Source organism: Phaethon aethereus (assembly GCF_964289735.1).
Source record: "Phaethon aethereus genome assembly, chromosome: Z".
Taxonomy (NCBI): domain Eukaryota; kingdom Metazoa; phylum Chordata; class Aves; order Phaethontiformes; family Phaethontidae; genus Phaethon; species Phaethon aethereus.
The window spans coordinates 62,511,208-62,583,296 of record NC_138577.1 but is presented as its reverse complement, the minus strand read 5'-3'; positions in this window follow the sequence as shown (position 1 = coordinate 62,583,296).

Genomic DNA, 72,089 nt, shown 5'->3' with positions numbered 1-72,089 from the left:
TAAGTAGCCCAAAGTCAGTTAAAAAATGAAGTTTGACTTCCACAGTCAGAGTATGTATTCTGTACTTATTTATTTTCTTTAGCAGACGCTGTGCTGACATTTCAGCTATTTGACTTGTCACCTCCAGAGACTCTGTAATACTTCCCCAAGGAGGACCAGAAAGCAAAAAAGTAGACATAGAACCAGTGGAAGATAAACATAGAATGATCACCCTTGCTATTGAATCAAAACTTAAAGTATACTGAAGAAATAAAACAGCAAAAGAAACAGGGGAGACAAAAAGAGTCCATAACAAACCAGCAGGGTATAATGTCAGTTCATGTTGGCATGGGGGTGAGATATAATCTTGCCTGTGGTACTAAAATGAGAATTGAATGAACAATGAAGCAACAGAGGACAGTGTGCAATTGCAAATGAGAGAGATTGAATCCACTTTAAGAATAATTCAGTGGAAAAGTCTTCATTCATTAAAGGAAAACACTTTCAAACAAAGAAGTTGGGTAGTATTCAGGCTCTTTGGTAACTGAGACTGCAGAATTTACTAATTTGGGGGCTGAAATATCATTCAAAACTTAATGCAGGTAAACCTTAAAAACATGAGACTAAACATTAAACATTACATTGACATAAATTTCAATGCCTTAAGCCTTATCCAAAGCTAATCGTTGGTTGAAAGATTCTTACTTCAATGTCTTGCCTTGCTGTGGCAAGGCACTGAATAAAACCTGGAGATGTTTATGTGTTTAAAATCGACTTCTGGATGGCAAACTGCCTCCTCAAGGAGGAAAGCTCTTCCAGGCAGATAGAGATTTTCTTGTTTGCAACAAGCAATCATCAAAGCTGAAAAGGCTTCCACTGGCAGATGCATCTTTTGTCTCTATACCCTAAAGACATCTAGGAGAGCTTCTCAGTAGACTCATTTAAGCCTGAAAGCTGTATTCAACACATGTAAGCATACATGGGACATGTATGGGACAAAACACAGAATCAGTAAAATCTCAACAGCATTGTCCAGAGTAACATGCAGATCAGGCAACAGGACACCAATTCACTCCATTCTCTGTGCTGAAATCTGTTTTACATACAAGGTGGGTGGAACGCCTTTAGAAAGCAGAGGTACAGTCTTCATTTTCATACTTGGTGAAAAATGTTCAGATGTCAGAGTACTCTCTCAATTTATTCATATTGGTATGGGAACTTTGGGATCAAGACACAATAAAGTGTCTTTTTTTTTTCTTTAAATTTATTTCACATGTATTTATGTATTTATTTATTTATTACATAATGTTACTATATTGATTTAATATTTAAATTATTTGGTTTGGATTATAGCTATTTACTTTAAAGTTCTTCTTTCTAAAACAGTATTGTGCTTAATCAAGTAATATATAAACTGTGAATCTGCTAGTGAAAATTACCATGTGTTCCTTGACATTCACGTTAAACCCTGTCTGAGAGGGAGTACTTACATTCTCTGGCATGATTGCTCAGTGCAAAAACATAGGACTGGAGGAGACTTTCAGTCCAGACTTCATCAGTTTAAGTCCTTGGATATCACAGGCAATCACAGCCTATATTTCAGTGTAATTATTACCTTTTAAAAGAAATTTTGTGTTTCATTCTCACTACTTTTACTGAAAGATCACTTCAGAATCTCATTCCTCTGAGGGTTACTAAAGTCTCAGTTTCAATTTATTCATAGTTTATTTATCCTTCCCACTGTATTCATAAACACCTGTTATATCCCTTCTCAGCCTTTGTTTTGCTAGCCTAAACAGGCTATGCTCTTTTATTTTCTAGTAGGTTCTTTTTCCCATCATCAACTGAGATTGAATTCATCTTGCCTGAATATAGTATTTAAAATTATGTCTCCCTACTACTTTGTAGAATGGCTTTGATACTTCCATGTTTTTGCTAGAAATATCTGAGCCAGTTTATGCATTTGCCATTTTCTTATCAGCACTTCAGTCATTCTGCATTTGATTAATGTAGCTGTGCTTTCTTCTCTGACATTTTTAACTGATGAGTTTCCAGCTTCTAGAATAATTTTTATTAGTCACAAATAATGGAACTTTGCATTTTGCGATGCTTAATTTCATCTTGTTTCTAATTCTATGTTTCACAGTCTCCTTCATGTCTTTCTGTATCATCTCAATCCTCCACAGAATTCAAGCTGTTTCCTTCTTGACACCTTAAAAATTCACTAGGACACTTCAACATGATATTTGTGAAAACAGTAAATGAAACAAGTCCCATGGACAACTTATTTAGTAACACAAATAACTCTAGCCCAAACTTGCTTCTTACCAAGTCCTTACCTACTGTACAGCTCTTCTATAATTCTTCCTTATTTTCATTGTATGCATTAAATTTCCTAAGTGATCTCACAGTAAATACTTTCCCAGTTGAAAGACTAGATTAATTTCATTTTTTTCACCTAAACCACAGATTATCAATACATTACATGATCTACCTATGAAATATACAGAATGTACATTATCTTATTTTTAATTTATCTGTATTTATTGAATTAGAAATTGCTTCTGCATTTGTGCTGAGTTCAGACTAATGAGACTGTAGTTACCAGCAAAGAAGTTAAACAATACAAGATTTTTCTTACTTTCAGTAAAAGTCAGAGACATTTTTTTCACTGATTTTAGGAGGGTCAGACCTGAGTTCTAAAGTACCTCTTTTTTTTTTTAATTAAGGTGTGAAATTTGGATTTCACATGTCTCAGTCTCATTCCTTTTCAAGACTAGTTTTATCAGTGATATGATAGCTTTATTACTAATCCTAGAATTCAAGGCCAGATACCAGGCAGATTAATTTTCCTCGGTTACATGATTACTAATATAGTGTTCTGTTCTAACAAACTGCTTTTGCTAAGCACTGCATCTTGGCTCAGAAGTTTCAGGCAATAGCATTAATGCTGTAGATACTGTGGAAATACATAAAGAATCAAAATATTTAATAAAGTTTTCACAAGAAGTTTCAAGAAAACTTGTCTTAGTTTCCTTTGCTAATAACACTCACAATATTCTAGAAGAAGATATAATGGTTCTGTAATTCAAAAAAACTTTTTTTTTTTCCCTAAGTCCAAGACTAGAGTATAATAAGTTGGAGTTTCTTTTTTTTTTTTAATGTTTGATTTTTTCAGCAATATAGATGTCATGGAGATATTGTCCTTATGTCTGAATTCTGAAGGATTTTAGGTATTTGGAGGTAAAGTGAATGAGATTCCTTTATTTAAAAGATATGATAATTCCAAGTCAAAGTTGTATCAAAACAGATGTAATCAACTCTTTTCTCTTCTTAAAAATAACCAAACATATCTTAAAATTAAGTTGGAAATTATTTAGATGTAATAGTCTAAAGTATAACAGAGGATCACATATGACATTTTTTTTTTTCAGCCTCTTGTAGCATGTGAAGGATATGTTTTCTTTTTTTGTTTTGGCAGGCAGAGAGAGGAAAGATTATGTTTGGGATGCTTTTTAATTTCTCCTTTCTGGAGTTCATATGCTGTTGCATAATAAATGTCACTCAACTAAGCGATGAACTGTGATGGGAATCAAAATGGCCAAGATCTCCCAAGTTATGAACATTATTTCAATATATGTCCCTGGGCAAGACAATTGCCATTTTGCGGAGAGTATTGGGGTGTCTTTTAGAATCACGTCAAGTGTACTTTCTTTCCTAGAAGCCAAGCAACTTTTCTTCCCATGGTATATGCAATATAATGAAACTTGATTTTTTTCTTAATCTCTTTTTAATGTTGAATCAGGAGATATGATGAATTAATCTTTTTCAAAAAAATAGAAATGCATGTAGCTTTAAAAAGCAAGATGTCTAACTATATCTAATTATATTACCTTCATAATCCTATGCAAACTTCAGTTGCACGACAATGTGTAGATTTGGCTGAAGATTAAATTAATCCCTGTTTACACATATAACGTAATTCTATCTCCTTTCCCTGAGGGAGAGCATGGAGAATTTCCAAAGCATGAGTAAACATGCTAATTTTGGCAGCGATGAAGCAGATTTAGTTCGTAAATGTTCTATGTAACAATAATACTGAGAGAAAGGGCTTCAAGTACCACTCAGAGATCACCTCTTCCTCTCAGCCAGACAAGCAGTTCAGCTGAGTGCCTTTGCTTCAGACACTCTTCTGGGATTTAAATCAATCTACCTAGCCACCTATTTCACTCCTATCTATGCACACAAGGGAAAGCATGCTGAAGGCCTCTCTTCATAATATCACTTCCACTACTGCCAGTGAACTCTCTGCTGCCCCCTTTTCAAGCAGCTGCTGCTGTTAACAGATAGGAACATCTGGGATTACAATGCCCAAATACTCATGTATATTCCTGTCTCTTGCCATGCCAAATATCTGCTAAGCATTAAGAGAAATTGTGAACACTTATTTTATTCCTACCTGCTTGGTTTATTCACCTGAACTCGAGGTATTTATTATTTAAAACCTCAAATCTGTGTCTCTGTGAAAACAATACTCTCAGAATTTTGGAGTAAATTACTAAAAATTCTTTCCTAAAATTTTACGAGCCCAGGAAATATATACCCCACAAAAGTAAAACAAACACAAATACATGAAGCTATGGAAATCCTTAGATAAATGAAAACCTTAATTCTGTCTATAGCAATGCCATGGAATAATGACACAACTCTCATTAATGCATAATGGCATTTTTATTCCCAGACTAAATCAAACTGGACTTTAATACCAAATTAAAACGTTTTTCTCCACGAAGGCAACAATTACAACAAAGGATTAAGCCTGTCTATGACCTATTTCAAGGTTGTCTTTTAGACTTTTTAAGCAGGCTAAGACAAGGTTGCTGAGATTCCCTTTGTGTGGTTAGCTAGCATTCAGAAGCTGGCAGGGAAGAGATTAACATTTCATGGATGAACAGCTTCAGTTGCAAAGGAACCTGCACAAAAGAGAGTTATCCTGGTCTCAGCCCTGGTGAATGAGGTATCCCTTCTCCAGGATAGAAAGAGGATAAGCAGAATGGAATGTATTTGTTAAAGGTTAGTTCCTCTTTGAAAAAGATAACCTTCTTTCAAAAAAGTCAGGATTTAGCAGTGTTAAACAAACCTCCTGGTAAATTTAGTTTAGAAGTCAAAGTGGAAGAACCTTCTTGATTAACACCTAGTTTACGTTACAGAAAGTCTGTTTCACTGTTTTGTGCAGACTGTGAAAAGATTGCTGATAAATTCCTTTTAGCAACTTATACTGTAATACAGAGGATTCAATGAAAGACTAAACGAAAGTTATATGAAAAATAAAATCTTGAAGTGTGCTATCTCCCTAAGGAAGAGAGAATGTGCCAACCTCATGCAAAATATAACATTTCAGTATCACATTCAAAACCCATACAACATATTCTTTCAAGACGGCTGGTAATGTTTCAGGATTCTCAGTAGACAGTAACTGAAGGACACTAAAGAACATCTGGGTCAGAGAACTTAAGTACAGGGCAGAATGAAACATGTATAGATCACAGTTCTGCATTTATGGAGATAACTATTACCTCTAGGGCTGAAAAAGTGACCTCTCGTGGGCAATGACATCCACAGATCCAGACAGTGAATTCTCTTTGTAGATGACTTTCAGTTCCCTTATGACATCCTTTACTATGGATGAATAAAGCTACACATAGTACTACATCCCATAGCTCAACAGGCGTGATTATAAGATTGACAAGGACAGAAGAATAACTAATGGGAGCAATAAGCACAATATCGGTATCATTTTATTAATACACTTAGACACAACATAGCCCAGTGACTCACATGGAACTAGCAACAGCCCTGCCACACCAGCACCTAGACTCTTCCACATGCTATACTGTGTCTGAATTACCCTTTTACCGTGGACTCCTATCACCTAAACTCTCTTTCCACCTGACATGCTTGTGGTTTCCTGCCAGTATTTGTTCCATATGTCATCTTAGTCCTTATACTGTGCTGTGCAGGCTGACTGTGTAAATCTAAATTAGGTTGTCTTTTTTAAACAAGGGAGGTGGAGAAGACAGGAAAATGAAGAGCAGAGAGACTTTGATAATTCAGGAATCTGAGTATTTAATATCCATAACAGATGCTTAGTCGCTGTACTGGGTGTCCATGCCCAGGTGCTGGCAGTAGATGGCTGCAGGGGTGGCTTCTGTGAGGAGAAGCAGGTCCACCAAGCCGGATGCAGCTGGTTCCTTGGACTGTCTGCAGGGCACAGCTGAGCCCCTCACCCAAGATGGTGGTGCATCAGTGGAAACATATTTAAGAAAGGGCAAAAATGTTGCACATCAGAGAGACAAGCAAGGGGTGAAAAGTGCAAGAAACAACCCTGGGGACACCAAGGTCAGAGAAGGAGGGAGAAGAAGTCCTCCAGGTGCTTAAGCAGAGATTCCCCCCAGCCTGTGGAGAGGACCATGCCAAAGCAGAAAGCCATCATTACAGCCAGTGGAGGACCCACTCAGGAACAAGTTTATCCTGAAGAACCACTGCTCATGGAAAAGGCCAACGCTGGAGCAAGGGCAAAGCATGAGGAGGAGGGAGCAATAGAGAAGAGCTGTTATGGACTGACCCCAAACCCCATTCCCCATTCCCCTGCACCAGGGATGAGGTGGAGAACAGAGGAATGAACGAGTGACGTTGAGCCTGGGCAGAAAGGGAGGAGGAGGAAGGTGGTATAGGTTTTTTCCTTGTTTCTCACTGTCCAACTCTATTTTAATTGCCCATAAGTTAATTTCCTTCAAGTCAAGTCTCTTTTTCCCGTGACAGTAATTGCTAAGTGATCTCCTTGTCTTTATCTTCACCCATAAGTTTTTCATCTTATTTTCTCCCCCTGTCCTGTTGAAGCAGGGGAATGAGAGAGTAGCTGGATGGGGGTCTGGCAGTCAGCCAAGGTCAGGCCACCACAGTCCCTTAACTCCTCAACCTCTATCGTGTGAATAGATGACAAGTTACTAATATCAGTAAGAAAATACAGTATTTAGGTGACAAAAGTTCCTGGATTACGCAAGTTAAAATAGAGGTTCCTCATATTTAATTATTTGGTCTTTCAGGAATCAAAACACTATGAATTCCAGACAGACTGAATTTCATTGTGCTACCTGGGTTACATCTCCCCATCAGTTCTGCTAAAAGCTCGAGGTTAAAAAAAAAATCTAGGTATTATCATGTGAATATAACATCTAGAGGATAAAAATGCAGTCTTTTACATGCTGTTTATTGTTACATTTAGTGTGGTTGTATTAGGTATAAAGTTATTTTTCTCTCATAATCCTTTTTTTAAAACTAATGTTGTAGAATTCCAAACAAAAAGCTTATTTCAGTACTGAAGTACAAGATATCACTTTCTAGATTCAGGGGTATTCCAGAGCCCAAAGTGGTATTTACTTGCTCCAATTGATAAAGGAATATCTCAGGTTCACCATTTGAAAATACCTGCATTTTCCTGACCTCTTCAGAAATTCCACAGGAGAAAGAAATGTTCCTGCTTCTTTCTCATTCAGAATTTGTGAATCAGACTGTCTTCTCCTGAATGTCCTTAACATCCAGCTCTATAACAACTCTCAAAGTTGTTTTCCAGACAGATCAGCTTCTAAAGACTAATTTTAGACTTAGTCTTGATGACAAAATTATGTGATGTTAATAAATACAAATCCTTATCTAAAACTGAGAACTCTATGTAGTGTTGTGTTCCTTTACTGAGGAATCCACAGGAACTAAATTTTGGGCATAATTTGCACAGATCTTCAAGAGTATAAAATACTCTGTTAACAAACTCAACAACTGTAACAGTCAATATATGTAATTATTTGCTGCCATTTTAAAAGAATGTATTTTTAAAATGGCAATAGTCTTTATAAAATCTCCCTGTGTAATTTACTGATGTCCTGTTATAAACTAATGATTGTATAAGAGCTCTGATCTGAAACTAAAATAGTACAGTTATTATTGATTGGTAAGAAATAAACTGGACTGTGCATTTCCATTTGCACAGTTACTGCGGACTGAAGATATCTGGGTTAAAATCAGATTTTAAACTGTAAACTGGTTCCAAGTACTGCAAAATTCAATCAGAAAACAGACAACTACACTAACCAAACAGACTACCTGAGTTATCAAAATACATTGGCCAAATCCAAAACATCTAAATTAAATTAAAACTTCTTTTCCTTTTACTCATAAGAAGAAAATCTTTGGCTTTTTTATAGCTGCCAGTGTTTTCATGTCTTGTGTGATGTAGACAGAAGAACATCTATAAACTATGCTAGTTTCAAATCACATATACACAATTTCACAGAAAGCTGTGTTACACAAATATATATGCATAGTAGACCAGTCTTTTGGACTAAGCATAGTTGTCTCTGCAGGCTCAAAATAACAACTTTATTTTAAAGTACAGTTACTTATTCTAATAATCAAACTAACAGAATCACTTGCAAATCAGCCAGTAATGGAAACAGAAATAATGTCTTTTGCTGTGGTGGTTTTATATTTTGTTTGTTTGCATAAGGTACTCCTTAATCCATGGAATACACACAAAAGAGAGAGACACAGACATGGACATGGACACAGGCATGGACACAGACAGAGATTTTTGTCTCATATGAAATACTGTAATAAAACTATTGCTCTAAGTTAAATTAAGATAACTTCTACCTGAGAAGCCCAAGGATGAATATACTCATTTTAATTTAGTTTGTTAATTGGCACTGTCTATCCATCAAAACAGATTTATGACTGTGTGGTGGATTGACCCTGGCTGGATGCCAGACGCCCACGAAAGCCACTCTATTGCTCCCCTTTTCAGCTGGACAGGGGAGATAAAATATAATGAAAAGCTTGTGGGTCAGGATATGGACAGGGAGAGATCATTTACCAATTACTATCATGGGCAAAACAGACTCGACTTGGGGAAAATAGTTTAATTTATTACCAATCAAATCACAGTAAGGTAACGAGAACTAAAGCCACATCTTAAAACACCTTCCTCCCACCTCTCCCTTCTTCCCAGGGTCAACTTCTCTCATGATTTTCTCTACCTCCTCCCCTCAAGCAGCACAGGGGGATGAGGAATGGGGGTAGCACTTAGTTCATCACACTTTGTTTCTGTTGCTCTTTCCTCCTCAAGGGAGGACTCCTCACACTCTACCCCAGCTCCAGCATGGGGTCCCTCCCACAGGATACAGTCCGCCATGAACTTCTCCAACATGACTCTTTCCCACAGGCTTCAGTTCTTCACAAACTGCTCCAGCCTGCGTCCCTTCTACAGGGTGCCATCCTTCAGGAACAGACTGCTCCAGCATGGGTCCCCACTGGGTCACAAGTCCTGCCAACAAACCTGCTCTAGTGTGGGTTCCTCTCTCCATGGGTCCACACGTCTTGCCAGCAAACTTGCTCCAGTGCAGGCTTCCCATGGGGTCACAGCCTCCTTTGGGCATCCATCTGCTAAGTTTGTGCCATAACAAATGTTACAATACCGTGAAGATTTCCTCTGGGAAAACAAAAAACAGGAGGACAGAAGAAACAAGAGCTCATCAGAGGTTTTAGCCTTGTTAACATTAAGAATTAGGATGAATTCTTTTCCTGGTCAGGAGGATTTATTTACATTTATCCAGGGGCCCTATAGATTATGTGTCCAGTCAGGAAAATTTGCCAAGCCTGGCGACCGTTGTGGAGCACAACCTCCTCTGGCTGCAGTGAGCACTCAAGGAGAAGTAGATCAGCTGAGCACACAGACCTGAGACTGGGAAGCATTCCTGGGTCCACAGTTCGGATATAGGCCAGTGAATCACCTCCAGCCCATGCTCTGCAGCAGCTGATCCAGGTCAGCTGTCACAGTGAAACTAGGGCATAACATGGAAACTCATTAGGTACTCATTGTTTATGAAAGTTCAATTTGCATTTGAATGTTTAATCTATTTAATTGATGATAACTCTCCCTAGAAGCAACTTTCATAACAACAGGATGATACAGAGCTTGCTCCACACCAAAACCACATACACTATAGGGTTTCTTTTGGGTCTGGAGCACCACTGCCAAAATCAAAGTGACCTTCACTACAAGATACTGATGAAAGAAAAGCCCATGAGTAGAAAACTACTCCACTGCGCAAAAACTAACAATCAGAGAAATGCAGTGTTATCTGTACTAAGCACAGTTGCAAGATAAAGCACACAAAAACAAAAAGACACTTTTTGATTTGAAAAGTTACATTCTACTTGCTGGGTAAGATAATATATATTATCTGGCCAAATAAGTTTTGTGTCAGTCATGGATCTACATTTTCCCACATTAAGGCAACAACTTTGGTGCTAGAAATCTGAGTCCAGATTAGAACCTCCACTATCAGTGATCAGTGAGGGGTTTTTTGTTTGGTTTGCTTATTAAGATTGATGAAGCATTGTGGAATTGATATTGGCAGAGTAACATTAATGCAGATCATATTCCTTTGTAAGTTTCCTTACAAAGTTCCAGGTACTACTCTTTGACATTCTGTGTATAAGTATGCAAGTGCACATGTGTGTCTCTGAAGGAATATGATGAAAGTTAAAAGGCAGAAATACCACCTATGTGGAAGCAAGCATACAGGAGCCAGAAAAAAAGGGTAGTGTTTACTGATAGCTTCAGGATAGTTGAAGAAAAAAATACTGGCAAATTCTCATCATGCCAGTTCAGAGTTATTCTGTGAAAAGTGTCTAATAAGCAGATGTAAATAACTATGACCAGAAAGAAAAGTAGAATGCTGAGGGATGTATATTGATCCTGATCGTGGTGATTTTAACTAGCACACTACTGGAGTACAGACATACCATCTGGAGTCACTAGACATGATACTGTAAAAATATCCATGTATTGCATGACTTACTCTTAGGCTTCTAGAATAGATATCATCAATAGTCCAAAGTGTTATTTTTATGTCACTTCATCTCCAGTTTACTTCACAACATTTCTGATGAAAAAAATGGCAATTGTAATTATTTCACATAGTACTAAAAAGAATTATTCTGAAGGGAGGAAAGAAACAAAAACTTAATAATAGAACAATATTGGATTTTTTTCCCCCCTGTCCTGATTTCAGCTGAGATAGAGTTGATTCTTCTTCATGGTGTCTGCTATAGTGTTGTGTTTTGTATTTGGTATGAGAATAACGTTGATAACACACTGATGGTTTTGGTTGTTGCTAAGTAGCTGTAGTACTTATAATAAGTCACGGACCTTTCAGCTTCCCGTGCTCTGCCAGCAGGGAGGTGCACAAGAAGCTAGGAGGGGGCACAGCCAGGACATCTGACCCAGACTGGCCAAAGGGATATTCCTTACCATATAACATCATGCTCAGAATATGAACTGGATTTAGCCGGGAGGTAGGAATCACTGCTTGGGGATGGGCTATCAATCACCTAGTGGTGAACAATTGTTGCATCGTGCATCACCTGTTCTTGTATATTCCTTCATCTATTATTGGTGGTGGTGGTGGTGGTTGTTGATGATGTTATGGTTATTATCGTTGTTATCGTTGTTGCTTCCTCTTTCATTGCTGTCTTATTGAACTGTTTTTCTCTCTACCCACAAGGTTGTATTTCCCGATTCTATCCCACATTCCACCTTGGGGGAGGAGGTGAGCAAGCAGCTGCATGATACTTAGTTGCTGGCTTGAGCTAAACAACACCACCTTCTTACTGGTAACTTCAGGATAGTTGAAGAAAAAAATACTGGCAAATTCTCATCTCATTTACCTTTCTGTAAAAGCACTGACAACTTAAGATAACTTGCAAGCTTGTGGCAAGTTTTTTCCATGCTTCATAACATGTGTCACAACTGAATTATAAACTACTTGTGGTAGGATGATCATGTGATTACAAGGGGAATCAGGAAAGACATCTTTTCCTTTTTTAACAATTGCATGAACAGAAGAGAACCTTTATGTTCTTATACATCCATGTTCCTCATGCAAACAGAAATTAAAAAGTCAGAGCAGGCTGCATGAAAAATGAACTGACTTGTATTTATGAACATCATTATTTACTCAGCTGTGAATTATATTGCAGCAGCAAAATGGTTATATAAACACAGTTACAGAATAACCTGAGTTTACTACTAAATGAACAGCAAGACTTACTAATGTTAATGTTTAACTTGTTTTTTATAGTGAATCTTTTCAAAAATAATACTGACTATAAATAGCTGTTCCATACTGATGCTTTTCAAAAGTCACTGACAATGGGTTGTGATATGTTAAAACAAAATTTTAGGAAAAATAAGTATTTCATTTATATGTAAATGTCTTCTCTATTTAATATACAGAAATTTAAGAATTAAGCCCCATAATTTTTCTCTTCATAATGATAATTTGAATAAAATGCTATCGGCTAAATAGCATTTCATATGTAGAACAAGTATTTCCAAATAAACACAAGAGCTATACATAGATTCATAGATAAACAGTCATTTTTCCTGTTTGAGAAAACAAAATGGTTTTTTTTAAATACTTGTAAACTTTTCATACAGTGCAGAAAGAGATTTCGCTATTTACATGGGACCACATGCGTTGTATTCCACCGGTTTGTTCAACCACATCATGTTAATAGGATAGTAAAAAACCTAAGAACCTTCCCCCAGAATACAATTTTTGCTACTGTGCTTTGGATATTTTTTGTTTTAGTTTTGAATTAGGGATGTTGACCCTTGTTAGGATTTATAAACCCACTACCTGAAATCTTCATTAGCTATAATAAGCAACATTTTGTTCACTCTGTAACAAAACAGGTTATGAAGATTTCTTGGTAATTTCATGGCTGTCATCTGGTTACCTATATGTTTTCAGGTTTGGGTTTCAAGTTTTAGGAGCTGACAGGTGGGTTCCAATGGAGTCTGATCACAAGAAAGAGCAGTCCCGAGATTTTGGTAGACATCAGAATGAAGCAAAGAGACTAACAGGTCTCCTCTTGCTACATTACATTGATTTGTTGACAGATCATTATCTTTTCTTTTTTTGATGGACACAAAATCATCAGCCAGTAATTTCTTATCAGAGTATTCAAGGAATTACTGTGAGCCAATGAGTATGTGAAATTTTTAAAAATTAGGTCACTTCATTAAGTATCTAAATAAGCATCCCAAGTGTCTAACCTAATCCATCCAATGTTAAAGTCTGGGCATTTTATTTCAGTGGAGAGGCCCAGTGATTGATTAGACTCTCAGTAATAAGGAAATTGCTGGTGAGTATGATGAATTTCTGACAGAATACCTTGAAGGGTTAGACGGTCAGTTAGGCACTACCAAAAAGAGAGGGCTGTAAGTAAACAACAGGGGGGGAGGAAAGGGGGGACGAGAAAGAAAAAAAAAAAAGAAACTAAGCAGGTGGTAGAAAGGGCCATATATTAAAGATAAGATAACACAGAAAAGTTGAAACTTTGAAGTCAAAGTACAAAGGCTGCACTGCTGTGTTTATGCCAATAACTCTGAAGGCAGTCATAGGGAATAATCCATTTTCCTAGTTCTATGCAGAAAAGAGGTATTTGTTGTCATGAAAGACTTATAGTTCTCTTTAGAACCAGGTATACAAATTGCAGAGATTCAGCTGAAATGCTAACAGACTTCCCAATGGAGAGAGCTAAATTTAATGGGAAGAAATGAAAAGGAGGGATGTGTTAAGTAATTTATTTATTTTCCCTACCTGTCAAGGACTTAGAGTTCACAGCCATGTGAAAATGTTCCATAACTTTTCAATAGTGATGAGAATTTCAAAACAGAATAAACCCCAAAACCCACTAAGTCAAGTAAAATTTTCCATTCCCTGTGATGACGATGTTAGGATAAATACATTTCCATTCTGGAACATACATATAGCTCACCAGATACTATATCCTGTGCCAGATAATGGCTGCCATTAACCCATCTAGAATCCCCTTTCTTTAGATCACTTTAATTCTAAAGCATCATTACTTGCGGAATTAAATAGTATTAATTAAATAATGGCATTTCTAAAAAAAAAAGAAGTATTCATTCTTTTCGAAATTCCTTCCTTTAAGTCACATTAATGATTATCATACTCTTATGCAATAAAACAGAAAGATGGATCTGATTTCCCTGCTCCTTAGCACCCATTATTTCTGTCTTTTTTCTGTCCTTTAGGAATTGGGATCTTATTCTCAAGAGGAAAATAATCCCCTCTTTCATGCTTTTTTTTTTAAATTAATGTTTCTCCATTACCCTTATGATTTTATCTGGCTTGTTTCACTACATCTGGAAGACCTATTTTCAGATGAAGTGCTATAGACTGTATTCCAGTTAATGGTGAGCAATTTACTTATATAATGATATTATTTAATATTCTCAATACTACTTTTCATTCTACCCCAAACAGATCTTGTCCTAACATAAAAATCCCTGAATATTGATGCAAAGGAATATGTACATTAATTAAAAATTACAATTAATGTATTACTAGAGAAAACCAAAAGAGTATTACTTGCCATTATCAAGAGTGACAAGTCCATATACAATGGATTATCTGCTTCAAGGATTGGGAATGCAAGCATCTGTGTGCATTGGTTTGGTATTTCTTATTAATAACAACGCATCATGCATAATAAAGAGAATCATGTGCATCATGGTCTATAGGTCCATCAGCATAGATAAACAAGTTTGGTGGGAGAAAAAAATCCCAAGGTAATTATTATAATTAACATAAGTAACCAGAATGGATTGCAGATATGGAACAGCTTCCAACATAACTTCTAGTCCATAAAAAGATGGTTTTTCATGAGGGCCATTAATCAAAGGATTGACTAGAAAAAAGAGACAATCCATTTTCTACTGGGCTTAATCTACAATTTTATAATGTACTTTATTTTCCTACTTGAACCTTTTAGCTTTATATTTGTACTTTCATTATTTCTTCGCCTCTTCCATATTTCATTACAACTCTTATTTTATATAGCCCACTATTCAGTCAGTCACAAAGGGACCAAATTCATGGTAGTTATTTCACCAGATTCTTATGAATCTGTTATGCTTCAGGTTTCTATGATAGTTCTTAACCTGCATTTTTGTCAGGCATGTCATTCTGAAAATTACAATTTTTGAATGAATTTTCCCTATTTTCTGTTCTCTTGAAGGTAATTTTTAGAAGGATTTGCATGAAATCTATCCTGTCATTTCTGATTATATAATTCTGGGGAAGTTTAATTTGTGGAAACATAAACTATAATAATTATAGTTTTCTCTTTCAAAAGTCTTATTGATTAACTTCAAAATGTTTTTAAAAAGTTTGAGGAAATATTTTCCATCATCTAATTTTATGTAATGATTTGAAATATGGTGAGATTAGTAGTAGTATAGACAAAACATGTCCAGGAAATATTTTTTGTTGTTTACCTACATAAAAACTGTATTTGGCCAGGTCATCCACATTTGAAAGTTGTATTTGGTGAAAATGTCAACATCTGAAACAATGCCTGAAAAAGGCATTTACAAATACCATTTATAAATAATTTTCTAAGAATTACAGGTAGGCAGGTAAATGCTCTAAAGATACAATCTGTTGTTGGGTCTGCTCCATCTTCTCATATTTCCATGGTGCTGCAAGGACGCCCAAAAATTACTATGACTTTTTCCTATAGGCATGGTACTTAACCAGCTTTCCAGGAAATTGGCATGGACTTATCTACCACAGACAACATGTCCCTAGACATTAGGCCTAAGAGCAGAAATACTACAATGAAGAGCACGTAGCTTTAAAAAAGCCAGGAGACAAAGAGATCTAGTGCGGTCTTTCATGCTACACAAAGTCGGAACAGACTTCTAAAGGGAGAAATCCTGTATCTCGCTTTTCACTTTCAATGATCATTGCAGTTTGCTTGGAACAAAAAGAAAATAAACTGGGGGAAGAAAACAGACCATGAGTAGAATCATGGGGGAATCAAGAGTCCCTTTGAGTTGGCATCCAGAAATGTAGGGAAAATGGAGAAAGCTTGAACACCACCTAGGGAACACTGCAGTCTAATGAAGAAGGAAACACTCAGCAGAACATAGAAGACTGTGCATGATCTGAGGCCCAAGAGTCAGAGCTGTAATTTCACAGAGCTAAGTCCCAGACATGAAATGTGAACATAGTCTGGATCTAAGAAAAAATAGCCCAACTGTGGCTGCTAGAAAATACAGAATTAGATTTTGGCAAACCTTCCAGAATAAGCTGTTCAAAGGTGTCACCTCTTAGAGGAACAACCCTACAGAACCCAAATACCACAAGAAAATACATGAGGCAAAAATCATGCAGAATTCACAAAATGACTACATCAATCTGCACATGAATTGACAGCCTAGACATCTGGAGAAAGATGAAAGAACTAGAGTGAAATGTATCATTTTGCAAATCCCAGAAAAGTATACACAGTATGGACAAATCAGTTAAGAAGAGGGTTTAGTGCAGCGGAACTTTTCAAAAAAGCTGCAGGCAGTATTGAAGCAGAATGAGGAGTCTACTAAGTTTGGAACAAGTGGATACAGTTATGTTTGTAACAGTGAATTTCAGAATCACAGAATCACAGAATCATTAAGGTTGGAAAAGACCTGTAAGATCGTCAAGTCCAACCATCAACCCAACACCACCAAGCCCACTAAACCATGTCCCGAAGTGCCACATCTACACATTTTTTGAATACTTCCAGTGATGGTAACTCCACCACTTCCCTGGGCAGCCTGTTCCAATGGTTGACCACTCTTAGTCTAAACCTCCCCTGGTGCAACTTAAGGCGATTTTCTTTCATACTATCATTAGTTACGTGGGAGAAGAGAAGCACAGCAAACAGGAGGAGCTGGAAGCCATTGTGTATCAGAACAGCTATGACTTAGTCGCCATCACAGAAACATGGTGGGATGACTCTCATGACTGGAGTGCTGCGATGGATGGCTATAAGTTCTTCTGAAGGGATAGGCATGGAAGGAGAGGCAGTGGGGTGGCTCTGTATATTAGGGAGTGTTTTGATTGTATAGAAATCAACGATTGTGATGATCAAGTCAAGTGCTTATGGGTAAGGATGAGGGGAGAAACAAACAAGGCTGATATCCTGCTGAGAGTCTGTTATAGACCACCCAACCAGGATGAAGAGGCAGATGAAACATTCTATAAGTGGCTGGCAGAAGTCTCATAATCGCTAGCCCTTGTTCTTGTAGGGGACTTCAATTTACCTGACGTCTGCTGGAAATACAACACAGCAGAGGAGAAACAGTCTAGGAGGTTCCTGGAGTGTGTGGAAGATAACTTCCTGACACAGCTGGGAAGTGAACCTACCACGAGAGGTGCCCCGCTTGACCTTCTGTTTACAAACAGAGAAGGACTGGTGGGAGATGTGGTGGTCGGAGGCCATCTTGGGCTTAGCGACCATGAAGTGATAGAATTCTCACTTCTGAGTGAAGTAAGGAGGGAGGTCAGCAAAACCACTACCGTGGACTTCCGGAGGGCAGACTTTGGCCTGTTCAGGTCACTAGTCAACCTAGTGACTGTTCAGCCTGGGAAAAGAAGAGAGTTTAACACCTCTGGAAATAGGGAAAGGCAACTGAAGAAGAGTACAAGGATCTTGGGAGGTCAAGCAGAGACAAAATTAGAAAGGCAAAAGCCCAGCTAGAACTCAATCTGGTCACGGTTGTAAAGGATAACACAAATTGCTTTTACCAATACATTAACAGCAAAAAAAGAACCAAGGAGAATGTCCATCCCTTGCTGGATATGGCAGGGAACATTGTCACCAAGGGTGAGGAGAAGGTTGAGGTACTTAATGCTGCCTTTGCCTCAATCTTTAATAACCAGATCAGGTATCCACAGGGTATTCAGCCCCTGAGCTGGAAGACAGGGACAGAGAGCAGAATAAACTCCTCATAATCCAGCAGGAAACAGTTAAAGACCTGTTATGCCACCTGGATACCCACAAGTCTATGGGGCCCCATGGGATGCACCCAAGAATACTGAGGGAGCTGGCGGAGTAGCTTGCCAAACCACTCTCAATCATTTATCAGCAGTCCTGGTTAACAAGGGAAGTCCCAGATGACTGAAGGCTTGCCAATGTGACGCCCATCTACAAGAAAGGCCAGGAGGAAGATCCCGGGAACTACAGACCTGTCAGCCTTACCTCGGTACCCGGGAACATTACAGAGAGGTTCATCTTGAGGACTCTCACAGGGCATGTGCAGGAGCTGCGTGAAGTGTATGCGCATGTGTAGATGGGCAAGTACATGTCATCGTCATGGAAATTACAGCCCATGAATGAGAATAAAAGGGACTGCCAAGAGAAGCCCTTGTGTGTGTGTGCTCACGCTGCCGCCGCCGTGACCACCCACCACCAAAACATCAAGAAGCTTGGATCCTGGGACACTGAGGATCCATGGTGGTGACTTTCCTTGCAATTCTATCCCGAATGCTTGCTTGATTTCTGTCTTTTTATTCCACTCTGTCCTATCATTATTAATTTCTTACTTTTAATTATTGCTACTAATTTTTAATTTTATTTTTTATAATAAAAGTTATTTTGGGTATACAGCATTTGACCTTGTTTGTGTCTTAATCTCGCTCTTGGTATCATATCAAAACCTCCCCCGACATTGGATCGGGACACCAGGTGATGCACCTGGTGGATGGGGGAAAGGCTGTGGATATTGTTTACCTGGACTTTACTAAAGCCTTTGACAGCGTCTCCCACTGCATTCTCTTAGAGAAACTGGCTGCTTGTGGTTTAGACAGGTGCACTCTTCACTGGGTAAAAAACTGGCTGGATGTCTGAGCTCAGAGTCATGGTGAATGGCGTTAAATCCAGCTGGCAGCTGGTCACAAGCAGTGTTTCCCAGGGCTTGGTTCTGGGGCCGGTCTTGTTCAATATCTTTATTGATGATCTGGATGAGGGAATCGAGTGCTCCCTCAGTAAGTTTGCAGACGACACCAAGTTGGGTGGGAGTGTTGATCTGCTGGAGGGTAGGAGGGCTCTGCAGAGGGATCTGGACAGGCTGGATCGACGGGCAGAGGTCAACTGTATGAGGTTTAACAAGGCCAAGTGCCGGGTCCTGCACTTGGGTCAAAGCAATCCCATACAACGCTACAGGCTTGGGGAAGCGTGGCTGGAAAGCTGCCCGGCGGAATAGGACCTGTGGATGCTGGTTGACAGCTGGTTAAACATGAGCCAGCAGTGTGCCCAGGTGGCCAAGAATGCCAACAGCATCCTGGCCTGTATCAGAAATAGTGTGGCCAGCAGGAGCAGGGAAGTGATCGTGTCCCTGTACTTGGTGTTGGTGAGACCGCACCTTGAATCCTGTGTTCAGTTTTGGTCCCCTCACTACAAGAAGCACATTGAAGTGCTGGAGCGTGTCAGGAGAAGGACAACAAAGATGGTGCGGTGTCTCAAGAATCAGTCTTATGAGGAGCGGCTGAGGGAAGTGGGGTTACTTGTTTTGTTTAGTGATGATGATATGTTACATGAAGGTAGCTCATAAATGGGGAGACTGAAACTATTTCCTCAAGACCAGCTCTTATTGGCACAGGGATTTTGGTTCAGAGTAAGGAAGGCATGTAAAGGAATATTCCTGTAAAGGGATTTACTGGCAGGACAGAAGGCAGCAGGGAATAGTATGGCTAATCTACTCATTACATTTAAATTTCCTTTCCAAGCAATGGAAAGATAACTCTTTTCTGTTTCATTGTCCTGCATTTAATTCCATCTTTTTTATTTCATTGATGCCTTAAATATTTACTCTGGATAGTTTTGCAGCCATTACTTCCCAGCCTTGCTGTTTAGTTTTCTGACAGTGGTTTTGAATTTCCCAGACCACACTTTCACATTTTTGTGTATAATTACAGTGTTCAGTTTAAGATCAAAAGTACTTGTCTTTCAATTTGCTCTTGAGGACATGGTGAAAATATTTCCATGTTTGTCTTCCATTTCTACTAGAGCTGTGATGGAAATTAAGGTGACTTTTGAGAGTTTTTGCCTCCCTTTCCAGGATTATTGATCAATGTAAACTTTTCTTTGTGATTTTTCTAGCCAATTTCTTTTTTCTCTTTTGGTGATAACCTTTCCCATCTTCTTGGTGAACCATTCTTATGTTCCTGTATTTAGGATTATATATATCCAGCTTGTTACCAGACATACCAATATTTGTCTTACTCAGTATCAGTTTCTTGGGTCAGTTTCAGCTGTAAGTAAGAAAAGCATAATATACAGAAAGAAGTCTTGCACCAATGTCTTCTGACAAGGGTTTAAAATAGATAGTTTTGGAACCATTTCCTAATGAATACAAGCTGTATTTTGTGAAAATGACAAAAAAAATCTTACCTTAAAACTCATTCTTCAAAGCTAAGTGTTCATATATATATAATATGTCTGTCTTGATTTTCATCTTTTAGACTTCCACATTATAAAATTATTATGACTTTATGTGAATAAAAAAAACATAAATACATTAAACAGTTGGGCCATACTGTACCTGAGAAACACATCATCTGCTAGATTAAGGTTACATTTAATCCATTTGTACGTAATTAAACAGCGTACTTCAAGACTTCTAACTTAGATTGCACTTTCCTTTGGTAAATTGTCTCCACTGGAAACAAAGTGGGAAACGAGGTATGTAGAAATATTGAATCATCTGTTGTTTGAGACAATAGCTGATAGAATCTAAAATTGCTCACTCTTAGCTGATTTCAAGGAGGGGAATGGGAATCAGAGATTGCCTATTTAATTAGAATTAAAATTTCTAGAAAAAACAGTTGTGCTGTGTGCTATTTTAACATACTACCTAAGCATACTAAAGTATGTTCTTTTCCAGGAATTGCGTTTTCATTAAATTTTCATTAAAAGACACAGTGCTAAGAACAAAGTTCAAAAAATGTCTTAGACACTATGGCTTAAATGACTTCCATGATTAACTTTTTAAATATTTCCTGTTCATAGTGGAATCCACAACCCACTGTGAAATACCCAAGTTAAATGCCTTTCTTAGTCAATGCATGGTTAGGATGCTTTAACATGCTGTTCTAAAACAATTTAACATTCAGAGCAGGGAGCTGTCTAGACATTGCAAATAAGAAATACTGAGTATATGTTAATGACTGCCACTATCTGCATCCATTCTAAGTAATCCACCCTTGAAGATGGGTGCCAATTCTGCTTCCTTGAAGTGTGAAGCAGACAAATCTGCCCAGCAGAAGAGCCTCAGCAGGAGGGAACTATCTTGCTCAGACAGAGGCACTTCTGAGCATGTGAAGAAGTGAAACTGTAGGCATTTGGGAAAGATAGGTAAAAAAATGCATCTGCTTATGGTGTTTACAAGACCTTTATAGTTAGCCAGTAGGATCATTGATTTGCAGGTATTTTAATTCCCACCATAAACATTTGAGTCTTTATGATCTGGCCGCAGGTTATTTTCAACACTATTATAGAAAACACAGCAGAATGGAACGGGGTTTCTCTGTGGGATACTGTATTAGTCCATCTACTTTAGCAGGAAAATGAATTTTAAACAACAGTTATAATGGTTGACATATCAGGTAATTATGCTATCCAAAAGACACCATTCTTTCTGTCTCTCTCCTTCCCTCTCTGCACAGTTCTTTGTGTGCGTGAGAAACAGAGAGAAAGAGGAGGAGAGAAGATTGCCCCAAAATAGCAATGGAACTCCTTTGAAATGCAAACAGAGGTTATAGAAAGTTCTTGTTAGTGATATATAATTTTTCTTCAAACTTCCAAATTCTGGAATTTTCTGTTTCAGAAGTTGTTTTCAGCTGTTAAAGGACTTGGTTGGTTACAAGCCTTTCAGTTCACCTTCTATATACTCTGTTAATATCCATGGGAAGATGTAATAATTAATATTTTGAATGTGACTTTCAGATTGTAAGACTGGTAACAATAACAGAGAGTTATCCTGAGACTGTATTCCCAAGAGGCCACTTGCTTTCTTATTTCAGTTCCAGTGTCCTTGTGTGTCCGATTAGGGCATCCATTTTAACTGCACAGTGTAAACTAGCTATGTACATTAATACTCTGAGGGAACATTTGAAATGCACATAGAAATATCTGCCACAGGCAAGAAGGTAATCCTCTTCCGTTAACCTGGGAAAGCTTAGGAGTAGTTGTGTTTCTATCTACATGCATGGACAAGACAAAGTGGCAGGATTTGTTATTTGATTATACCTTAATTCAGCAGTACCTACATTTGATCTGCGAGCAGAAATCCCTCATATTAAAGAATGCGATTATGAAGGTAAGTGTTTTAGGGTGGTTTCGAGGATACCCGAGAAAGGTAAACACATATACACAGATTACAAGGGGAAAAAGCAAGTGTTTTATTAACTACAGACATGCATTACACTAAGGGTGTTTTGCAAAGCAATTGTCTTACCAACCCAAGGACTGTGAGGAAGATGGACCATCTGTACATTCTTGTGTCATCTTGCCCTGCAAGCCCAGCCCCACAGTCGGTAGGTGCCAGCTTTACGTGGGCGTCCCCACGGAGGCAACGGTGACCTCGCAGTGCACCAACCCACTGATCTTCAGAAAATCCCGGTATTTATACATTTGCAGAGGAGCGGGTTTCAACACATGTGGCCAGCGAGCATCGGAACATGCCTCAGTTGCCACCTCTCAACACAGGAAGCCTATGGCGTATGCGCCCGCTGGCCAGGCGCACTGCACGCGCCACAGCCATCCTGTCTATTGGTTCATAGGCTTTGTTCATGCGGCCTATTACCATAATCCAGCAGTCACATATCAACCATGCTCAAGCCAATAGCAGAATGTTGCAAGGCAAACAAAATTGTGAATTGTGCTTTATATTCCTACATTACTGCATGTCTTCCACATCCTCCTCTAGCCTTGATCAACTTTCTTGTCTCTGTGGGCTGTTTTCTCTCACCCAGCCTAGTATCTACTTCTCACTCAGCCATCTGTATTCTCTTGTGCTAACTGTGGTTTTCTCACAGACCAAAATTCCACCTGTTAACCCCTCCACTGCAGTTTTCTCAGCTATCTACTTCTCACCCAGTGTCCATCCACGGACCAAAATTCCATCTTTTAACCCCTCCGTATACAGTAAGACAAAAGAGGTATTTAAAATCTTAAATTTTAATTCATTGTAATAGAATGTGCTGTTCATTAGGAAGGGACATTTGACTGCTTTCTCCTGAGTATGAAGAAAAGAGGGATAGTTATTGTTATAGCAGTAACAGTTTTGTGACTAACGACATAATAATCCTGCTTAGTGTCATTAACATTTGTGCATAGTCCTTACAGCATGTATTAATTTTATGTGTTACAAAATACATTAACTTGTTTATGACCAACTTCATAAATAAGAAAAAAGCTAATCTCTATTTTTCACCATCAATCTTTACTAAAACCAGAACTGTGTCTAAGACATATAAGCACTGGCATAATAAAATGCAGACCTTCTTGCTGGTAAGCAATTAATAATTTTATCATTTGATCTACTGTCCTGTGGCAATTATGACACTCTAATAGATATCTTTGCAATAGTTTATTAGGGGGTTACTGAAATACATGATGACTAAATACAGTATTTGCTGGTTCAATGCTTAAAACTTCTAGAAAAGGCAAGAGTAAAAGTTATAGCCTGAGGTACAAATGGTCCTTAGGAGAAATTGCTGAAGGATATACTTCATGGGGAATGTTTGGATTGACCTGGAAAAGTTCCTTCTATTAATTTTTTTCTTTTCTTGCGACTATCATTATTATTTTGCAGAATGTTGTAAGAGGTCTTCCTTACATTCTTTAATTCATTAATAGTATTTTTCAATTCTGGAGGAACTACACCCAGAATAAAGCTATATGCTTGCTAACCAGCTGTCAGATTCTAGTGGAGGTGTACAAAAAAGCACCTGTTATCTAAATAATTTACTGACACTTCAAAAAAATATGAGGGACAGAGATGAAGTTATTCTTAAAAAGTTGAAAAACATTGCATTTATAGTAAGCAACTTCCTTTGTTTCATGACTTAATTTTTATGTTTTCCTTGAAAAACCCACCTGCACATCTGTTACCACACAGTCCCCCTCCATCTAACTTCATTCTCTAGGAAAATTAATGAAATTCCAGAATTCACCATAAAATTCTCTCAAAGTTGTTAATAATCAGCAGGACACATACACAGGTATATTATGAGATGAGAGACTGAAAATCATAAATACATATTAAATCCAAATATTCAGAAAAATTGTAACTCATTGGCATCTCATTGTCTCCTGTATCACAAATTTCTTTATGGAGGATAAAGAGGATAAAAACCTGTTACTTTATCTAATTTGAAGTGAAAATCAAAGCATATGTGTGTTAGTTGATATAGTGCTATAATGAACTGATACTGGTTACTTAAACCAAGTAAGGTTTAATGGAAAACTAAGAATGTAAATAAAGTGTAAGTTTAATGCAGGAACTTTCCTTTGCTGGGGAACCATATTCTTTTTCCATCTATTCCACCATCAGTTGTTTTCCCTTCTGACTAGTATATAAGAAAGCACAATAAACATGAGTTTGCTAGCCTCCAACAAATGTTAAGGCACAAATATTTAACAGCTGTTCTGCTTGTGGGACACAGTTGTTATTATTATTTGCTTGCCTTTTCCCATTATGCACTCCTATTTCAACACCCATGAGTAAGTTCTTTATTTTCAAACACTTGGTTTTTTTGAGTTTGAAAGGGTTAGTGTCTTACAGCGCTCTCATCCTACAAAATAGATAGGTACATGGGAACCAGTTTTGGAAAACAAGAAAAGAAAAGAGCAGTAAAATGAAAACACAAATGTTATGAAAAAGCAGTTTTATGCTGAGAGCATTTGTAGAACAGAGATTTTTTGTGTCTTTACAATGTGTGTGCATAAGACCTTACTGAGGTCTTTGTATGTGGAGGATTCAAAGATGCAGAAATATTGTATTTCCATACAGAGGCAACAGTTTTCAGCCTCAGACCAACTAGTTCAATAGAATAAATTTATTATAAATGGAATCCTTTCTTTTTCCCTCCATTCTTAATTTTTACATTGACATGCAGCTTGTTGCTGGAGTAAAGCATAACACATTGACCTGTAAAATGTGCTGATTTCTCCATCTCAGATTTATCCACAGAAATCTTGCCCATGTCATTTTAAGCACAGAGAAATATAATATTTCAAAATACTTCTTTAATTTGGAAGAATGGGCAAAGTGTATGTGGAATTTTGAAGATCATGATGGAACTGGAGAAGATTCTTCTGAATCTTACTATTGCTACTTCAACAGCATCAGACATATTACCAGAATTATCAAAGATTCTAGACAATTTTTGACTCTAAGTACTGAAACGATAAAAATTTGTCATTACCTATATCAGTATGGTAACTTCTACTGTTATCAATGCAACATATGAATCAACTGGAGCTTCCATCTTTACCAGTGAAACATATGAATATACTGTGTTAATATTATACATTTTCTAAGATTGCATCTAGTACTGTCCTTGAGAACTAAGTCATTAAAAAGTGCTTTTGTATCCCCCTGTAAACTGCAAATTTTCCTAAATATACAAGAACACAAGAGAAAATATGGTTACTTGGGCCCAAATGATATTTATATTACTTCATAAACATCTAGCTAATGGAAAATAAATGGTAGTACTACACTAAATTGTTACGCAGAAGGCAAAACTCTGTACATTTCCCTGAAGAAACATTTTCAACTTTTTGATTTGTTAAAATTTTAATTTTAGCCTGGCTGGTCAGAAAAAGAAAGATACTTTTTGCAGAAACATTTCAGTAGGTTTTGTGGGATATAATTGTGTGAATTCTGAATTTACAATTTTTCACTTCAGGAAAAGAAAAAATTTCATCTCTGAACATGCTTTATGGAAAGAATATTCCTGAGCTTTAATCCAAAATCATGTACAAAATAGTAATTTTTATATTAATGGTTTTCTATGTTTTCTTTTTCATATCACTTTTTTTTTCATTGTTGGGTAAATTACAAGTTACAAACAAATTCTGACAATTATAAACTAAAGGGGAGGTGACTATTAGTTCAGTCCATCAAAACTAAGAAATCCCTTGTCTCCTCATCTCTTTTTATCTTTTTTTACCTTCATACTTTTTTACCCTGATTCATTTTTTTTTGACCAGGTGACAATTTTGTTCATTTCATGGGAATTCCCTTTCATTTCAGAAAAAATGAGGAGACAGTTTCAGATCTTAATTGAGGACCTGGGAGTTCTATACTTTCTTGCTCAATTTTATCACAGATTCCTTTGTCTACATAATCGTTTGCAATGCAGCAGAAAAAAATCATTCTTACGAAAGGTAACATATCAAAGTAGGACAATCAACTTAAATGGGGCCACTCTAAGAAAGTTTTTAAAATATGTCTTCTAACTACTTTTAAAACTGTAAATTAAGCTTTAACCACCAGTGCAATAAAGGTCAATATCCCCAATGAGTAAAACAATTTCATGTGGTACACTGACTGTTGCTCTGAACTGTTAACAAACTCTTCTACATGTTTCCTCAGAGTTGCAATTCTCAGTGTGGAACACAATCAGTTAAGTGGTTGTAACAACTGAATGTACAGTTGATATCCCCAAAGGTGTGCTGAGTTCAGTATACACCAAATACTCAACACATCTATATTATTGGTGGTCATTGAATCCTGCCAGAGTTCACAATGTTGGAAGGAATGCTGAAAGCACATTCCCAACTCAGAATAACATGCAGGAAGATGTATGATTTCAGGAGAACCTGAGGAGTTAGTGAAAATGGAGATGGAGGAGTCTCTAGTTTCTAAGAACACAGATAGCAGGGAAGAATACGTAGAACAAGCACTGGCAGCCCTTTAAGGTTAGTGCAGTTTGCTTTTACTTTGTCTGAGACTACAGCTGAGATGTGAGAACTTAGAAGAAGCTGAAAAAAGCAGTGTGTCATGGGGCACATTAATGGTGTATTTTGCCACTTCCAAGAAACTTTGGCTCCAAAATTCTGGCCCTTCACCAAATTGTGTGTCTTACTCATTGTTAATGTAAAGAAAGGGTTGTGAACACTGAATACCTGTGCATAGTTCTGCTTCTTTCACCTTAAAATGGAACAGCTTCTGAGAAGGATAGAAAGAATGCTCAAAACTAAGGGATAGCTTTTGCAAGAGGAAAGGGTACTTCAGTTTGGCAAAAAGATGACTTAAGGGAGATGCCATAAATGTCTACAAAAATATGAATAACATGGACAGAGTGGCCAAAAATTACTTGTTCACTTTTTCTTCCAGTATGATTGCATGCACCCAATATAGGCAATAGGAACCAGGTGCAAAAAAAAAAAAAAAAAAATAGAGAGAGTTCCTTGTGAAGTATGCCCCAGACAAAAGAATGATTGTGCATACTAGATATTTACATGACTCTCTAAGGAGACTGGGCAACTATTTGAAAGAGAAATATGTATGGGATATGAAATGCAGAAACTCTCTATGTATTGTGAAATCCCAGGGTGAGAATAGCTCAAAATGGGTAGAGTACTTGAGGAGGGAATTATAGACATGTGCACTGTTTTCACTCACCTTGAAGCAGACACTTATTGTCAGTGCTAGAAATCAGATATTGGGCTAGTTAGACCATTTTATGATTCAGTTTTATGTTCTCAGAAGGTGTGAAGGAAGAAAAAAGAAGGGCACAATAAACCAGGAAAATTGTAATAAGCATTGTCATTTCATTAGTTGTGTAGGAGGACATGAGAACAGAACTGTAGGTGGGAAGAAGCAGTGTTGTGACAAGCCTTAACAGTGAGGACAAAAAGAAGTTTCCTGCTAAGAGATACCAGGAATTGGCTGTAAAAGCAGAACTAACTCAGTAAGTGTGGAAAGAAAATAACATGCTTTTGACAGCAGCAAGTTTGATGCACTGAAAAAGAGCAAACTGTGAGGCAGAGGAGGATTGCAGGAAGTGCAGTATATCACATACATGAGAGAACCATTTTTTGTAAGAGAACATGGAGACCTTGAGGTGAGCTGTTACTAATCATGCTACTCCTGTTAAGGATTCTAGGTAGTGAAATTCAAGAGGCACTTCTTGTATTAGAATTAGATTATTACACTGGGGAACACGATGTATTCTGGTTTCATAATAGAAGTAGGACCTGTTATATTTGTATGTAATACCAGAATTATGGCCAGTAATCAAGATGAAATCACACTTGCACGTTTCTTTCTAATGAATAAAATAGGAAATACATAGAGAAACTTACTGAAAGAGTAAAAAATGTAAAATGATTGTGAAAAAAATTTGAATGAATCAGTGTAAAACTTTGCCTTTGAACTTTCACATTTCTCTGATTTCACAGATTTGTTAATCAGGATTTCTACTGCATAAAAGAAGTTAGAAATAGTGGAGAGTTCCTGTAAGAAAAAGTTGGAGAAAAAAAAATGTGAGCAACCTCATATATCTTATTATGTTGTTATGATATGCTGAGAATTAATACTGTCTCCCAAATCGATTTTTGGTTATGATATTTTTTTTCTGAAGAGAAAAATTTAGTAGGATTGGAGAATTATGCTTTGAATGTATGCATATAGCACAACTATAAATTTAACAGTATTACTTTTAACTAGCTTAAATTTCCAGCTTCTGGGCAAAAAATGAGCAAATTTGCATGCTTTAATATGGGTGGCAATTAAAAATTTTACTATCAAAACTGAATTTAAAACTTGTATTTCTTCCAAATAATGTTCCATAATTGACCTTTTCTTCTGTCTTGGTGCCTCTATAACTAAATAGCATTCAAAATGATGGTCATCATACAATTCATCATTATTTTATAAATACTGATATAAGCATGTTTGTTTAAGTGTTAGCGTTTAGATGAAGCACAAACCAGGAAACTGTAGTCTAGTGTGTATAATTTTGTCTGTCAATTTTTATAAATTTAATTTTAAAAAATTGTAATTTCTTCTGGCGCTCTGTATTGTCTGGTTCTGTTTAAACTGCAGATTAATACAAAAGTCACTCAGGGCTTGGTTTTCTGGTCGAGTAGTTTCAGGAAAGATGCATTCATTTTTTCCCCTGAATATTCTTGAAGATGTAAAGAGAGGCTAGATTTTTAGCTTGCTAAGGCAGTTAGTCGTCTGTTTTGTCTTTTTAAACCTCTGTAACACCTTTGTATGGCAGTCACGCTTGACCAAACTGATAACCTTTTATGATGGAATGACATGGGGATAGCCATAGATATTGTCTATCTTGATTTCAGGAAGGCTTTCAACACTGTCTCCCATAAGATCCTTGTAGGTAAGCTGTTGAAGTATAGTCCAGATGAGCAGAATCACTCTCACAGTGATCTTCAGTGTTTCCTCACAGTGTTTCCTGATGTTCAGACAGAGCCTCCTATGTTTCAGCTTGTGCCTATTGCCTCTTGTCCTGTCACTGGGCACCACTGAAAAGAGCCTGCCTCTGTTCTGTTTGCACCTTCTCTTCAGGTATTTATATATATTTATGAGATTCAACCTGAGCCCTCTGTTCTCCAGGCTAAACAGTCCCAGCTTTCTCAGCCTTTCCTCATAGGAGATGTGCTCCAGTACCTTCATCATCTTGGTGGCCCTTTATTGGATTCTACCTAGTATGCCCATGTCTCATGTACTGAGGAGCACAGAACTGGACACAGTACTCCAGGTGTGACCTCACCAGTGCTGAGTAAAAGGGAATGATCACCTCCCCTGACCTGCTGGCAGCTCATCTCCTGATGCAGCCTAGGACACTGTCAGCCTGCTTAGCAGCAAGGGCACACTGCTGGCTCATGGTCAGCTTGTCCACCAGAACCTTCAGGTCCTTTGCTGCCAAACTGCTTTCCAGATGGGTAGTCCCCAGTGGCTGGTGGTGTTCCTCAGGTGTAGGACTTTGCACTTCCCCTTGTTGAAATTCATGAAGTTGCTGCCAACTCATTTCTCCAGCCTGTCAATGTCCTTCTGGGTGGCAGCAAGACTCCCCAGCCTATTAGCTACTTCTCCCAGTCTGGTGTCATCAGCTGACGTTCTGAGGGTACAGTCTGCCCCATCATCCAGCTCATTAATGAAGATGTTAAACAGGACTCAACCCAGTAATGAGTCCTAGGATACACCACTAGTTAGTGGCCTCCAACTAAACTCCTTTACCTCCACTGGACTCCAGTTAGACTCCTTTACTCCTTTACCTCTATACCTAAAAAATTATTCTGTGTTTTACACAAGAATATATACTTATTGATAAAGCAATAATACAGAGTGGAATTTCAGTAAAACTAATGAATCCTTCAGTGGCTGGTGTGAATATTTGAAACAAAGTAAACTGGATTATTATTTTCTGTATCTGAATTTATCATAAAGAGTAGAAAATTTTTCCAGCTAAGATGTTTCTTACCTTTGACATTTTCTTTAATGCAGGAGCAATTTTCCTCTGGATTGACAGCTCCTAGATCTCATTACATTCAAAGATCATTTGCAGGATCCTGAATATCCAGAAAATTAGTGGTGCCAGTCATTTATCAGACTCTAAAATATTGAGTGCTGTTGTTTCAGAATGCGATAAAGCTGAAGATGGGTACTGTCAGTCAGCTCTGAAGTATATAGCTGGAATAAACTCAAGAGTCTTGGCAAAAGGACTGTAATATGAAGGTCTTCAGGGGAAACAAGATTAAGTATTCAGGTTACTTTCCCAACTTGAAAAGGTTAAGTGTGGATAAGAGAAGCAGTAAAATATTTATTTAAGTCTTATTTAGTCAAGTATATATGTTGAACTCTATTTATTTACACTTTAAATTCTTCTCAGTCTTACTCTATATGGCTCTATTTATGGTTCTAAGAATATAGTAATAATCTACAAAAACAGAAAGTAGTTATACACTGTTACTTCACTTGATCTTAACATTACTTCATTCTGCTTTGTAGCTAGCTAATATTATCTAGTACTTGCCAAATTCCCTTCATGTCAGAAATTCCCAAACATAAAAAAGCTAGTGTAGTAGAGAGGTTGCATATTAGATCACCTTTCCTCCTATTCACAGTTGTGTAGACAGCTCTGTGGGGTTTGCAGCAATTGGTCGTACAAAAAATTGTACCGTAAATTCCATTTTATAAGTTTTTTAAAGGTGGAAGCAAAGAGAAGACCCAGTGATAATTTATCAGCCAGTCCTCCATTGGTTTGGTTGCCTGAGAACTGCCACCTCAGTTCCTTATAAACTCTAAATATAGAACTGAATGAATAAGGCACATACTGTTCTAGTGGGAACTTAGTTGCAGGGAAAAAAAAAATTGTAGATTTTAATGGTGATATCTGTAAGTTTTCTCTGTCGTTTGAACAAAGCTGTTTTTGCCAAACCACACACAAATACTCAAATTATTAATTCCACTACACACATTTCTTTTGAGGAAGATATCCTTAAAAGGACTATCTTTTATTGCTGTTATTCAGGCTTCTTTTCAGTCCTTGACAGAGCATTATAAAAGGATAAACAGGGCTGCTATACAGATGATAATTCCTTAGCCAAAAACTGATAACAGAAAGTGACTTCTTGTCACTGTCCATGGCATCAGATAATTCTTGGTTTATTGGACTACAGCTCAACAAATTATTCCTGTAGCTGCAAAGATTCACAAGTCTCTGTCTACATATACCTGAAGCCAGTTGATGTAATGCCCAAATGCCAAAACATGTGAGAATATATTGAATGTCTCCAGTGTTCATTTAGTCCTGGGGCATGTAATCCATTCCTGTGATAGGTGCCAAAAGAATTTAAAATACTGTGTTTTACTACGGAGACTTTTTCCTAGCTCTAATTAAGTGAGTTTATGTAAGACTTTGAAGATTTTTGCCAAGTATTTTTGCCATATAATTTTGTCTTCATTATTGGTAGTAATGATAATAAAAATAGTAGGAATTATACTTTGAGCACTTAATTAATAGGGGAGATGTTTGACTGTGGAGCCTGTTAAATTATAGGATGCACTGGAGGCTGAAAAGGTGATAGACTAAAGTAATGATTAGGGGTTCTGTGGAGAGAATTTATTTGGAGGCCAGAGATACAGAAGATGGATTGAGGAATAAAATTGTTAACGTGACAGAAAATTGATTGGTAAGCCAGGGAGAAGAGAGAGAATGAATGGCTGGTATATTAACTAAAGGAAGGAAAGAAAGATATTGATGGGGAAGGAGATGATAGATCAAAAGACAGAAGGACTCTTGAGTTGTTTGATCTCCAAGTTACTGACAATGACTTGGATAGATGGTAGAATGACGGTGTCATGACCTAAAGCGTTATCTCGCCTGTGGGTGTGTACAGATTGTGACTATAGGTTTGTAGGATTCCGTGATACACAAAGACACAGAGATTTTACTCTGTACATTTCTCTACTTTATTACAGACTAACAAAAATACCACAAAAACTACCATTAGCACATAAATTACCACAAAAATCACCACTAACAAGCATACCTGTGATTAATAAAGTGTATATACATATATATAAAAGCTATTATAAATTACTGTCAGGAATCAATAGTACAGCACCAATCAGTAGCAGCAAATAATAGCAGCAACCAGTCATATAGCAACAATCAGTATAACAGCAACAGTCAAGTAGGTATGCATTATTACAGGTTACTACAAACTTATGATTACTGAACAAACTTATCAACAATATAACAGATACACTTGTGATAAATTACTTATGTGGATATATATATAATACCAGTATCAAGTGAATTATAGATTTCAGAAAGGGCCAAACTATACCAAAGTTGGGGGACAAACTCATCCCAGAGGGGGACCCAATCATCCCTGAGCCAGGAAGACAAACCTACAAAAAGTGGGTCTAAAGGAAAACCCATAAGGTAATAGGCAGAGTCTCACCTCAAAAATGAGCATGTCAAGGAGTCTAGTGCTAACCAGGCATCCTTGTGGGGAGTCCGAGATCTCGTAGAAAGTTGTGTGGAATTCAACCTGCTTGGGAAAGGAAAAGTACTTGCAGCATGGGAAGTTCTTACAGAGAGAGGCTCCATTTTGGATAAAAATTAAGTCCCTTTTATATCATAGAGATAAGAAGGCATAGGACACCATGGCTTTGAACTGCCAATAGGTGCTGTTAATATCTATTTTTCATCTGTAATGGACAATGATGACGATGTTTTCTGTTCTTTTGGACTCATTTTATCTTCCAGACAGTTTCCATTTTTCCACATGATAAGTTGCTGTTACTGTTTCTTGGTTTTGCACTTATTCATGGTAGTTCAGGATGTCTCTGCTTTCTAGGTATGGTAACTGTACTTTGATGAGGCCAGCTGCACCTCTCAAGGATGTTTCTGGTTCCAACGCCTAGTTCCCAGGCTCACAGCACCCAGGCTGGGAGCCAATTTCTCTGTCAGTATTTTTCAGAAGACTTTTTCTTCTGTTCACTAATTTTCCCCTTCTAAACAGGCCACCTTCATGGCTGCTCACATCAGATTCCAACATGGCTGGGAGCTTGTTTGGCCCTTGGGCAAACAGAATTTTTCTGTTCACAGCACTCTTAACATGGAAAGAGAAAATGGGTGGCAACTCCAGCTGCAAGCACCTAGAGCAATTTGGAAATAATGGAAGCAGCATGGAAAGGAGGCATTAGAGAGAAGAAGGATCTTTTTAGCCCATTGGCTTTTTACTATTCAGCAGCTCTACTCCACTCCTGTGGTGTGATGTTAAGCATGGAAGATAGACACTAGAAAAATCAGGAAGAGATGTCAACAGGGAATGAATTCACAAGGCATTCTCCCACCTTTAGGGAGAAAACAACATAGGTAAGAAGTGAAAACACTCCACAGGGTCCCAACTTCTGTCAGCATTGTCCCAGGCCAATGAAATTTCATGTGATTTAGTTAGGAGCTCATTGCATTCTAACCAAAGCAATTTGGTTAAAATGAAAATCTGAAAAGAGGAAAGAATATGAAGAAAAAAAAGTCCAGGCAGGTATAATAAGTATTAAGTTATACATATAGTTTAGCTCCAAAAACATTTATAACATGAAACAGAAAACCCTCAGGTTCTCTACAAGTATACAAGTCTTCTGCCAGTGAAGAAAACAAAAACCCCTTTGATTCAGTCATGGCTGTGCTTTTCAGTATTCTTTCATTGTGACTAGAGTTGACCAGCAGTTTTTAAGTGGAGATGTTTGTCTTGTTGACACAATATCAGTCTCAGTGATACATTTGAATGAGGTAATAAAAATTCAGATTCCACACTGAATTTGTGTTATGTGACAGACATCACCCTGTTGTGGACTTAGAAAATAACCTGTGAAATCTAAAAGGGTGGAATTCTGGATCCAGTGAAGTCATTGGTCCAGCCCCAACATCAAGCCCAATTTACAACAACTTTTCTATTTTGGTATTTGTACCATATTGCTTATAAATGCTGTGCAGAAGGAAAAAAAGTTAAATGAAGAAATATATTAATAGTATTGAGTATCAAATATACTTGAGAAATTTTATTAATAAATTATTTGTTATGAAAATTTTACTGAGTTCTAACTTAGAGTCATCTGACTTTTTCTATACAAATGAAGAGAGGACAGTAGACAATGACTTGTAACTGAAAGGTTTTTTAAAAGTTTGGTATTATTCCTCATCGTTTCTTTATTTTGTCCTCTCTCTCCTCCTTTTCATTAGCAGACACCATGCAATCTTGCCTCTGGCCATGAGCACAGAAATTAGTGCCAATGTATTATTTACAGGGTTGATCAAGTCTTCCTAGTGTGGGTAGAGAAAAGGTACAAAGCACCATCTTTTGCCTTAAGAAAGGCAAGCATGAATGCTGAGCATGAAAGAGATGAACTTGTAAATGAGATGAAGCATTACCCATTCTGATTACCTAGTCACAATGAAAAAAACCCACGTCCTCTCATAGCAAGGTGAAAAGTGTTGTTTTACAAAAGCAGCCTTTGTAGACAGAAGTAGGGCTGAAACTGGCTTACCTTTTAAACATATTAACATGATTTCAAATGTTCACATTTCCTCTGTATAAACAGAATGAACAAATCTGGGCAGTTGCTCTGCACTACATTTTAGACTGTTAAAACAATGGAATTAAGGTGCACTCGATGTGTGAAAATGATGAATAACTATAGAATGCATCTGGCAAATGTGATACAAAGGTTAAAGTCAAGTTCACCACAGGAGTAGTTGCATTTTGATGGAGTCAAATAATTACATCTTTCTCTGTTTCTCTGTTGTGTATACATAATATCCAAAATGGGTTACATACAAAAGTGTTAAGATTTCAAGGTCAGACACTCAAGAGATGGGTAATTCCTGGAAAAGAATACCCATAATAGCAGGAGACAGATATCTTTTGTGCTACAGGAGCATGCAGACATGCATAAGCCATCGGCTCCATTCAAGTCCCCAGAGAGAAAGGCCTCCTTCCAGAGGGTTTGGGCCCATCTGCTCCTTCTGCCTTTTTTGCTTTCTTTCTTGCTTCTCTTTCCCATCTGACTGTTTCTGCCTTTGTTACCTTTGATCTTGATTGTTGTCTTAATCACTTTTGCTCCTGCCATCTTTCTTCTCAGGGTTTCCTGTTTTCCCTCCCTTCTTTTCCATTTGTATTTACCTTCCCACTGCTTTTGACCTGAATTACCTTTTTGCTGCTGTCTTAACCTCATCACCGTTTGCTGTGTCTCACCTACATCACCCTTTCTCTCTCTGTCTTTACCTTTAATGTTGTATGATGCTTTGCCTAGTTATTGTGGTTGTCTTGGGGTCAAGTTACCACTGCATAGTACAGTTCCTGTGCTGCTGAAAACCCAAAAATGTGCTACATGTCTCTCTATGTGCATGAAAGTGATAACAGTGTGAAGAAATGTCATTGTGCAACAGTCACTGACGTCAGTGGAGGAACAGACCATTCTACCCATTTCATCAACCTGTCAGTGTTGTTTGCTATGAAGGGTGTCTCTCCATATATTATGGGCTGGAAAACACACTTCTCCTGCAGTGTGGGAAAGGGAGTCAGGTAGGGAATGTGACTTCTCTTCTTTTTCCACAGTGACTCCATTATTTGTAGAGCAATCGCTTGTAAACATCACTGCTGTCTGTGATCAAACCTTCCTGTCAGGTAAATGGATAATTTTTAAAAAACAGTAGCAGCTCATGAGTTCCTGTCTCATAGTGACATTTCTGATTTGCTTTTGCACCTCATTATGTATGTATTTATCTTGGATATCTGGTCTGGTATTAGATTTTTGCTTACAGCTCTTTGAAAAAAGTGTTGCCAGGTGACTTCAGTGGTTTCCTAATCACAGAGTCATTAAGGTTGGAAAAGACCCTTAAGATCATCAAGTCCAACCATCAACTCAACACCACCAAGCCCACTAAACCATGTCCTGAAGTGCGACATCTACGCATTTTTTGAATACTTCCAGTGATGGTGACTCCACCACTTCCCTGGGCAGCCTGTTCCAATGCCTGACCACTCTCTCAGAAAAGAAATTTTTCCTAATATCTAGTCTCAACCTCCCCTGGTGCAACTTGAGGCCATTTCCTCTCATCCTATCACTAGTTACGTGGAAGAAGAGACCAACACCCACCTCACCACGGCACCCTTTAAGGTCGTTGTAGAGAGCGATGAGATCCCCCTTCAGCCTCCTCCAGACTTAAACAACCCCAGTTCCCTCAGCCACTCCTTCCTAAGGTTTTTTCTCCAAAACCCTAACCTGCTTCTTTGCCCTTCTCTGAACATGCTCCAGCACCTCAACATCCTTCTTGTAGAGAGGTGCCGAAAACTGAACACAGGATTCAAGGTGTGGCCTCACCAACACCAAGTACAGGGGTTCAATCACTTCCCTACTCATCCTGGCCACACTACTTCTGATACAGACCAGGATGCTGTTGGCCTTCTTGGCCACCTGGGCACATTGCTGGCTCATATTCAGCTGGCTGTCAATCAGCATCCACAGGTCCTTTTCCCCAGACAGCTCTCCAGTCACTCCTCCCCAAACCTGTAGGGTTGCATGAGGTTGCTGTGACCCAGGTGCAGGACCCAGCACTTGGACTTATTAAACCTCATACAGTTGACCTCAGTCCACCAACCCAGCCTGTCCAGATCCCTCTGCAGAGCCCTCCTACCCTCCAGCAGATCAACACTCCCACCCAACTTGGTGTCATCTGCAAACTTACTGAGGGAGCACTGGATCCCCTCATCCAGATCATTGATAAAGGTATTGAACAAGATCGGCCCCAGAACCAAACCCTGGGGAACACCACTTGTGACCAGCTGCCAGCTGGATTTAACGACATTCACCACGACTCTGAGTTCAGACTTCTAACCAGTTTTTTACCCAGTGAAGAATACACCTGTCTAAGCCACAAGCAGCCAGTTTCTCTAAGAGAATGCAGTGGGAGATGCTGCCAAAGGCTTTAGTAAAGTCTAGGTAGACAACATCCACAGTCTTTCCCCCACCCACTAGGCGTGTCACCTGGTCATAGAAAGAGTTCAGGTTGGTGTTGCATGCCGGTTATAGACTGGAGCGAGGTTTTGTTCGTGTTGTCGGGAACAGAATTAAGACTCAAAATGGAGTCAAGTGTCAGGTAATTTTATTTGCCCGTCCACAGGTTTGGATATGCAAGAGAAAGAGAAAAGAAAGGAAAGAAAGAATTAGTTGCAATAGCTACAACCACAGAACTGCGGCATCCTGACAGTCTGATTCGGTGGGAGAACGTTAGCCCATTTCTCTGCTATAGCCAAACACCTGTCTTCTTGCAATTCAGTCCGTTAGATTCTCTCTCAGTCTAGTAAATCTGACAAAATTGCGTGAAGCCACTGAGTAGTGCTGCGCTCAGCAGTGAGCTGGTTTTGCAAATTTCTTATCTGCTCTTGCAAGGACTCAGCTGGCTCTTTATCTGCTTGCTTTTCCTCTTGAGTGGCAACTAGTGCTGCCGCCAACACAGCACAACTCTTGCCTTTCCTTTCCCCAATCACAGTTTTCGTTCCTTTGCCAAAAGAGTGATTCAATCAACCACTGCCTGCGAGTCATGCCAATTCTTTTGAGCCCAAGCCATGCCAGGAAGAGAGGGTAGGGCTTTATAGCCCTTCAGTTTATTCAGCCTACTGTGGGTTCACATTCCCGGTGTGGGTCTTTACAAGATCCTCTGTCCTTTCTCTCCTGTCAGGCACTTCCCAAGGAAGGGGCCACACTAAGGGCACTGGTCTCTTCTGGTTGGTTCAATTTTGCAAGGATATTCTGTACGTGATGCCAATTTAGATGTTGCAGCCCAAAAGGAGTCGTTTAAGATGACCTCCCTCCCTGTGGAACCAACGACCAAGTTCGTGATCCCCCTGGACTGAATTAAGGTGAAACAATACCAGCCAATGAATTTAACAATTTAATAATACAAAATGAAAGGCATGAGGTTACATAAATGACTCAATGGCAGCTACTCTAACTAAACAATTCAACTAAACAAACAAGCCCCGTGCAACACGTCTTTTACACTTAGACAAGGGGGGCAGGGGGGAGCAAAGATAGTGAGGCAGCAAAGAAGATATCATCACCCGTGGATCCAGCAGCGTCCCGTTGGTCCTCTTGATGTTCCTTAGTGGTGGGAGTCCCCCTTTTCACTTCTCAAGGTATCATTTTTATACAGTCCGAGTCCCACAATCTCCGTATTCCAAGAAACTTCATGCATATGCAACAGGCTGATGCAACAGGCAACGGCACATCTGCAGGCCTTGGTGTCTCCTCTCACCATATATCTGCTCTGCAGGAACTGGTCATTGTGCCTGCACCATATCTCTGCTCTGCAGGAACTGGTATCTTGTTCTTCCCTGCGGTCCACTCTGTACCAAGACACGTTCGAGTTCTTGTACCAAGAAAGGTGTGGGTTCCTCGGAACTGCGAAATGTCAGAAACTGCATATTGGTCCACCACAGCACTCTCCATGATATTTGAAAAGTTCTGGTACTCAGGTGAAGTCCCTGACGACTGGAACAAGGGAAACTTTGCACTCATTTGTAAAAAAGGTAGCGAGGAGAACCCTGGGAATTACTGACCTGTCAGCCTCACCTCTGTGCCTGGGAAGATCAAGGAACAGAGCCTCCTAGAAGCTGGCTTCTCCAAGGGCAAGTCCTGCCTGTCCAAATCAGTGGCTTTCTGTGATGGAGTGACCACATCAGTGGACAAGGGAAGAGCTACTGATGTCGTCTATCTGGATTTCAGTAAGGCCTTTGACATGGCCCCCACAACATCCTTCTCTCTAAATTGGAGAGTTATGGAGTTGATGGGTGGTCTGTTGGGTGGATGAGGAATTGGTTGGATGGTCGCATCCAGAGGGGAGTGGTCAATGGCTCAATGTCCAGCTGGAGATCGGTGACAAGTGGTGTCCCTCAGGTGTTCCTCATAGTGACATAGAGAGTGGAATCAAGTGCACCCTCAGCAAGCTTGCAGATGACACCAAAGTGCGTGCTGTGGTCGGCATGCCTCCGGGACAGGTTGCCATCCAGAGGGACCTGGACATGCTCAAGGAATGGGCTAATGTGAACCTCATGAGGCTCAACAAAGCCAAGTGCAGGGTCTGGCACTTGAGTTGGGGCAACCTCTGGAATCAATACAGGCTGGGGGATGGAGGGATGGAGAGCAGCCCTGCCAAGAAGGACTTGGGGGTGTTGGTGAATGAAAAGCTGGACATGAGCCAGCAATGTACGCTCGCAGCCCAGAAAGCCAACTGTATCCTGGGCTACATCCAAAGAAGCATGGCCAGCAGGTGGAGGGAGGTAATTCTGCCCCTCTGCTCTGGTCTGGTGAGACCCCACCTGGACTACTGTCCAGCTCTGGAGCCTTTAGCACAGGAAAGACATGGAGCTGTTGGAGCGGGTCCAGAGGAGGGCCACAAAAATCATCAGAGGGATGGAATGCCTCTCCTATGAAAAAAGGCTGAGAGAGTTGGGTTGTTCAACCTGGAGAAGAGAAGGCTCCATGGAGACCTTCTTGCAGCCTTCCAGGTCTTAAAGGAGGTTTGTAAGAAAAATGGGGACAAACTGTAGTGACAGGACAAGGGGTAACCGTGTTTGAACTCAAAGGGGGTAGATTTCGACTAGATATAAGGAAGAAATTGTTTACAGTGAGGGTGGTGAAACACTGACGCAGGTTGCCCAGAGAGGTGGCAGGTGCCCCATCCCTGTAAACATTCCATGTCAGGTTGGCCCGGGCTCAGAGGAACCTGATCTAGTTGAAGATATTGCTGCTCATTGCAGGAGGGTTGGACTAGCTGACCTTAAAATGTCCCTTTCAATCTAAAAATTCTATGATTCTATGATGCTATGACTATTCTACATCCAGGCATTAGTGATCCACCTGAGCAGATACAGGTCTATACTGCTCTGTACTGTGCCATGAACAGTACTCACACATTACTTGGCCTTCAGGACTGCACTGTGCTGCACATGTCTCTTGAAGTGGGATAAGCTTAGATGGCTAATCATACCAGAAGACTCCATAGGTGACACCCACTTGGCATTGATGGTGATGCCAGTTGCATGACTTTGTCATGAAGGGAAGCAAAATGTTTTCATACAAACATCCTTCTGCTCAGTACTGGAAAAGAGAAAATGAATAGAGTTGCTTATGTCTAAGAATAGTCTATAAAACTCAACCGTGATGCCAGCAAACCTCACCATGGACAGTAAATCTGTGCAGCATGTTGTCTCCATACTGCAGCTCCATCCAATGCCGTACAATTTCAGGTTTCCCAACATCAGAAGAGATGTAAAATTTTATAATGTGCTACCAGTGTTTCTTGGACATTAATAAAATCTTTCTTGAGAGTACCTTTACTGCTAGGATTCAGAAAGATTGAGAACCTGCTGGTGCAAAACAAAAGTCCTCCTAGAAAGTGGATTTTCTCTGTACCTCTTTCTTATAAAGTAAAATGTAGATGAAGGACATTTCCATTGAAAAGTATGAGGAAAAGGAGCCCTCTGAAAAAACAGCAAAGAGGAAGAAAGGGTTTTATTAAAAATTAACTCAAACCTGGAATTTTTAAAGGCTCTCTGCTACTTCTTTCTCATCCTATATTATATACTGGGATACTTTGCTGACCAACATTTTCTCAATCTCTGGCCATAAACCTTCCTCAGATTCCAATTTGTTCTGTTTTGTTGTTGTTGCAAGGTAACATTTTGCAATTTAATATCAGCCATGGGCATCAGACATTCCCAGATTCTCAGGAGAGAACATGACATAGCTGCAGCTGGGAGAAAACTTAGGTGTTAGACATTATTTCTACAGGGAAAAGTATTTTGATATACAGCTGGAAGATACATTAGAAAAAAATGTTACCCAGCGTGTCTGGAAAGTTGTAATGCTAGCACATCACTGTTGTATTTTCTCTATAAAATAGCACGTTTTGTTTTCTCTCTGTTAGTGACTTACTGCCCAGCTCTTCAGTAGATAACCTTCAGTAGATAACCCTAACCTTCATCTAGTGGATAATTGCTCAATTAATTCTATTGATATGAAAAAAACCCACCCCACTAAATCTGACCCTTTCCTGATTTTCCTGTTAAAATTAGCTCCTTTAGGAAGGTTTCGGGTTTGGGGTTGCTGATTCTGTAAGTAGCTAAGTGGTAAAACATTTCAGTGTTAACTACTCAGGAGTCTGAGATCTAGTTTATAACAGTGAAAAAGGTTGTATACATTTATAATGACATAATCTAAAGTCATGTATAATCGTAACAGTGCTCTTTTATATAAACAGTAACCATAATTTTAAAACTGCCTTAGGAGAAATGAGTGATTTGATCATGTAAAGAGAAATTCTTAAGACTGGCTGTAGAAGGCAACATTTCAAACAGAGAAAAAGTACACATAACTGAAGTCTAGAGTGCTTTCTCATTTCAAGGGAATAAGCATTCAGGAATATGTTTATATTTAGTCTCTGATTTTTCTGACAGTTTTATTTTACCTTTCAACAGTAGAGATGCAGTGATAGTGTTTGAAGTTGAACTGATTTAAAAGTGACTACCTATTTGATTTCTGTAGTATTTATAGGAGAAAGAAAAAAAATTTATTGAATTATGAGAATAAATTGTAGTTTCTTTCAGATGTATTCTAAATGCTGCAGTAATCTTAGAATCCTTTTGGATATCTGGGTCAAAGACTGTGTTAGAATTTTCTCCATTGTCATTTCAAAAGTTTTTGGATTCTGTTAGGGATAGAGAGGAGCCACTGATATCCTGGAAAAACAGCCTTAGAGGCAGTTTATTTAAGATGATAAGATACCCTATCTGACCTTATGTACTACACAGGGCTAAGAATAACTATATTTTCCATCTGAGGCACAACAATTAGCTCATTCTCTTCCTGGTTTCCTTTCCTGTACAAATCTTAACAACTAATATTAACTGATATATTTCTTGTGTTTTCCTAATCTTAATAAACTTCGTAACATTGATCTTCATTAGTGTACATTTTTGTTCAAGCAATGAAAGATAAGGATCATTTATTTTTTGGAATTTAAAAAAAAAAATTGCAACCTGATACACAGATCTATAGATTTCTATAATTTTTCTACAAGGAACTGTCAGGCTATATTGGCAAATACTTGACAAAATCTTACAGGAAATAGACATTAAATATATTCTGCTGGTTATTGATATTCTTCCAGAGCTCAGACAAACTCTACACTCTACACAGGAGATGCATGTCTGCACTGAAGTAGTGTAGGTTAGCTAATTATATTTGCTTCTGCTGACATTTCATTCCCAACTTCTGAGCTAAAGACATTTGTATTATTCTGGTTTCCCTTGCACTAAAGGAAGGGATATCAGAGATGGAAAGTCACGGGTTTTTGCCAATGTCCGCAGCAGGATACAGTGAACATCTTTTTACTGTTTCCTGGTCATCTTCTTCATTTCTTTCCTTAATCTTGGAGATGATCTAACATCTTTTCAGGTCTTTTGGTAATTCTGTGAACTGCTTGACAACTCAGTAAGTGATAATCTAGGTTTTGTCCCAGTCTCCTTCTTCTCATTGTTATTAATGTTTCAGGTCATTTTTTTCTCTCACTTAACATTACAAGAAGCCTAAAATCTTATTTTTCCTGAAAACATTTCCTTTTCTTACAAGTTTTCTTGAGCAAGTAAATAGTTAACATTTATTGATACTTTCATAGGAGCATTGTTTTTATTCCATTCAGCTCTATGGTCAATGTCTACAAATTTCCTCCAGGGTCTCTTCAAATTCAGGCAGACATCTTTTTATTGCACTAGATGTACATCATGATTTGATTTTTTTTCTTTTTTTTCAAAGACCTAACCCATAGCAAGTTGAATACGTTTGTACTAAATGTATCAATTTCAAACCTATATTTGAGGGCTTATCCATACCTTCTTCACTTTACCTCTAGTATTCATCATCTGCACACCAGAAGTTGAGAACCTGATACTTTTCAAAAGAATTATTGACAAAAAGAATTAGAGCTAAAGAAGGCATTATTTCCAAACCAGTTAGTACAACAGACTGATGGAAACTGGTGAACACGGTATGTGGTATGAACCACATACCGTGTTCACCAGTTCAGTTTATTCCTTGTTTGTTTATATGCTCTTCCTTGATTTGGATAGTCAAAAATTCTTTCCTCTTGTTTTCAGCTCTGGGAATTCATAAACACTGATTCATACATCCTTAATCCTTCTATTTGCTGGACAAAATTAAATAGGCTTACCTTGAAATCATGAATTGTTAGTCCTTTTTCCTGTAGTTGTTAACAGTGAGTCTTTGTTTACAATTGAATTATCTACAGATGATAGTATCATATGTCAGATGAGATGAGGATCTGAGATCTTGTGGTCATTTGTCACCTATTTTCATGGTGCTGGACAAAGACATAATGAAAAAATGATGTATAGAGAATAGAACTCCATCATATGTGGTACATCACATGGTAATAAAACTAACACCTTCCTAGAAATCAAACTTTCCTGAAGCATTTTTTAAAAACTGAGTCCAGTAGCAACATGCAAAAGCCATCAATGTCTATTCTTGTACATAACAATGTCTGTTTTCACCTGTGATAAAATACCAACAAATAGTCTGGGCCTTTCTCAGTGAGCTGCTAAATTCCATGTATTGACGAATAGGAAGGGGACAGTCAGATCTGTTAAAAATAAATAAAACTTTCACTCCTGTTACAAAGAATTAAATGTTTCTAAACATTTGAGAAAATTTTGACAATTTATTTTGAAAATTCAATAGGACAATGTAGCTATTGTTGAGAGCAGAAAGTGAAACTCTCAAGAAAGTACAATGACAATATTTAATTTAAAATATAACGACACTCAAAAGACTTAAAAAGTGGACTTACATAGGAATAATTGATGTGAGGCTCTTGCCCTGCAGATTTGTTTTAGGTGATGACAGTCAATCTGGAAAGAATGGTTTCATTTCCAGAGCTCAGGCTGATTATTAAAGTGGTTAAAAAGAAACAGAGAAAACAAGAAATATCTCCAAAACTTCATGTGTCTAAACTGCACAGATGGTGGCTATACTAATTCACAAGTCTGTTTTTAGCAAGTTACTGGCAAGTTCAGAGGTAAGGAAGGGTCAGATCTGGTACCACTGAATTCAGTACAGACAGGATTTTGCACCAGGTGTGGTCTAGTATAACAAATGGTCTAGTCTAACAAATATTTTGGAAAGTTTCAAGCATAAAATCAGGAGATAACTGTTGAATTTGTTAGTCAGTTGTTTTTCTAGCAGGTTCCACTGAGAGAGAGAGTGGTCCAACCATTACATTTCAAAGATCTGTGGTATTAGAAAAAAAGAGTTTGACCTCAGAGGTATGAAAGTAAATTACTTCAAAAGAGTGGAACTGTTGTAAAATGCAGGATTGTCAGTTCCAGCAGATTTTATACATCTGTCTTCTCAGTATTGCTAGATTTCTTTTTCTACACAAAATTCACCAGCTCTGGCTCCATAGATGCAGCTTTTAATGGAAGAACAAGAGGACAGTGCAACTGAAGAGAGAAACATTTAATTTTAAATACATGAAGCACATGATTTCTAGAGCAGTTTTTAATTTCTCAGTTTTAATCACATTGAAGTTGGTGCTTATATTTATCTGTAGAATTCATTGACACATGAATTGATGATATTCAAAACCTGATGACCTGACAAAAATGTAAGAAAGATTTCCAATATGTTTATATTTGTGTTATACGAATAGCTTGATTTATACTACGTGTTTGATAACTGAATTCTGATGCAATTCTCTACCTACTAGAGGCAAAGGGGAACCTGGTATTGAGGATTTATTCATGTCTGTATATAGAAGAGTTCCTGCAACTTCTGATGTGCCTGTTGAAAGAGATGATTATGGTCTGTCTAGCCAATCAATTAGCCCTTGTGGGGCTTTTTCCAAGTTCCTGTAGTAGATGGTACCTTAACTCTGCTTTCTTTCAGTGTCTCTATTTTTTTTTTCCTTGATATTTTAGTTTAAAAATAAGTTATTTTAATGTTACTTTCTGTGTATTAAAACAGTTCAATTATACTTGAAAAGAACTCAGTTAATTTCTGTACTGTTTCTGTTTTATATTCTGAAGTGCATCTGCATTAGAGATATGCTGTGGTGAAATGGAAAACCAAGTGGACCAAAAGTAAACTAGTCAACTCAGAAAGCAATAGCAGTTTTCGTAGTGTGGTTTGGTGCACAGCAAGGATTAATTTAACCGATTACCTGCAGCTAAAGTAATCTGTACTGAACTCCAAACAAAGTTCACAATAGGAGGGAAGATAAGGTATGGACGTACCCTCTGTTAATTTGAACATTAAGTAGAATTTGTAAAAGTGAGAGTGACAAATTTTGAGATATATTCATTAATGAGTTCATATATAGGAAGATGAAATAAAACATGAAGAAATAAGATTTGAAGCATGAAGCAGAGTTAGAAGAACATTTTTTTTACTCTCTGACATTTGGAAAGACCTGGAACATCTGGCTACTTATTGAAACATTTGGGAAAAGCAGCTGTCCATAGCAGGAAGAACAAATCCCTTTGACGACTCTTTGCTTTCAAAAGGCATTCAGATAAGTTAAAAAGCATATTTCCTTAGGACCTATGTTAATCAGATGTTTCCACATTTCATGGCCTCATCATGGTAATATTGATAGAATTCATAGATTAACACATTAAAGAAAAAAACATATTAAATATGCAATTATCTAAGTTGCTTAAGCAAATTATTGTGAAAGATTATACATGTCTTCTCAAGGATAAAAATAAATACAAATCAACATGTCTTCAAACTTGTGTTTTATTAATTCTTCACATCACAAATCGATTAAAGTTCTCACCCAATTGCACTTGGCTGCGTGCAGTACAACAGATTCTCAGTTGGTGTACATCTGTTGACTTCAGGGGAATTATGCTGATTTGTCTCATGATATAAGCAACCTAAAGATATTCTTTAGGTTGTTTATATCATGAATCTAGGATTCATTTTATTTTGCGGAGTTTTTTAAAATCAAAATGAAACAAATGTTAACCCAATTATTTGCTTTTGCATTTGCTTCGTTAGCCATTTGTCAGTAACATGAAGGCACCTGATTCTCAAACACCTGTCCACATCTCTTGAGTTAGAAATTAATTGCACTTTTCTGAAATACAAGAAAGGTCACTGTAATAATTTGCTTTATCAACATAATTTTACACCTATTCAGAGCACTTTGTTTAACTTCCATTTCATGCTTAGCAAGTCTGCAGACTGAAATGATTTTATGTTAAAATGTTTGCTTTCCAAGTGTCTCTATCATAATAATGAAAATAATAGTGTGATCATTTCCATTTTATAGTCTTTCATCCTGGCGGACCTCCAAGCCCATCTCATTTTTTGGTAGTAGTGACTCAAACAACAACATAGTGAGGAGAATGGGTTAGCAGTAATAGTTTATAATCTTCCAATAACATCATTTTCTTAATCTTGCCCACAGAGATGTAGCTGGAAAATTGAGACAGTAGCTAATTAGTCTCCCAAAACCATGACGTTTTAGAAATGCCTTTTGAAACTAGTTGTTTTATGTAGCACAATTAACTCTAGTTATTTCTGGCAACCATGAAGACAGAGATCACAAATGCTTGGCTCATTTACAATTGAGCCATCTCTGCTGCTCGAAACAAAGCATAGTCTGAGAATCTGTGGTCAGGAAACAAAGGTCAGTTGCTTTGCCTCATGTCTGCATGCCTAACTAGGGATCTTCAGGCATCCAGTTATTACACATCCTGGCAGGAGGAAGCAAGTTTCTAACAGGCTATTGGAGGGCTGCCTAATTGTAATGGAGAGCTATAGGGATAAGTTACTGCTTTTGAAAGTCTATGAAGATGACAAAATAACCATGGCAACCTCAAATGCTTTTTCAGTCTTCTGCTTTTAAAAGTGTGTTAAGGTCTGTCTGGCCTATGTTTCTGTTTTCTTTCAATCTGTTTTTTGCCAAAGGTAGTAAGTATCTGTGTACAGTTTCCTGGAAAGCTTTATACTTATAACACACAATTTCCTATCATTTGTATATTTGTGCCTATCCTTCCAAAGTTTTTAGACAGCTTCCCTCTGCAAAATGGAAGGCCAGACAAATTAGAGCTACTGGTGATAGTTGTTCTGGTTAGAAATGTTCTCTCCTTCCCTGCTTTTGCTTTTAAAGCTTCTGTTATTCCAGACAGCAACCGGATGAAATTAATTGTCCCTTCAGAGACTAATCCTTTTTCAGAATGTCTTCTCTCTTCAAAAAGAATAATTTCTTCTCTGTATAAGTCAGGAAAGTAGTATACATGTATCACTTCTCACGTCTTATGTATGATCATGAACTTTTCAATTACTATTGTGACCTTTATTCTGTGGTGATGTTTTCTCCTTTTCACATGCAGCTATCCTGACTGTTTTCAGAATCAATGAGGAAGTAAAATAGAAAAAATAGTCCTCAGTTCCCCAAGCAAATGAAAATGTCATCTCTGTAGTAAGTTCTTTCTCCAGCAGGCAGTAAAAATCTCCAGTTGTGACTGAGGATTCTTGAAAGATTCAGAGTTTCAGTCCAGGTGCTTTCCTAGGACTCTTCTGAATTGTCCAATGTCTTCAGCATCATTCTTTTCTCACAAAGAACAGTTTTATTCCAGTTTAAGGTCATTGAACTCCTTGAATTATTCTCTATTTACAAAGATGCAAGATGGAAATCAGGCCTGCATGGTGCATATATTTACTGAGAAGCATAATACATTTTTTTTCATGTTAGTTTTATAAACTTTTTTAGGATGAAGCAGAAATACTGCAAGAAGCACTACTATTTCTGAACTTGAGTGGCATAGAGAGCTCAGAACTCTTTGGAAATAAAGGAGAAAATTATTTCAAAAGCACATTGGAATGTTTCAGTTGAAGAGGAAAAATAAGATCTTCAGTAAGGATTTGATGAGTTTCTGCTTTTTCTCAACAGATTTTCTTCTTCAATTCTTGTCCTTTCATTTCAGTCTCAAACCTGTTAGGGGTCCACCATTTAAATTCTTAATTTTCTCCTTAAGTATACAAACATTGTTCTTAGTTGCATGACCTTAAAAATATTTTCTTCTTGCAAAAATTGCAATATTTTCTATCAAGGAGATTAAAATATTGCTATTGCATTGTTTGGGGTTTTTTTTCTCTTTTACCTTTAGCTCTGTTTTAATCTCCTAATTTGATTCATTGATGAGACTACAAATAGGCATATCCTATGGATCCTTTTATTATTCTTCTGTCTCTGCCTTGACAAGGAGGGAAAGAAAAAAGCATGACGAGAAAGTTAAACACATCTTGTGCTAATGTAATGATGAACAACAGTGATATAGTCCCACTGTGACGCTTCTGGCAGGGGACAACAGCAATAAGTAACTAAAGAGAGGGTGACATGAACAAGTGAGACTAAAAAGAAAGGAGCATTTAAAAAAGATGAGGGGAATGGTGTCATAAAATCAAAATTAAGTTCTTTTTTCAATTTCCGTAAAGTGAGATCCCCATGATGAATACCTGGCAGGGCATTAACTTTTGCTATTCTCTTTTATTAAAAACTCTAAAGAGAGAGAAAAATTTACTCATTTACATTTTGGGGATTGACTCCAAGGCTTTGCATTTATTCATTTATTTATTTTTCAAATCAGATCTTTCATGATAGTCTTCAACATGTAGCATAAGCTGCAGCAGGGAGTCCTAGCTATGCAGGTTATTCTCTTTTTACAGCATTAGTAAACAGTGCATTTAAGAACAGGACAGCCTTTTCTCATTTCTGTAGTCCTTAGGATTCTTGCTGCTGTTAAGTGTAAATCAGCAGAAAGGCTGCCTGCATTTTCTGGGGAAAAAAAAAACTGATAACGCCTTCCTTCTCTGCAGCCTCATCTTTGTTTAGAATTTGCTCAAGTATTACTTTTAACAGGAACTTGAATATCAGAACTATTTGTATAGGGATTTTCAGTAATCCATTGAAAAGGTATGAATTCTGAAGTTCACCATTTGCTGTATTTGCAGAGCTGCTTCAGTACAAATCATTTCACAGAGTAGTCTTCTCCTCCTCCCCCACCCCCTGCTCTAATTCTTCTGTGAGATGTAATGTATGCTTGCAGAGGTAAACATTTCATACTCTATGATCGAAGCTCTCTTTTATCATATTAGTATAGGAGACACATTGTAGGGCTTTGTTAAGATGATTATCTGAGATCTACAGAATTTGCTTCTGGGTATTAGATAAACTAACAAAAAGGTAATTTTACAGAATGTAGTTGCACAACTCTTCATATCTCATCTGAAAGACATACAACACAGAAATGATAATCCTTTGAAGATAGATCAATTTCCTCTCTTGTGTGAAGGGCCCCCAGCAATAGAAGCAATGATGCTTCCCAACATAAAAAGCTCTCTGATAATGGTGAGGAACACAAGAATTGGGGATGAAGCAGGATAAAGCTAAAGGAATCTCTGTTGGTTTTTTGTTTGTTTGTTTGTTTGTTTGGAGGTTTGGAGTTTTTTTGGTTGGTTGGTTGGTTGGTTTTAGTACCTTATAGTACCAGGGGCTGAGGTGGGAGCAGGTGGAAGGGAAAGAAGGATTATTCTGTCTGTCTCATTTCCGTTTTGCTTGGCACCACCATTTGGGCTATACCCTTGACTCTATATTCAAACATTTTACCATCTGCTCATTCTATATGTATTTAATAATTGCTTGCTCCAATGATTGAGATAGCAATACTCCCAGATTCCCTGTGGTTTGTGGCTTATATGACCTGTGGGGCTCCCAGAAGTAACTGATTGGGTTCTCATGTATTTAGAACAATTGCAAAAATGCCAGTACTACTGACCCGTGTCTTTGTGCAGTCCTGATGTTAGCAGAATATCAGAATATTTAGGGCTGTGTTAAATATTGTTCCCAAGATACTTGGGAAGAGTCTTAAAGTGAACTTCTCTGGATACTACTTTCTACTGCTAATTTCTTATTTAAGAACATTTATTTTGGAGATTTTTCAGCTGTTTGATTGTTCAAATTAACTCATGTCTTAGGGTGCTTTGCCTGGGGCTTGGGTCTGCAGAATCACATTTCTCGAAATGTTCCAAACTTCCTGTTTTGTTCTTGGGAGGTTGCTTTCCTTATGCCTTCATTCTCCATCAGTAAAATGCAGACAATAGTGTTTCACTGCCTTCTACAAGCAAATTAAAGAGAAAACTTTTAATAATAAAAAACCATGCCTAATTATAGAGTTAGTGAAGCAGATTTTTTTTCCCTATACACATCGTGCTTTCACTAATCTCTCTGTACCTAAAATGTGTTCATGGAAAAGTTGTGATTGTGCCTCAGTAGTTGTGATAATCAGAATAATTTTGGATCCTATTTCTCTCAGGAAGTGTAAAATATGTGGTCCTATATATGAATGTCACATTTGGTGCACAAAAAATTCACAATTGTGTCACAAAAATTCACAACTGGACATGCCAACTGAGGAGAGAGGGCAGGATGCAAAGTGTAGAATAACAAGAGTAAATATTTATTCACGCACATGAGGTATCCCGTTCATATTGGGGCACACCAAATGTGGTTTTACACAGGATTCTTATACCCTTCAAACATTCAGGTACAACACGATTTCACTGATCACTAACACCCATATTACTGATTACTAATCATAGTAAAACTTCGCAAAGCAACAGTATAATTGCAGCATTCTTGCAGCTTGTCTATTGATCTAGATGCTTCTAGGATCAGTCTTGCTGTAGTGACTTATCTATGACACCAGACAACACTGGTAGTGTTTCAAAGGCATTCTAAAGGGGCTAGGATGCTTCAGTTGTCTCAGTTGTCCAAGGGTATCCTTCATCCTTCATGGACAGCTCTAAGCTTCCAAGAAGTGAAGTCCTTATTTGCAGGGCCAGGCTGCCTTTTAGTTTGTTTTACTTAAGTGTGAACAATATCAAAGTCTCCAGTAAAATTCCGCTTACTCATTACATTACAGTATATAATGGGAACTATTAAAAATATTAACAAAGTTAATACATATTATACTATAAAAAGTGATTGATGTAATAGTTAGGGAAGGGAACTTTGATAACACTATAGAAGACACAGTTCTAATGAAAAAACAGAAATGTACCTGGGTAGGTTGACATCATTTTGCTTGAGATTGTCCTTCACTTGTCACAGCTACTGCCAATGTATTTGTAGAATATTTTTGTGCCTTCCTAAAAAAAAACTCTTAAAGTCTACATTTGTCATTTCTGTTTGGCTTTGCAGTACATTTAGAGTGATTTACACCAATATTTATTTTATGTGATTGCAAAATACAAGTACAAAGGTGATGGATAGATATTATAGAAAACATATCATGAAGTGATTTACCCAAGCAGAGAGAGAAACAGAAACAGAAACAGAAACAGAAACTTTACCCTATTAGAATACAGAGTAAAGTTTGCACCATCTGACATCGAAGGCTGTTTTTATTACAGATTCAAGTCTCTTGAAAAACAGGAGAACAAGGAAAGAAGAGGATGGTAAGAAAACAGTAAAGACAGCAAAAAGCTTGATCATACGAAGAACATCAGAGTCTAAGAAGGGAACAAGTAATTTCTATAAGAAAATATTAACAGATCTTAATATAAGAGTTTTATTTTGTGTTATTATTCCTCACTGATTTTATTAATTCTCTAAGATTTTCAACTGTCTCCATTGTCTAATGCATACTTTCATCACCTCCTTATTTTAATATGCTTTAAAACTGTTTCCATTATCATCCTTATCTTAAAGCTTGTTTCATATCCTTTTAATCTACTAATTGATGTTTTACCTTATGGTCCCTTTTGTATTTCCTCTTTATACCACTTGACTCTATTTTCTCCCAATATGCATTTTTTTTCTCATTCTCATTCCTTTTTTCATGTTTGAATTTATATTTTATCTCAAATTCTTCTTTTCTTTGGTTGAGTTTTGTTATTGTTTTTTTTTTCTTTTCCTCTTTCCTTCATTTCCTTCCCTGAAAATGACTCATGACCACAAATACCTCCTTTAATTTCTTTTTCTATTTCCAGTGTGTATTTTTTAACCTTCTTTTCCTTTTCCTTTTTCTTCTCTTTTTTTTCTTTCCTTTTCTTTTGTAGCTGGCACATGCACATAGCACTAGCTGGTTTTCATGATTGTAACTCAGTCAGCTCCAAAGGCATGTCTTACTCTGGTTAAAAAAAAATCAAACAGAATAAAAATTATGGGAAATCAAGTGCACTTTCTGGATGAGGAACTTCAGCAATTGAATAGTTGCACAGCCACTAAGTGAAGGGAAAGAATAAAAAGTGCCTAAGATTGGACTAAGTGGAATTACAGAGTTGGTTAAATTGGATTTGAAGACTTAGCTAACGACTAAAACCTGAAATACATGTAAAGCTATCCTTGTGACCTATCTGAAACAATTAATATTATGTTTGAATGCTAAATCTACACACATGATACTTCCCAAGTGAGGTAATATATTGAAAAACATCCCTATGAGCACTGTCCTGGATGGCCATCTGTAGCAGAAACTAGATCCATGTAAATGCATTTTTATTTGTGTGGAGTGTCTTATAAGCTGTTTTTAAAGACAACACAGAAAAGAATATACAGAACAGCTGTACTTTGAAAGCAGTATGGTCCTTTCTTCCTGAAAATACTTGAGACAGTGAAAACAATTTAAAAATACACAAGAAAGGGTTAGAAAGACTTTCAGTCTGATAGTCACATTGCTACCCTTGTTATGGAGCAAGGTATCAGGTTCACTGAATGCATGTTCTTCTGCTACATGTTCTTCTGACATGAGTTGAGACAGCTAAAGGATGAAAAGTAAAGGGCTCATGATACTGATCTCCAAATGATGGGTAGCTGGTTGTATGCTGAAACCATGTGAGATTTACAGATAGTTCTAGATAACAAGATTCAGGTGGGACAGTGTCTTCTGAGCCTGCACAGCTTTTATAATGGCCTAGATTCTGCAACCTGATGAATGTAAAAAATGCTTTCATTCAGGTAATTAGGTTAAAGGCTATTAAAGTACTATTTGGTCAGAATAGAAAGTGTGATAGCAAGTGCTGAAACTGCTGTGTTCTTCACAACACAATGAATGGAAAATATATGACATACAGCTTTTCTAGACTTCAAAGCTATATGTGTGACAGTGACAGTAATCATTTAGGTGTTCTGTCAATAATTTGAAAGAACATATAACAATGTTATGATATATATACAGCTATTGAAAGCAACAGCCTTTCAAAAAAATAGCAAAATGCAATCAGTTTAAATTCATTGTCTAACATATAACTGAATGAAATAGGAAGATTTCTTTTTAAGGAAATAAAAGAAAGTCTCAAAGGCAGTTATGATTTTAAAGGATGAGGAAATAGTCAAAGTTAAAAAGCAGCGGTACATTGCACACATACCAGGTCCAGCTAGAGGCAACCTCAACAGAATCAGAGTGGGAGTAACACATAATTTCTAACACACAAGCTTTTAAGCTGAAAAGGTCCTTTTTTTTCATTTATTTAAAATTGTTAAATACCACGTGGTATTTCGAGATCACTCATTCTTGACATCTATGGGTAACCTGTCTCAAGAGAGACTTTAAAATGGTTAGGATATTTCCCTGGTCAGAGTTCTTCATAAACTCCATTGTTTTGCCAGCATCTCACAGCTGGCTACAATTATTTTAAGTATTTGAACTTGTGGTACAACCAACAAAAGTTACAAAACAGAGCATTTGCCCGAAGAGTTTGCCCTTTATTCAATTTACGAGTGTCCATTACCTGTATAATACTTTGTGTGTTCAAAGGACGGACAGATTTTTCAGTTCAGGGTTCCCTAGCCTAGTGTCGTGGTTTAGCCCCAGCCAGCAACTACGCACCACGCAGCCGCTCGCTCACTCCCCCACGGTGGCACCGGGGAGAGAATCGGAAGAGTAAAAGTGAGGAAACTCATGGTTTGAGATAAAGACAGTTTAATAAGTAAAGCAAAAGCCGCGCACACAAGCAAAGCAAAACAAGGAATTTGTTCACCACTCCCCATGGGCAGGCGGGTGTTCAGCCATCTCCAGGGAAGCAGGGCTCCGTCACGCATAATGGTTTCTTGGGAAGACAGACGCCATAACTCCGAACGTCCCTCCACCCCTTCCTTCTTCTTTGTCCCAGCTTTATATACTGAGCATGACGTTATATGGTATGGAATATCTCTTTGGCCAGCCTGGGTCAGCTGTCCTGGCTGTGTTCCCTCCCAGCTTCCCGTGCACCCCCAGCCTGCTCGCTGCAGGCCAGCATGAGAAGCTGGACCGTCCTTGACTACTTAGCAACAACTCAAAACATCAGCACCTTATCAACATTTTTTCATCCCAAATCCAAAACATAGCCTCACGCTAGCTTCTATGAAGAAAATTAACTCTACCCTGGCTGAAACCAGGACATTATCCACCCCTTATTCCATACCATTTATGTCATGCTCAGGTACCACACTATCCAATATAACCTCATTAACCACCACCCCCCTTCCCATCCTTTAATATAATACACAGATTATCGTCCCCTTAGTCCATAGACTTCCCTCCAAAATGTCCATGAAAAGTCTGCTGAGTTCATTTAGTCCATGACTTTGGCTCCATCCCTTATGGTGGTCACTCAGGACAGGTGAGGTGGGGTGTTGCATGGAGTTACTGGGCACCAAAGCCAGCTCAGGTCAGGTCACTGCTGCACTGGCACTGCTTCTTGTAAGGCTTGTCCTCCATTCGTTCAGGTGGTTCCTGCTATAGTAGTTCCTATAACATGCAACTCAAATCATGGGTTACAACAGTTTAAAGGTACTTCCATTACAATCTCCACCCCTGGGCCCTTTGTACTGGACTATAGGGTTTAACATTGCAATGAACTCCTCCCCTTGCCCCTGCTCCAGCTTGGACTTATCCACAGACTGCAGTCCCTTCTGTGAGCCACAGTCTCTCCAGGGGTATATCTGCTGTGGCATAGACTTATCCACAGTTGCAGTCACTTCGAGGTGCACCTGCTCCAAAACGGCCGTCTCCACGGGCCACACTACCTCCAGAGATAAATCTGCTCCAACGTGGCCTTACCCATAGTTCCAGTTCCTCCAGCAATATACCTGCACTATTGAGGGCTTCTCCATGGCCACACACTTTGAGGTGCTCCAAGCATGACCTCATGCACAACCAATAATGCTTCAAGGTGCACCTGCTGCAACATAGACTTATCCACAGCCACAGACACTTCGAGATGTACCTTCTCCAGCGTGGACTTATCCTTGTGCCACAATCCCATCAGAGGTATACCTGCTGCGGCACACACATAACCATGGCCACAGATGCTTCGAGATATACCTGCTCCTGGCATGGGCTTATGCACAGCCACAGACGCTTCGGAGTGTCCTGCTCCCACATGGACTCACCCACAGGTCACAGTCCCTTCGACTCGAGTTCACAGTGGAGTTCCAGCCTATTCAGTACAGCAGCACAGAAAAAAAAAACAGCAATACCCCAGCCATCTGCCAGCCCAGGCCCAAGGCCATTGCTGTTATCAGAATCTTCCCAGGCACAGCAGAGTCAGACGATCAGCAGTACAGCAGCAGCAAAAGCAATAAGCAGCCACTAACGAGCACTGGACTCTAATATATGCAGGGAAGGCAAACCCATGGCAAGCACAGGGGACTGGCAATTAATTGGCTAAACAGCAATAAAAGCTATAAATTCTATCATCTAGCACATTCCAATCAAACTTGTCATTATCTCAAACCCTTCGAGCCCCACGTTGGGCGCCAAAAAGGACTGTCGTGGTTTAGCCCCAGCCAGCAACTACGCACCACGCAGCCGCTCGCTCACTCCCCCACGGTGGCACCGGGGAGAGAATCGGAAGAGTAAAAGTGAGGAAACTCATGGTTTGAGATAAAGACAGTTTAATAAGTAAAGCAAAAGCCGCGCACACAAGCAAAGCAAAACAAGGAATTTGTTCACCACTCCCCATGGGCAGGCGGGTGTTCAGCCATCTCCAGGGAAGCAGGGCTCCGTCACGCATAATGGTTTCTTGGGAAGACAGACGCCATAACTCCGAACGTCCCTCCACCCCTTCCTTCTTCTTTGTCCCAGCTTTATATACTGAGCATGACGTTATATGGTATGGAATATCTCTTTGGCCAGCCTGGGTCAGCTGTCCTGGCTGTGTTCCCTCCCAGCTTCCCGTGCACCCCCAGCCTGCTCGCTGCAGGCCAGCATGAGAAGCTGGACCGTCCTTGACTACTTAGCAACAACTCAAAACATCAGCACCTTATCAACATTTTTTCATCCCAAATCCAAAACATAGCCTCACGCTAGCTTCTATGAAGAAAATTAACTCTACCCTGGCTGAAACCAGGACACCTAGCCATCACGATACATGTGAATTCATGTTTTACCACAGCAATGTCAGGCAGCAGCACATTTCTGCACCAGGCAAAACAAAGATTGAAAATCTAATTAATAACTTTCACCTATGTGAAAGTTTTTGCAGCCTTTCACAGTTGTGTGTGTGCGAGTGCGGTACAGGCCAGTCCCTATTGTCTCAGTTTCTGTAAAATAGAGGTAGTCCTTCAAAAGGCATTGGGAGTGAAGATCTGTTAATGACTGTGAAGTTACAAAGGTATGGAAAAGAAAGGTTGAAATGATTATTTACATTTTCAAGAGAAATTTGCAAATGCAAAATCAATCATTTCACATTTAGTTGGAATCACGGAAAGGCAGGGCTGAGAAATCATTTTGGATAGCTAGGCCATTCATATGCATAATATTTTCCATTAGTTTATTGACATGATACAGAACTAGTTTGTAGAATATAAAGTTGTCATACACTCCAGAATCTCTGGGTGCCCTTTTTTGACTTGATCAGAGCAAATAGAAGCAGCATTGTGTCTGGATTACATATAGTGTCCAGGACACACTCCACCACTTTCTGCTGGAGTTTCCTGACGAAAAACGTGGAAGGCCCTAACTGAGAATGATCAGCAAATGCTGGCAATGCTAGAGGTGTAGAAATTGAGTACGATCAAGAAAGTGTTGGCATGATAAAGAGAACCTTAAATCATTCAGAGTTGATTTAGAAAACCACTACAGAATGATCCCACAGCTGACATACCCACTAGCCTATACCAACAAATGAAAGAAGTCAGTTAAGCAAGAGAGCGCTAGTATACAATACCACTTGTAATTTCCCAATTACTTTCTCCTAAAGAAGGGGAGATTAAAATAAACATCAAAGGGAAGAACACTGAAAAGTCTGTTCAGTAAGAAGTGCAAGATCTTGCTTTTACCTTCTAACTCCTTGAATACATATTCATGTATAAGAAAACCAGACACTAGTTATTCTCTGTTCTTGTAGAACCTCTTTCTTTCTTTCTTTCTTTCTTTCTTTCTTTTTTTTTTTTTTTTTTTTGGTATGGTTGGAGTATTACATTTAACAATGACATGGGCTCAGGGAGAGAAACAGATATATCAACATCAGCCTGGGGCAGACAGACATGAAGTAAGCATTAAGCACAGGTCTCCAAAGGTGAAAAGCTAATGAATTAAAAACTGCTACTCTTTCTGTCTTCTTGTTCTGACTTGTTAATTGCAGAGAGTTATGCATGATCTATACTATAAGTCAAGTGGGCAAAAGGAAAGTGAGTTGGTAAAGTGTGTGACAACAGTTAAAAATTACACTAAAGATAACCCAGTCCTTTTACAATATATTATTTTCAAGTGCCTTGGGACATCTTGTTACATGAAAAGTGCTGTGCTAATTGAAATTGCTATCTCCTCTCATAATAATTGGCTTTATGAATCACCTTTCTCCCAGCTGCTAGAAAGTGAGGAGGAGAAGGCAGAAGCCTCCCACTTCTTGCAGTCCAAAAATAGGGAAAGACAGTAAGAGAATTCTCTGGGAATGGTGTGGAAGAATATGAAGTTATGAAGAAGTTATGAACTGCAGACATAAACATGATCTAGGTTAGTTAGATTCTTTTTGATGGGTTAGAATTCAAATAGGAAGAGTGGCTAAATACAGCTCTAAGGATAGAGACCCCTAGGGCATATTATGGGAAAGTCTTGTAATTTTCAAGATATTGTCTTTCTGCAGTTGTGTGTGATTGATGTTTCTTAACAAGAAAAACTTCTGTGGTAGGTGCTGAAAAGGACTTCTAATAATCAAAAAGATGTATTGACTTCATTTGTGATCAGAGATGGCATTGAGTTGGAGACCCTTCCCATAGTTATGTTATGTGTTTGAGCATAATTATTATGTTATTATGATTGAGCAACAGAGATAGGATGAAACTACATGGATGTACACCCAAGATGGACAGTTTATTAGACTATTTAATTTAGTTGAACAGCTGGAAGAGGAGGTTGTTGGCATTTGTTTATTTTTTAAAAGAATGCCTACTATGAATTTATTCATTTTATCTTCAGCAGTTTTCCTTCTTTTTTTTTTTCCATTACTTTTTCTCATCTTTCTTAGCTACTAAAACTTTCCAATTCAAATATTGTAGTCAGAGATTGTTTGCTTGAAGAAAGGATAATATGTGTAAATACCTGTATGTTTTCTTCCCAATATTACAGTGTGAAAACTGAAAATAAAATTAAATCTTCATGCCACAACTTTAATTTTCATTCATTTTAATTGAACTGAACTGAAGAAGAGGAAGCTTCTAACTTCCTCTACACTCTTTATGTTTTTATATGTGGACAGGTATAGAGCATCATGGCATACCCTGGCACAACATATTTGTCTGTAAGACATGTAGCATGAAGAAAGGGACTAGAATTTGTTCTTCTGTATGAATTTTAACTATGTTGTGCTAACATGTTTTTGTGATAGGTAGTTCTGAATTACAGAAGGATTAGAGAGATGGAAAGATTTAACAATAGATTAAGTGACCATTTCATATACAATGGCATGGACTTTTATGATTATCATCATTGGTTTCTGCATGGATGTATCCAAACTGATTTGCATGGTTTAATTTTATTTTTATAGAGTTTTTTAAAGTTGCCATGACTTGCTGTTTAGAAAATTAAAACACAAGTTTGTTAGTAATTTTCTGTCCAAATGTTATAAAAAAAAGATCCACTCTGTGAATCCATGATAAAAATATTATCTAAAAACATTTCAGGACTTTCTGAAGCCTTAGTGCCTCCCTATTTAAGATTCTGGGCAGCCATGCACCAACTATATGGTTAAGGTATCTTCATTTATCAGAAAGGCATGATGAGCCATTTAACAATCCATTTAGCAATGTATTAGTGATTGACTGGGTTGGTAATTAAATAACGGTAATAATAAATCATGATCATGTTTTATCAGAGAAAGAGCTCCATAGGTGTTGAGTAAAATAATTTTTGATTCCAAAGCTCTGGAAAAATGTATGTCCATTCAGCTTTTATTGTTTCCATTAAGAGGAGAAGGGAGAAAGAAGATGGGCAGATAACAACAAAAGAAGAGTTCAGGTAGCAGTACTTTAGGAAAAGTTTGAATGACTGAATTGAGAAAGTATTAGAGTGAATTTTGAACAATGCCAAGTTGTATGTAGTATCCAGAGTAAGTGTATCTGAAGAGTCACCCAAGTAAGTATGGAAGTCCTCCTGGGAATTAAATAAAATTAGATGGTTGTGTGAAGACATACAGAATTTATGCATTTTTGATTATGGAAGTATGGAAAGTATTTCTTCACCTGTATCCAGGTCAAACATATACTATATTGACTTACTTTTAACCCCCTTTTCAGTTCAAGCTTAGTAACCTGACAGTCCAGGAGTCCAGGAAAAGCGAGTTAGTTTGTTAAATCTTAATAAATGTAAGGTCTGATGACTTGCCTCAGATTACGTCTAACGATAATTCTATTTACCATTGACCAGATGTCAGAATGATGCAAGATGTATGATGATTCTGAGGTTGGGGCAATCTGCTTGTTGCAAACGAGTTAACAACATAGTTTCTCAGCTGTGGCTCTCTCTTGATTCCTATTTACATCCTCTATTCTCTTTAAGTTGTAGGGATTGAAACCAAGGAAGCTAAGAACAGGTTTTGAAGTTCTGAAAACTAGATTCCATATTAAAGTTTTGCTTACATGTACTTAAGCTGACTAAATGTAAAAACATTGACCAAATGTATTAAGTAAAACTTAAATAACTAAATTTACTTAGATTTACTTAATATTTAACAGTTTTTGTGGCATAATGTTGCTGTGTTCAGTGTCTGAATAGTGTGATTGGACAGGACAGGAATGATAGGAAGAATACATCTGAAGCTTGGAGAAAAAAGATAGGTTTATAAGGCTGCTGCACAGGGACCAGGGTTTATGGACAACATATGAAGCTCTAATCAGAAAATTAAAATAATCAGAGGAGGAGGCCCATGTGTCTCTAAACTAAATTCAGCTATGAAGTAAATGCTAGTGCAAATGACATGTCCTTTAAAACTAACATCATTTGGTACCCTCTATCTGAGCTAGGATCAGAACTTAGTATCTTTTGCCTCAGGACCTTATGCCTTGAACCTTTGCAGAACTAGATTGTTGCTTCCTCCTCTTCTTTTGTTCTCTTCCAGCTGAGGAGAATCACTGTTTGAAGTTACAAGGTTATTAATTTAATCTATTTTTTAAACATTTAACTTTGTTTTCTTGGTGGCTTTTTCTACATGAAGTGATTAATCTTAGAGACATGTGCATTTACAGGATTGCACATATGAAATACTTTGAAATTTCATGTAAAGTATTAGGTTATCATCATCATCTAGTTGATAATAATAGATTTCCACGAAACCATCCATAACATTTAACGTATAAATTTACATAATTGTTAAAATTTACTATTACATTTCTTCACATTATTTTTCTTAAAAAAACAAATAAAGAGTGATGGATACATATAACACTTCCTTTAGGAATGACAGAGTTAAAACTTTAGATGAGCTGGCTGAAGAAAATATTTCCAGCGGCTCGTAAAAGCCTTTCGGTAGTACTGTGGGATAGAGCTGTAAATTTCCACTGATTGATGCTATGAGATCATTTGGGTTTATCCACATTTTTTATAGTGCAAACCCCAGTAGTTTTGTCAAAAGATTAATCCTCCCAAGTGATGTGTCATCCAATGAAGATCACCCCAAAGAATTAAGAACAAACTTTGTAAAATTATTCCCTAGTTAAATATATGTGGAGTGCATAGTCTCTGATGATCTCAGATTTGAAAGCTATTTCTACACCTTTTCTTTGGTGACCCTTGAGTATTAAATCTTGTTTGAAGTATCTAAATACAAGTGGGCTAGTATATCTATCCTTCCGTATTTGAAAATAGGAGTGATAAAATTACCTTGGAGGACTTCCAGTATAATCTGGAATCATGATGATTCCAGATTATGATGGAATGATATCATGATCTCTCTCAAACAATGAAAATATGTAACAGCTGATTCTAGCATCTTCTCTTTGACCTTACTGTTAGTAACAGGGAGTTGCCTCTCTTTAGATAACATATATACACATTGCTTTTTTAAGCTAAACCAAATGTATTTAAGAGATATTTGAGAGAGAGAGAGGGGGGAAGAGGGAGTGAGCTCAATTGTTCAGAAAGCTTTATTTTACTTAAAAGAATAGGAATTGCATTGGGAAAACACTAGATTTATGGAGCACTCTTTTAGTAAGATGCTGGGTTAGCTTGTGAGGTGATCGATAGTTCTCATATGCTTCATGTGAACTCAGGGACCCTTTTATGTTCGGGACCAAATTACTTATACCTGCATCAATACTAAGAAAGGTTTCTTACTACTTCTAGGCAAGGAAAAAGCTGGTAACTTATATCCAGTGTCAGCTTTTGAACCTTGTAGATTGTACTACAAAGCCTGTCTTTGTACTGTGTGAACTGCACTGTTAATTGTGTTAGGATTTCTGCAAACATTGTGAACGCTATTAGTCGTTAATAATTTTGCTAACAATTTTTCTTTTTTTGAAAGACAGGTGAAAGTGAGGCCATGAGGGCTATTACAATTGGTCCAGTGATAAAGAATCTGAATTTACTCCTCAGAACTTACCGACTGAGCGCCGAGTATAAAAAGAGAAATGTTATGACTAAAGCTTAAGTATCTTAAATCACATAGAGCTCTTGAACAATAATATGTGACACACACACCTGAACAGTATACTATTCTTCTGCTAAATGAGCTGTGATATACCCTCGGCATCAGTGAATGTAGCAATGCCATTTAAATACTGTATTGAATTCAAGAACCTTATTTAGAAAAAAAGATGCTCTTGTTGTGCAATACATTTGGGTTTGACTTTTTGTATTTTGTAGATGGGGTTTGCAATAGTAGTAGCAAGTCTGTTAGTTCATAATGAGCTATTGAAATAGAAGACAGTATTTCATACTAATAAACTGCATCTAATATAAAAGGATTAGCTGGAGATCATGGTAGCTCACAAGCCGTTGTTTGCTCAATATTCAATATTTTATGGAGACTTTAGTGTAAGAAACACCTGAGATTTAATACATATAGCTTTAAATAATTCCTGAAGAAATGGAATGGAACAGCTTTGGAAAAGAAGTGTAAACTGATTTGCAGACGCTGATTTATTTATGCAGAACAGTGCATGATGTTGCATGGCAAGTTCTTGTGAATGTTCAGTATTTGCTGTACTTCAGAAATTTATTGCTGTCCTTTACATATATTTGTCAGCAGTTTGCTCCAGGTTTGCTTCAGGTTTGTCTATCATATTGATAGTATAATAGGCAATAGTTCTCCAGTGTAGTAGAATGAATGAACAGTTGTGTAATATGTGTTATTCTTAAATTCAGGGGGGTGAGAAAAGTACTAATTCTGTTGTGCTTGACATAATCACTCTATTTTCACATGACATTTAATGACATTTATGCTATAGTTTAATGCAAATCGCAAATCATCATATTTAAAAAATATGAGAGAAGGTAATTTAAGAACTTCATACTTTCCAACTACTTTTAAACTGAAAAGAACCTGCTACTTTTTGATGGTGTTTTTGTGAATTACATCATCTCACATGCACACATGTATGCATGTACACACTCTTCCCTCTCACTGACTTATGTTTCACTGTTGTAGCTGATTCGTGCTTTCAGTCCCATATGTGACCTTTACAGTTGTGACAGTGATTAAAGTTTATCAAATGCCTTTGGTGACTTGAACTGTCAGAAAACAACAATGAGCGATGTATTTCTTGGCCTCACCTTCTGGTGGAAAAATCCACTTTGCAAATTCCTTTCCAAACATAAGGCTTTCTAAGCTGTCAAAAGCTTACTTAGAAAACAAATCAAAAAGAGAAAGTGAAAAGTAAAAGAAGATGTACTGAATACTTTTTTTAGACAAAGAGAATGCAGCTTTGTATGAGTCTGTATGCAGCCTGTTATGTTAGAAATCCCAAGTGATGTGCCATTATGGCTGCATTAGGCAATTAAAGACAGCTATTTCAATCTATTGTTTGACAAAGTCCATAAAATATATTTATAGGTTTAAGGATAAACATCACCTAATAAGAACACTGGTAAATACTGAATCTCACAACTGTGACCAACTGTTCAGTAGAACAGTTAACTGTGGGGAAAAACATATATTTCCCAAAACTTCCAGGTTTTAGATCAGAATTAAAAATTGTCTCACTCTAGGAGCTGGATAGAGTATGATTCTAAACTTAGCATCTAGGTTATGTTTGATCTGACTGTTTTTTGCTCAGTGAGCTTGCTTTTTATTCCTAGAATTAAGTAGCTAAAACTGCAGAACCATGATTTTCTGCACAGCATTTAAAATCTAGGCTCCATGTCTCTCTCTCTGGATGCCTCCTATACTGTATCTGTGTTTGCTTCTACCACATATTTGTTCCCCTTCACTGTCTGACCCATTATACTCCCTGTCTAAAGAAAGGGTTCTTCTTCACACTGAACTCAGCATAAGAGCTCCATAGGGAAATCAGATAAAAAACTTTCAAAATTAATTTTTAAAGCCTGTAAGAGCACTTTTTTAAGAGCACTTTTATTAGAAATATTGTAATTGTAAGCCTGTTCATGCCTTGTGCAAAATAGTAATTCATTCTCTAGAAGAAGAATATGATGCTCAGGAAAATTAGCTGTGAAAGATGGGAAAACATAAGTCTGCCAGATTATTCTTACACATAGATGCTTAAAAGTGTGTACTTATGAGAGTATTAAAAATGAACACACAAAAGCTTCATTACAAAGAGCATTTGTATCTTGTAATTCTGAGGTAAAATGTAGTGAACATAATAAAATATATATACATGCATGCATGCACACAAACACATATCAAGTTGTTAATCAGTAGTTACTGAAAATATTGCTTTGTTGTCTCCTGGTTGTTGTAATTTAATGTATAGACCAATACTGAAATATTATATTAGGTAAGAAGTTGATGGCAAGCATTTAATATTGGAACTAGACTTGTCTGGTTATGTTGTAAAATCCTCCCTACTCACTCTCCTTAATGACTATGTCTGTGATGCTTTTGGATGTGAATGGTGCTTGCAAGGATTATAATTACTAAGCTCTAAAAGACAAAGGTAAACTACTTGGGAATACAAAACTTGATTTTCTAAGTACTATTGCAATTACGTTTTACTATAAGTAAAAAAAGTGAGTGAATCTGGGGCACAGGTTATTTTTTCTTCCTTCATTCCAGTTGAAAGTAGTGACACTGGAAGGAACAGGAAGATCCAATCCATCAACACATGGCTCTATGGCTGGTGTTACTGCCACAATTTTTGTTTTTTTGATAATGGGATAGCATACACAGCACAAGGAATACTGGCATCAAATGGGAGACACCTCTCTCAAAGGGAGAAGAGGGTCTTTGCCCAAGAGATAACAGGGCTAATTGACAGGGCTTTAAACTAGGTGTGAAGGGGGAGGGTGATAACAATATCAAGATTGTCTGTGACAATCAATTGACTCCCTGTGAGAGACTGAGCCATGGGGCAAACCATGGGGCATGGGTCTCAAAGATTGTTTGTCTGGGCAAGAATTCCTTCGGCTGGCAATGGAAGTGGCTACAGGGCCACAGAAACCTGTGATTGCTGCTACAAGGCCCAGCCATGCATCATCGAGTCATGTGATAGCTGCGTGATAGTTGCATGAGGAGTGGGGCTGGAGCTGCATGAAGCGTGAAACTTATGCAAATGTGCAGATGGGCAAGTACATGTCATTGTCATGGAAATTGCAGCCCATGAACGAGAATAAAAGGGACTGCTAAGACAAGCCCTTGTGTGCGCGCTGCCGCTGAGATCACCCACCCCTGAAACTCTTGAACCCCAGGACACCACAGATCCATGGTGGTGACTTTCATTGCAACTCTATCCCGAATGCTTGCTTGATTTCTGTCTTTTTATTCCATTCTTTCTTATTGTTATGCATTTCTTACTTTTAATTATCGTTACTAATTTTTTTTTTTTTTTTAATAATAACATTTGGTTTGGGTGTATGGCATTTGACCTCATTTGCGTCTTAATCTCACTCTTGGGATCATATCAAAACCTCCCCTGACATTGGAATGGGAAACTCCCTTCCTGAAATGCCTGTACACCAATACATGCAGCATGGGGAATAAACAGGAAGAACTAGAGATATGGGTGTGGACACAGGACCATGATATCATTGCAAACAGGGAGACCTGTTGGGATAGCTTGCATGACTGGAATGTTGTCATGGATATCTACATTCTCTTTAGGAAAGATAGGTCAGGAAGGCGAGGTGGTGGTGTTGCTCTTTATGTACGTAAACAACTGGAATGTATTGAGCTCTGCCTGGGGGGGATCAAGAACCCTTTGAAAGTTTATGGGTAAGAATCAAGGGGCAGGCAAATATGGCTGATATTGTTGTGGGTGTTCACTACCAACCACCAGACCAGGAAGAAGAAGTAGATGAAGCCTTCTACAAACAACTAGAAGTAGCCTCAAATTCACATGCCCTGGTGCTTATCAGTGACTTCAATCACCCAGATATTTCTTGGCAAGTCCACACAGCTAGGCACACACAAACCAGAAGGTACCTGCAGTGCGTTGATGACAACTTTCTGATGCACGTGGTGGAGATGCCAATGAGGAACCTTGTACTAACAAACAAGGAAGGACTGGTTGGGGAAGTAAAGGTTTGGGATAGCCTTGGCTGTAGTGACCATGACATGGTGGAGTTCAGTATCGTACAAGGAAGAAGCAGGGCGATAAGTAAGATTGCAGCCCTGGACTTCAGGAGGGCTAACTTTGACCTCTTCAAAGACCTACTTGGAGATATACCATGGGCTAGGACTCTAGAGTGGCCAGTGATAGGACAATGGGCAATGGGCATAAACTGCAGCACAGGAAGTTCCACCTCAGCATGAGGGAAAACATTTTTACTGTGAGTGTGATGGAGCCCTGGATCAGGTTTCCCAAAGAGGTCGAGTCTCCTTCTCTGGAGACCTTCAAAACCTGACTGGATGTGTTCCTGTGCAGCCTGCCCTAGGTGATCCTGTCTTGGCAGGGGGACTTGGACCAGGTGATCTTTAGAGGTCCCTTCCAACCCCTACCATTCTGTGATTCTGTGATTCACTACTTCCCATTGGCAGGCAGATGTTCAGCCATCTCCAGGAAAGCAGGGCTTCATCATACGTAACAGTTACTTGGGAGGACAAATCCTGTAAATCCAAATGTCACTCCCCACATTTCCTTCTTTTTTACCCCAGCTTTATATACTGAGTGTGATGTCATATGGTATGGAATATGCCTTTGGCCAGTTTGGGTCAGCTGTCCTGGCTGTGTCCCCTCCCAGCTTGCCATGCAACCCCTGCCTTCTAGCTGGTGGGAGAGCATGAGAAGCTGGACAGTCCTTGACTGATCAACAACAAACATCAGGATGTTATCAACATTATTTTTATCCCAAATCCAAAACATAGCCTCATACTACCTTGTATGAAGAAAATTAACTCTATCTCATCTGAAACCAGGACAGACACAGATCCTGCAAAGCTGTAGATGAAAACTCAAGAGATTGGTGGCTTTTTGATTCTACAAGACATCGTTGTATCACTATGATCAGTGAAATTGCAACAGTAACAGGAAATTTTAGAGGAAAGAGTTTGGCCAAAAAGGATACAAGAGTTGCATGACTACTTGTTTCTGAAATATCTATTTTTGCAGGTAGAAGGGCATATGAGGTTTCCCCCCAGTCAGACTCTTTTTCAGACCCATTGAGAGGAGTTTCGTCCAATATTCAGTCATTTAGATACCAAGTCTCCAATGACCATTAGACTTCAGAGAAAGCAACAGCTATAAACATCCTTTTGTACGAGGAATTAGGTTGAGCTTTTAACCTTCCCTGTGAAAAAGACAGTGAAGAAATGTTAATACTCTGTAAAAAAAAAGGAAACTAAATTTATTGTTTCACTATTAAATTTATATATAGTTATTTCATATATATGGAATATATATAACTATATGTATAGTATATATTAAAAATTATATATAATTCATATATATAGTTACTTCGGAGAACACAGTGTAAGGGTATTAGAGAGTGGAAGAAAAACAAAATCAATGAGAACAAGAACTTCCGGATTTCTGGCTAAGCAGGGTACGTGTACATGAAAAATGGGACAAACAGAAGATAAAAAGCAAATATTCCATTTCACATCACTATGTATTATGCTATTCTGCTGAACAAATTGAAGATTTATGAGATGACACATACTAATATTTTTCCATAATATGTCTTTTGTCCAAATGCTGCTTTGATAATTGTGGACTACAAAAAAATCATGACATGTTTTTAATTAATCTCAAAAAACTGAATAGAAATTTGCCTGAATCACTATTGTACTGTTGAATACAAGATCTGTTATAAAATGACAAATTCTGCACTGCTCCTTTTCTTGTAGAGCTGGATTTTATGCTAGGAATAGCATGCAAATGATAAGAATCTCTGTATATTTGGTTAAGTATGCTTAATTTAACAGTTTTTTCACTGTCATTCTATCAGTCCACTACAGGAATAAAATCTGTTCATTGTTCTAACACTGTTAGCTTATGTTTCATAACACCAAAAATAAGCTGATCTCAAAGAAGGGGGCATTGTTAGACAACCAAGAAAATGGTTTCACTGGAAACTTTTAGTTTGCTTGGAGAAATGCAATTGTTAAACTAGGCCACAGAAATTGAGAAAAGCATTGTATTCTGGTTTGGAAAATAGGAACCAATGAGAAGTCTGCTGCACCCAAGACCACCCCGGAGTGTGGGTGAATGTCCTGACACAGTGGCAGAACCTTGATCTTCCTGGAGAAATCAAAAGAGTGATTCATTGAGGTCTTTGTTTTTCCTGTCCTCCAACCTGAGTTACTTCTGTTTTACAGATGTATTTGTGGGTACATATTAAGCAACTCAAATGTTTTGTTCAGCTTCCAATTTATAACTCTCTTAATACATCTGGCTTTTGCTAGTACATTCCTATATAGTAACACAACATGGTACTCCTTACAAGAAAATAAAGTTCCACAGCCTTTGAGAAGAACTATTGAACAGAACAGTGTTAGAGGAAAATATATCAAACTGTATCCAACAACCTGAAACAGGTGACGCTGCTCCATATCCCCAGGTCGGCTGATTGTGAGGCTGAAGGTGTATTACCAGGAGGCACACGCAGACAAAGCACACGTATACACTACATGCATACATACATATATGCATGGCCAGACACACAGACAGACACTCAGAGCACTCACATGAACAAAGACAGCACCAACAGCGTCAGCCTGCTTCCTTCTCTGTCTAGGCAGAATGGATGTCCACTAGCAAGAATATATATGGCGGGTTAGAGAAATGGGCTCATGCAAGCCTCATGAAGTTCAATAAGGCCAAGTGCGATGTCCTGCACATGGGTTGGAGCAATCCCAAACATGGGTACAGACTGGGGGATGAAGGGATGGAGAGCATCCCTGCTGAGAAGGACTTGGGGATGTAAAACTGAATATGAGCCAGCAATGTGCATTTGCAGCCCAGAAGGCCAACCGTATCCTGGGCTGCATCCAAAGAAGCATGGCCAGTATGTCAAGGGAGTTGATTCTCCCTGTCTACTCTGCTCTGGTGAGACCACCTGCAGTACTGTGTCCAACTCTGGAGCCCCCAGCATAGGAAAGACATGGACCTGTTGGAGTGGGTCCAGAGGAGGGCCACAAAAATGATCAGAGGGATGGAACACCTCTCCTATGAAGAAAGGCTGAGAGAGCTGGGGTTGTTCAGCCTGGAGAAGAGAAGGCTCCGGGGAGAGCTTATTGCAGCCTGCCAGTACTTAAAGGGGGCTTATAAGAAAGATGGTGACACACTATTTAGCAGGGCCTGTTGCAACAGGACAAGGGCTAATGTTTTTAAACTAAAAGAGGGTAGATTTTGACTATATAGATGGAAGAAATTTTTTTTACAATGAGGATTGTAAAACATTGGCACAGGTTGCCCAGAGAGGTGGTAGATCCCCCATCCCTGGAAACATTTGAGGTCAGGTTAGATGTGTCTCTGAGCAACCTGATCTAGTGGAAGGTGTCCCTACCCATGGCAGGAGGGTTGGAACTAAATGGTCTTTAAGGTGTCTTCAAACTAAAACCATTCTATGATTATATATGTATGTAGACATGTACATTGTGGATCCCTCTATCAGGTGGGCTCTGACACTAAGTCTGCCCTATATCTTCCCTGGGATCCCAGGCTCCCCAGTTTCTGGACCCTGGACATACAAGCCCCTGAGGCTGCAGCCTCAATCTTGGTGGTGATGTAGACCATCACAGACACAAAGGTGGCCAGGACTTTCCAGATCCCAATAGCTGACCCTGCTGTGCTTTCACCCCCAGAGACTTATGGATGCTCTCCTACCCAGAGCTGACTCTTAGAGATCCACTCAATCCCTTGCTCCCAGGCCACTTCTGCTCACCAGCTGGTCTGGCTTGATCTTCACTGACACACTTGCACAACTGCACTCTCACCAGTTGTTGCACCATGGACACATGGTCCCTCCAACCCATGGTCTGACCCCAGTGGCTGCACTCAGACCCTGTGCACACACAGAACAGAGTCTCTCCCCCAGGAAAGAGTTAGAAAGCAAGAAGACAGGACAGACTGTGCTGACCAAGCACAGGGCAGACAAGCACACTGTTTATACATGACCAGACCTTTCTATGCCCTTATCCCTCTATTTTCCCCACTTTGTCCCTCCCCAAATCAGCTAACTACCTCACTTGTCCCACCTTTGGTTTATCCCCTAAAAACACCGTAATAAGTCCAGTGTGATCCGCAACAGCTTTTCCACTGTATCCCATATTGTGTCCTATCCCTAGGCTGCAACCCTTGTTAGTCTGAACGGTGATCTGAAGAGTTGCTTCCAGGCACTCGTGGTGATGGGTTTCACACCTGAACATTAGGGCTGAGACTCTGCTGAGACAGCCCTGAGAGCAGCTTGGATAAGGTGGTGGATCCTTTGGAGTCCTTGATTTGGTTTCCCACCTGCCATCCTGTTCTCCTCCAAGCTTCTGGAGATGGACTTTTGATCTTTGATGGACTTTTGGCTGATGGCTGCTCTGATGGGCCTGGGAGTAGTCCGGCAGGGTATTATCTGGGCTCCTCCAGCATTTCTGTGGGTGTGCAGAGCAGCTTTCATCACATAGCTTAACCAACAGGATCTCTGTACTCCTTTCAAAGGTGTGGAAAGTGGTGACTTCCTCTTGGTCAGCTTTACTTTTGTTATGCTGAGTGCAAAGTAAAAGAGAGAAGCTGGAAGACTGAGGAACATTAGCTAATGGTATTCCCTCGTACAGCAGAGTATCAGTGTTTACATTGATAAAATCAGAGGCTGAAATAAACTGATGTGGGGAAAGGGGAGAATCTTAAAAACTTATGTTACATTCTTACTCTAAATGTTCTTAGATTATTTGATGTTAATTTAGAAAGAACATAGATTAATATGTATCCCATAAACAGCTAAAATAGAAGTAGAATTTGGAAAAAACTGCTAATTGATCTCTGTGTACACGCATGTGTTTGTGTTTCTGTGATTATTGTTCAAAAGCTAAGATTTCTCCAGGTATTTGGGCTTAAATATTGAAGATACAAAAATGAAAAGCTAAAAAGACAGAATATAGAACTTCAGATGACAGAGACAAATGTATTGAGCAGTGCACAACAAGTATGATCATCGGATCAGCTGCATCGACCTTACGGAGATGTTTTGTGCTGGCTAATGTCCTGTTGAAAGTACTAAACAAGAACAGAGAGCTTTGAAGCAGTCCTTTGAATCTAATTTTAAAAATATTGTTGTTGTGTCGGATGAATGATAAGTGCAAAGCTATCTCTTATAGGAGTCAAATCCACAAGGGCAGCAGATCCAAAATACATTCAAAACAAAATTTTTTTTTATTTTGATGTAATGTGTAACTGATTAATGGGTACATTTGGAAGACTGATGCCATTTAACTTCATTCTGTTTTGGTATTCAGTGAAGAAAAG